The 72,089-nt window shown below is 26.3% G+C and overlaps 4 protein-coding genes across 6 annotated transcripts in view; 2 read left to right on the top strand and 2 right to left on the bottom strand.

Moving 5' to 3' along the window:
* Positions 1 to 20,314: 20,314 nt before the first annotated feature.
* Positions 20,315 to 21,030, bottom strand: LOC105361296 (uncharacterized). The gene is made up of 2 exons (XM_011498458.1): positions 20,537 to 21,030; positions 20,315 to 20,442 (listed from the first exon to the last, which is right to left on the bottom strand). The coding sequence occupies exons 1-2, from the start codon at positions 20,823 to 20,825 to the stop codon at positions 20,408 to 20,410; spliced, it is 324 nt and encodes a 107-aa protein (XP_011496760.1). The 5' UTR covers positions 20,826 to 21,030; the 3' UTR covers positions 20,315 to 20,407.
* Positions 21,031 to 42,020: 20,990 nt separating this feature from the next.
* Positions 42,021 to 45,495, top strand: Sas-6 (Spindle assembly abnormal 6). Its single transcript, XM_011498345.1, has 2 exons — positions 42,021 to 42,481; positions 43,594 to 45,495. Exons 1-2 carry the CDS (start codon positions 42,290 to 42,292, stop codon positions 45,403 to 45,405), a joined length of 2,004 nt encoding a protein of 667 aa, XP_011496647.1. The 5' UTR covers positions 42,021 to 42,289; the 3' UTR covers positions 45,406 to 45,495.
* A 4,281-nt stretch (positions 45,496 to 49,776) lies between these two features.
* Positions 49,777 to 54,564, bottom strand: Plekhm1 (Pleckstrin homology and RUN domain containing M1). Its single transcript, XM_011498235.1, has 3 exons — positions 54,122 to 54,564; positions 51,276 to 52,850; positions 49,777 to 50,077 (listed from the first exon to the last, which is right to left on the bottom strand). Exons 1-3 carry the CDS (start codon positions 54,458 to 54,460, stop codon positions 49,913 to 49,915), a joined length of 2,079 nt encoding a protein of 692 aa, XP_011496537.1. The 5' UTR covers positions 54,461 to 54,564; the 3' UTR covers positions 49,777 to 49,912.
* Positions 54,565 to 67,177: 12,613 nt separating this feature from the next.
* LOC105360901 (serine/threonine-protein kinase PLK1) overlaps positions 67,178 to 72,089 on the top strand; it is a 20,134-nt gene continuing 15,222 nt past the window's right edge. Inside the window, exons 1-3 of one of the 3 annotated variants that reach the window (XM_011498119.1) lie at positions 67,540 to 67,617; positions 67,713 to 67,859; positions 71,127 to 71,431. In XM_011498119.1, coding sequence (XP_011496421.1) covers positions 71,195 to 71,431 — 237 coding nt within the window. In that variant the 5' untranslated portion in view covers positions 67,540 to 67,617; positions 67,713 to 67,859; positions 71,127 to 71,194. Of the gene's footprint in view, positions 67,860 to 71,126; positions 71,432 to 72,089 lie in introns of all 3 variants that reach the window. The other 2 variants (XM_011497953.1, XM_011498037.1) reach the window with 2 other exon arrangements.

Below are 72,089 nucleotides of genomic sequence, written 5' to 3'. Positions count from 1 at the left end.
ACCCCTCTTTCAAGTAAATAGTCAATGTATTTAATCGTTATTTTAAGATAGATATAAAGGTATTACTACAATTTGAGCAAATTAATTAAGCTATCTATTTATGTATATTGAAAAATACATAAAGCAAAGAGAGAAATGAATTGATAAATATAGGAAAATATTTTGAAGTTAATGTTCAAGTACAAATAAATTTGCAGACTTTTTCTTAAATAGGTTACAATATTTATATAAAATTATATTTATTGAATGTAAATATAAAAGACAATATATTTATGAATAACTAGACTTATTGAATAATTATTTAATATTTTTAGCTCTAACAGCAGGGATTGAATTCCCAATTTTATTTGAATTTTCAACAAAAATAAAACGAATTTTAGAATTCTAGGTTCGATGTAGATTGAATGAAAATACGTATAAATAGAGGAACTTTACTAATCTGATTTTAAATAATTTTAGCTTCTTAAAATCAGTTATGTAACAAAGAAACGAGCGTAACACTGAATTATTGACATTCTATCAATTAACTAAAAATACCTATCATTTTCAGCAACAATGGAATAATTATATTAATTGTAAGGATTAATAATAACCATTGGAATATAAATATAGATCCTAATATAAGTACAAACGTAAATCTTCCATCTATTAATTATTTTTTAATTAATGAATTAATGAATTATTTAATATAATTGAATTCGATAATTATTTATGAATTTAAGATGAATATCATAGTTAAGCAATTTTTCGTAATTCTCATGAGTCCCATTGGTCTTAAACAAACATTAATCACATTCGCCTTTCTGTTTTCATCCACATCAGATACAGTCGGTCAGTTCTCACGGCAGCTAATTCGAGAAGTTTGTTCCTACCAAGGATCTTTTTGCTTCTCTCTTCACCGATCAAAATCTTCCGCCGAGTAAACGAGAACTAAGAAATTTCGCTTAACTTCCTACTAGCGAAACTTTTACCCAACATTTGGCTACTCGGCAAGGGTATCTCTCTATCCCTTTATCTTTCTCCTTTAAAATAGGATCTGTTAAAAGAGCGAACGAATATTATTGGGAAATAGAACGGGAGCGAGAGTCAAAATATCACAAGCCGAATGAAATTCGTAATAGGAATTTCAAAGAGAGACCGAGTAGTTTCTACGGGGATTTTTACACAGACCGAAAGAATAAGTAAAGAATATTATATTTGAATTTTGACAGATTAACTTTAATTCGATTTTTATTTATTTGTGACTGAAGAAGCTTATAATTTTATATTAGTAAGAGGTAACAACTTTTTTTTTTCTTTTTTTTTTTAACTTTTTCAACTGTCGTTTTATTGTCGAATTAAAGTTCGATTACGACTATTATAATTGATTATCCTGATATAAAATTTCGACTGAGAGTGATATTTTTATACTGTGTAACAAAGCGTAATACGCTACAAGATTCAATTAGAAATTAAATTCAGATATTTTGCATTTTAGGAAAATATGAATAACGTCCGTGGACAACGCAATCGTATCTTTAAACAGAATATAAAAAAGCAACTTTCATTACGAGAGCATTCAGAATTATAATATATTTAGAATTAACTCAACAGTCAATCAATGGAATAATACACTATAATATTGCAAAACCTTTAGTGTCTATATTTTCTATTATTTTTTTAAAAATTATATAAAATTATAAAAATGAATATTATTATTTCGAAATGACAATTTATATAATTAAAAACATTTTATTAATATCGATAGTAAGAAAATAAATATTAAATAAAATTTTTATTTATTAAATTTTTTAATTTTTGAAGCATGATTAATGCTCTACTTCGTACATTTTTTTAACGCTTACATAAATAAACATTAATTCATAAAAATTATTATAAATATATTTGACTATAATTGTAGTCATTGGAAACATTTTTCCAGCTATTTTGTGAGCTAAAGCATTTCGCTATAACTACCATCTACGATTTGATTTACACGATTATAATAATCATTTTTGTAGATCTATCTGAAAGCATCTGCTTCTATTTTAGCCTATCAAAATAGGAGAGAATAACAGAAATCCTGTAATTGTATTTCCTTGACTCATCATCAAAGTTCAAATCTAAAATTTACTTCGGATAGTGCATGTTAAAATACTAGGTGAGGCTAAATTTCAAGAATTCCGGCTCCACGAATAAAATATCTGCACGCTCAATATTCGGAACTACGCGTAGCTCGATAAAATATTATCGTGTAGCTGTATCGTAAGCTCATTATCCTCAGCTTGCTCGGAAATCGATGTGGATAAATGGAACCAGAATGTGCTTGTAGTGTAGAATATAAGAAGTGTCGCTGAATAAATCCTTTTCTGACTGGTTCGAAAAGCTACGAATGATGAATGAAGACGTTTTGCGTGTCAGAAAACCCGTGATAAAGTGTGGGCTGCCAACCTAGTCAGAAATTTTTGTCTGAGGAGCGAAACTCTGGTGCAGATAAAATGAAAATGTTCACGAAATAAAGAAGAAGGAGATGGAAAAATGCAAAGGCAACTAAGACAAGCAATGAGGTGAATGCGAGCAGATAGATCCAAAGGGTAGCTCATTATAAGTATAGATCTTTTTCACTTTTCTCGATGTTACGGAAACCGCAAATATTTATCTCTCTTTCCTTTCTGCCTTCCTACCTTCTTTCCTTCTGTTCTTTCTGTTCTGACTGTAAAAGCTGTATCGCCGTTTCTGCTAGCAAAAAAAAAAAAAAAAACAGCGCAATAACGAAAGTAATACAGCGTTGCGAACTTTTACGGCGTAAGAAGCGATGTTTTTCGTTCGTCTCGTCGTACTGACGCCAACAAACTCTGGCAGCCTCCGTTACTCTTCTTTTTTCTCCCCACCTGGATTGCAACTGGTACCGAATCTCCGGCAATATAGAATAAAATGAATCAATTGGAAAAGATAAATCGCTGCTTTACGAAGTCGTGTGTAACGAGGAAATTATTGGTGTATTGATATTACGATATTGTTCACAAATTGCGCTTAATCACTAATGCATGAAAACCACATGTATCTTTTTTATTCAAAATCGACAGCCGGGATTAAATAGCAATTATTAATTCGTAACAGTTTCTTGTAATGATGTCTCATTACTGTACTCGCATTACTTTCAACGCTCACAAAATTTTTGAAGTCCAAAGCGAGTCGCTCAAACTTTGTCATGTCGATGAGGTAACAAAATGTTCCATATTGTTCTATCGAATAAATTATTATTATCTTAGAATTTTTTTAATGATTTTTAATTTATAATAAATTTTTTATTTTTTCAGCATAATTAAAGCAGAGAACAATTTATAATGTTTGTACGTATTAAGAGTTATGGTTAAAAGTAATCAACTGATAAATATGAACCTCAAGGGCAGAATTGTAATATATAATATAATCGGCTAATGGTCAGGTTTCCTGTAAAAACAACGAGCAACCGTTTTCAATGTACGTTACCCTGCCAGATCAGATTTTAAGAACTTTAGCTCTGATTTATTCGAAAATGGTACAGTGCGAAAGAAGATGGTGTCCATTTGACATTGACGCCCGTTAAATCTAGAAGTTCGTTTGATTATTGTACTTTTCTCAAGGCATGAATATCATTTTTTCAAAATTAATTATTCTATACTTAATAAAATACTTTGTATAATACAATCAAGAAGTACATAATCTTTTTAGAGGAAAAAACTTTTAAGGACTTATGGTAAAATGTACAATGAAAAAATAATTTTTGTCATTCCCAATAATGAAACATTATTTAATTCTTGTCGTTGGACATGAATTAATTCAAAATAAATAAATTGAATATGCTCTACATCAGACTCCATATTTATTTAAAATACATTTAACGTAAAAGACCAACTCATTTAAAGTAGAATAAACTACGAAATAAAGGAATACGAATCGTGGTTGTCCCGACTAAATACATTCAATTTTCAACGGAGCAGACCACGGAAGCGGCACATTTTCAAAAGGGCAATTCTTTACTCCCTGATTATTATATATATATATATATATATATATGTGTGTGTATGTGTGTGTGTGTGTGTGTGCGCGCGCGCGCGTGCGTGCGTGCGTGTTTGTGTCTGTTTGTTATAATATTTATATTCTGGAACTTCCTCAAAAATACATCAGGGTTGGAAAAATCGAGCTTGTTTTTTCTTATATTCAGAACAAAGGCTGGAACTGGGAGTATTCAGGTACTTCTTAGGGACGAAGACGGCCATTTTCTTCTTTACCCTCACATCGCAAAAAGTCACGGTAAAGGCTTTCGATGAGGCCCATTATCGTTCTTCTATTTATTAAATTACGCTAATTGTAAGGTTTTTCAAAAAGGCTGAATGCTTATGCCTATGCTGGAGTGACTGCTATTTACGTAAAAAAAATACAGTTAATGTAATATCGATCACCGTGTCTAGACTATTACCTTAAATATTAATCTTAATACTAACTCAAGTACTTAGAATTTGCTATCGTGATTACGTCAGTCACCTCGTAATTATAAATTCTATATAGGCATGTTCAGCTTGCCGAAATACACAAAGGAACTTGAAGGGCGTCCTTACACTAAGTATCTGATCGGCCACTCCAGGAGGGGAAAAAGCAAGACTTACTATGGGACGGAAGACAAAGCCAACGCGGCCGCGCGTGCAAATGTATTTCAAATCGATTTTTGTATATCACGCGCAGGATAATGGAACTCAAAATGGGAGAGGGGCGGAATGGGAGAGGGAAGACTTCGAGCTCCGTTGAGCACTATTCGAAAAGTTTCACAATAAATGAACTTATGTCGCATTTGACCATTTTCTATGGTGTTTTGTTATTACGGAGCCGCAATTTTAAGCGATATTGGCCAAAAATGGCATATCTCCTTAAAATATATTTTTTCCAAAAATGCAATATTTATACCCAATTTTATCAATCTGTCGGTATTAACTCACAATATGCACTGATAATTAAAAGCTTATGAAAATGTAAATAAATAAGTAAATTATAAAAGACCAATTAATGACTTCACTGTTATATGAAAATTATTAATTTGAGAAAATTTAATGAAAATTGAGTAGTTATATAACGTAACTGAGTTTTTAATGGTTTTTTAAGGTATTTTCTCTAAACTATTTTTTAATGAAAATAATAAGTATAATCGGTTAGCATGCAGCTGTCAATGTGAAACGGACATCTTATCAATAGATATTTTATTTTCATTAGGAGTAAAGTGTTTAAAGTATAGAAGCTGTATAATTTACACACAGTCACGGATTTTAAACCCATTGAATAATAAGACTTCTTATTCCTAGTGAAAGATAAGATAGTAAATACTTTTTGGGTTTTTTAAAAGATAGTTATTGAATTTATTATCGTTATAATTTAAATTATAACAGACGCCAATGGAGTAATCAAATACAATGTCCATAAAGAATTGCTAAAACATCAATTCACAGATTTTTGAAAGATTTCAAATTCATATTTAAGTTTCCACCAGGAGGGGGGGATTAGACTTCTCTGTAAAGGATCCTGATAAATCTGATCTGATTGTTTGTTGGAAAGTGTCATGAAAAAACTGTTTATGATTGGTAAAGAGAGTGGAATTATAAATAAATACACGAAAATGAGGATAAGACTGACCGTGAGCATGGCGGAAGGATAGGGGCGATAAGTGAAAAGCGTGGTCTGGAACGAACAAAAGAATGTAAAAAAGGGAGTGCGGATAAGAGATGCTACAGGAAAGTATAAAAAATATGGCCGGCGCAAAACGAGAACGCGTAGCCAGCCAGAGACAGGAACAATAAAAAGGAAGCTGCCGCGAGCTCGTAAAAGCTGGGAGAACAAGGGGTAGACTGGTGCGGAGGAGCAGGGTGAGTAGGAGGGGGTGGGGGGGGGGGGGGGGTAGAAACTTCGGGTGCTGGCAGGGAGGGAGTGAGGAGAGAGTAGATAGGGAGCAAGGGAGAGAGAGGCCCGGGAGCACAAAGCGATTCGTGGCGAAGGACCCGAACGACAGCTGTCCCCGCGCCATCTGGTTCCACGCTCTTAGGTTTCCTTACAGATGAATCGCGTCGCCATGGGAAAAACGCTTTTGTCACCGCACGGGAAAATGCGCTTACCTGTGAGAAAGGTGTCCTCGCAAGAGTGTCAGCATCCGATCAATTAATTGTTAGATGAGTTTTTATCAGGGAATGTAAGACCTCATCAGGGCCATAGCTTTAAGAGGTTTTGTCAAGTACAATTATTATGGACTCGCGTAGATGTTCACAAGTACAGCTACCTTCCCGTGATTGCGAGTCTGCCGCTTTAATATCGCTGGATAAAATACTTCATAATCTCGTTGTTCTCGTCGGAACAGTCTATCTGGTACGCTTGAAAAATCAATGATTCGCCATGTAGACATTCAACGATGGGCGCACGTCCATAATTTACGTCCATGCTCGAAAATATAAGTCCTGTTGGTAAGTATCATGAACGGCAAACATTATATTGAATTGAATTATTGAATTATTACTATATTGCTCCAAATTACACAGCGACTATTTCCAAGGGAATGGAAGAGAATCCCATGGCTCGATCGATCGACATGGTTAATGTCCACACGAGCAAAGATGCTTTCTTTGAAGGTCACCCGGTATCTACTTTACCCCGTGCCCTACGTCGAAACTGGAATCAAATCGGCATGAGTGGTTTATCAGCTTTAAGCAACTCAGGCGCCCTTTTTGCTATAATCAATACGTGGCATCCGCGTGCGCGTTACATCACCACCTCCTACCATTCGAGTACCTCCCTACTATTCCTTAGTTGGATGATATAATGAAATTACGATAACTATTTATATATAAAGTAAATAGATCATGTTATACAAAAAAATTTATTATTAAGATCGAATCTTTGTCACATTATTGAATGCAAAAATTACCGCGAATTGTATATAATTGAAACAATAAAAAAATTAAAATATTCCATTATTAAATTTATGTTAAAGATCTTACATTCTATGAGATGTATATTATTTTATTATTTTTTTTATATTTTTTATTATAAATTATTTTTTATTATAAAAATATGTACAAATTGTCTGAGTTGTCATTCTTTTCTTTCTGAATGTTTCTTTCTTAAAAATAAATTTATAAACATCATATGAAAAAGGTATCAAATCTTGAATAGATTTTTATGTATATACATTTTTATTTAACTTTAATACTTGATTCGACGTGTAAACTAAAATATATGCAAATGTAAATAATAGAAATAGATAAATAAAAAATACTGTTCTTATTTACAGTAAATATTAAAAAAATAATAAGTTACTAGGAAAAAGATCGGAATAAAAAATTACGATCTTTCATATATATATATTTATTATTGAAAATGGTAAATGTAATACATATGCGAGTTAATATTGTCTAGATTAAAGTAAAGATTTCAACGATACAAAACCTTTTTCTCTTCTCAATGGTAATATCTAGCTTAAAAATAATGTAAATTATATATATGTATGTATAAATATGATATGAAACATCTTTTTTTTAAGACTTTTTTAAGACAATTTTTTTAGAAAATTTTTTAGAAAATTGGAAAGTATAAAAACAATTCTTTCATTATTTATTATAAATCTCGCTATAATTAATAAAATGATCTTTAATGGGCAAACTGAAAGAAAATATTATAGGCATTAGCAACAGCTTTATTTTATATTTAAATGATTATCAACCGATCACCCCTAAGGACGCCAAATATTTTCATAGTTTCTGGATAATCAATTAGAATATCAGTTTAAAAAAAATACAAAATAAGAACAACATATTTTGCTGGAAATTTCCTCCCCGACGCACAATTAAAACAAGGCCCTGCTGTACTCTTTACCGCCTTGCTGTAACATCCTTTTACGATGTTCTTTGATTTTATTTCTAGCGATACAACCTTATGCGTAATCTAGTACCTGGTATCGTAATCTAGATTTTTTTTTATTTACCAATTCATAAAATCCACATGTTACCGAAAGGATTTTCGATATTTGGATACATTACTTTCATTCTAAGAGTACAAAGTTGCGCAAGCTTCTTTATATTCCTTTTTAGTTCCAATTTCTATAAATTGCAAAAATGTTAATTTGTATTAAAATTCATTATTTGCGTATCAATTTGTTAAAATACTGATACTTGCGAAGATAGCTAAATATTTGCTTGAGTCAATAACTCATTTAATCATTCTCACTGGAACTATTTTTAAACGTACAAGACAATCCCTTGATGAATTAAAGTTTGATAAAAAATTAATGTAATTATCGATCGATTTAGTAGCTTTTCACACGGAATCATGAAGTTACAGAAAAGCACTTTCGAAATAGTAATAAATTATTTAAATTTTAAATAATGATGATTTATAGAATCCTATTTTAATACTCGGAGTATCTACATATGCCCTACATAATACGCCCTTAACATTATAATGGGAATGTTGTATACTTACATTCAATTATAAATATTGAGATCGACGTCCATCTGGTAGTTTTTATTATGGCCCCGAGCTGTGCAAGTTTTAAAAAATCCAAGAGTACTGATCGGACTGTACTATATGTGGAAGGCAATACGAGACACGATGCTATTCAACATAATGCAAGACGATTTAGGATTCGTAGCGTAACACGTCAAATTGCTTTGCTAACAATATCGGCGAAATGACTTGTGATTAACTCGACAGCAGTTTGGCTTTTCGTTTGTTTATTACATTTATCGACAGAAGTGCTAAAATGTAAAGCTTAAGATTAATCAAAAGCAATTAATCAAAATAATGTATTACTATGTAATATTAAGTATACAGTTCATGAGTATATAATATGGTTCTCACACATTCTTTTCGGTGCGAAGCTTGGATGGATCAATTTTTGATAAAGCTTAGTTACGGAAGAGTCTATATTTACGATGTACATTTTATTTGCTGAATTAAAATTATCAGTTTTTTAGTCGTAGGATAAATTTTATTAGGGGCGGCGGACTGGAGCACTAGTATCTACAATATCGCAAACAAAAGCACACTTTCATTTCAGGAAATCTGAAATTTATTCAAGTGCCAAAATTAGTACGCTTTCAAATTTTGTTGGCCCAGTATCTCAAAACTTCTCAAAGTCTAGATGAAATTATAATTGATAATCTGATTGTAATATTTACATTATATTATAAATATATATAATTTTATAGTATATATTATATTATATAATATAAATTTTATAACTTCGTATTCAATCATTAATGATACAATAGATCTTAATAAGATTTTTGTGTAAAATACGTCTCACATAATAAAATTATAATGTAAAATATATATACATTATTCAATTTATTACATTAATCATTAGTATATTTTTAATTAATATATTAATAATTAATAAAAATCAAGTCTTCAAGTAAGAATTTTATATGTTTTTGACAGATAGAATGATTTATAATAAAATTTCTTTATTAATTTAAATTTGCAAATTAGTATTTATATAATAGTAATTTTTACGAAAAAAATGGAATGAAGTGTTTACTTAGAATTGCTAAAATGTTTTATATTGATAATATTATTTCATAATCTTAGTATTGTATTAACTAGAAATATTAAAATGAAAGTATGTCATTTTACAGCCTAACATATTCACATTCTATTTTGAATGGATTGCAATCTCCATTTATTGTATAACAATGAAATATTGTTCCATATTTTATATTCGCAAATTTTTATGTAATTCGTCATTTTCAAATAGATTTTTAAATCTACAGAACAAAGTGTTTGAAAATATAAAGCAAACATTTTCTAGAATATATGAAGTTTGAGTTAATTTGAAATAAACCTTAAAATAATTGTATTGTACAACAATTTTATTATCGATTTTATTGATAATATCATAACATTTCAATTACAAATACCAATGTTGTGTAAGTGTATGAATTTTTTAATGACATTGATGTTTGCAATTCAATTGATGTATTTGAACAATAGATATTTTTATTATAAAACTGAATTTTTTAATTAAATAAAAGATTATGTATTAAAATTTTTTTATAATTAGATATGGCGATAATAATAAAAACTTATATCAAATACAGATATAACACAGATTTTTATGAAACTCAAAAATATAATACTTATATAATGAAGAATTATAATGGAATTATATCCTATCAAATTATTTGATAATTGCATAATTTTAATTATTCAATTATTTTAACACATTTTTAATAACACATTTCATTGCTTTGACAAATATGACTAGTGATGACGTTGTCAATTCAAATAGTATATCGTATAGTTAAGAGTATTTTAACAAATTTAATCATACTTGCTTATTAATGTATAATAGCAATTAATTACATTAATACATTGAAATAAATAAATTCGTGCTTACTCGTTATTCCTAAATATTAAATGATATAATAATTAAAAAATAAAATATATTAAAGAATATCTGATTTATTAGTTATTAAATATATATTATACGTTTATATATACAATATTCTTTTGTTTAAATGTACATTTTATTTAAATGAATATCTTTATTAAATAAAAAGCAATAATTTTCTATCGAATACACATTTTCCAAATAATTTAACTTTTAAATATATATGCATAAATTACACAATAATATATTTATAGCAATTATAAATAGAATGAAGTAGTAAAAATAAGGTTATTAATAGAAATTTAATTGATCAACGGTTTTTTGAGAATCTAATTCAATTAAAAGTAATCAATTTAAAATAAGTAGAGAAATGATTTCTTCAATTTTAAATTGATTAACTATTCATATCATTATTATGTTATATGAATATTTATGTTCTTTATTTTTAAGTAATATTTTTATTTTGTTTGAAAATAATAATATAAATATATGAAAATATTCGTTTTAAACATTGTACATATATATTATGTCGATATATTGAGACTAACTGCAAAAATTCACATAAATTTTGGTTTATATTAGCTCAATATTCTATAATTAAAATTTAAATAAGTATAACAAATGAATAAAATACACCTACAAAACTATAATTAAATAAAATTATTGAAGTAAATCGGTAAAAAAAACTTATCATTTTTCTCAAGGAATTTGTTTTCATAAAAAAAATTATTGAATTTATGCACGACACATTAAATAATTAAATATATTATAAATAAGTTAATATATATAATAATAAAAAATTTTATTAAAAAAATGCTTTAACGTTTAATAATTATTTTTATCAATTATTTGTTTGGTAATTATGAATATTGTTATACTACAGACATATAATACGAATTATATCTACATTTTAGTTCAACAATATCTATCTGTTGTGTGATTAGTAGCTTGCTCATTAAACAAGTCTATATGTAGTACACTCAAATTGCTTTTCTAAATCTAATTAATAAATTCTAAATTTTGTAAATCTTTTCAGATTCTTAGATTTTTTATTAATTCACCTTAGTATCAGACATCGAACTTAAGCACTGTTTGAAATAAGAATCAACAGAGCCAATGCTGCACTTTAATTATCGGCAAAAAAAGAGATAAAGCTTGGTAGGTGAATAGACAACAAATATATCAGTAGAGAGAGAGAGAGAGAGAGAGAGAGAGAGAGAGGGAGAGAGAGAGAGAAAGAAAGACAGATGGACATACAGAGAGAGATTGTGGTTAAGACTATCGTGACCTCCAGAGACTGTTTTTTGTAACTTCCGCTGACACTCTTCGGCACGTATGCAATTGTACATCTCAAATAAATCTCTCCCGGCCTTGTTTTTCTTGTTTTTTTTCGCTTTCTTATTTTTGAATGCGCTACGTCGCCACGTTTTCTTAACCTCTTCATACCTCCTTCCTCTGCTTTTTCATTTCCAACTTACATACTCTGATGATTATTCGCATACACGCTTAGGAATGTCTCAAGTTTTTGAATACAAGAAAAATACAATGGCTAGAAATAAAAATAAATAAAAACAGAGACTACGAAAGAAATAGCCATAAAGAAAGTTCACGAAAAATGTACACGAAAAATTTATTGATGTTAAAAATTAATATATCATATTATAATGTACTCCTTTTTTATAGAAATTAAAAAGTTATTGTATGCTAATTATTAATAATCATAGTAGTTTTAATTACATATTATAAACTACAAATAAGCATTCTTAATTTAAATTGAATTTAAATTACAAATTACACTAAAATTTCACATAACTAATTTTTTATTTTGTTTCAAGCAAACATTACACTTAATTATATTTTTCTAATAAATTAATTGTATTTTTTTAATAAATATTCTATCTTAATTCTTGGCATAGCTTCAAATTATCAACATTAAGTATTACTTCTGATAAAAATGATTGTACTGTATTTTTTACTATGGAAAAGTATAATATATTGATAATTTAAAGATTTTTATAAACTCCTTACAAATACTTAAAGTTATTATTAACTAATCTAAGGTAATATATGATTACGTGACTTTTCATTACTAGTTTGGAAGTATATATAAATGGAAATTTGTAGTATATAAATATAAATTTAGTAAATATCGAACATAACAAAAAAGGACTATAAGATTTAAATAAAATTTTAAGTTTTTCAAATTGATTTTTAAATTAATATAAAATTACTTACATAAGTCAATACAATATTTTGTACCTATTGTCATCTTTACTTTGGCGTAACAATTGTTTATGTAAAATCATTAATTTAGAGATAGTTATAGGAATTGAAAGTAGATCAAATAAAATGTTATTTTAAAAAGTTAAACTACAACTGTAATTATCTATGAACTAAAATAATTTAACTGTTGTTTAATTATCAAATTTTAATGTAATATCAGAAAATTTTCAATCTACTTACAAGAAGTTTTTTAGATTAAAAATTAAAAATGTTTTCTAAAAATTAATTTTTAGTTTCTTAGAACAATATAAACAATGTTTAAAACATAAGATTTCTGAATATTTTTGATAAAAAGTGATATACAATTAAAAGTATTAAAGGATAATTTAATTTATAAATAATAAATAAGATTGTACTATAGTATCATTCATTAATGTTTATCAAACTGTTTTTTAAAGTAATATCAATATTCAAATAATAAAATAAATATTCAAAATAAATTATAATTGTAGATAATTATATAAAGTACAACAAAATAAGCAATAAATTACACAGTTAATACATTCTATTTTGTGTATAAAACTACATAAGTACCTGTATACAAGTAATTAACATTCTTAATTTCATATAATGAACCAAGAGTTTTTTTACCAAATTTCTTTTAATTTCTCTATTTGTTAAGGATGATTTATACGTGTTATTTAACTTATTAATATGAATTGAAATATTTTAATATAAATTAATTTTTTTATACATTTTAATACATATTAATTTAAAATAATAATGTCTTTTATATGAATTCATTATGCATTTTTTAAATTAAACGATTTTTTAAATAAATTAATTAATGATTGCTTTGAAAGAATGTTTTTAAAAAGATATGGCAAAAAGAATCTAAAAGTAAACAATAAGTTCTTTTTCCTTTCTCCTCCTGTCTCTTCTTTTGTTCTTCGTTAATTGTACATCCTAAGGCGTCGCCTTCTCTCATTCGTTTATTCATTGATTCTACACCTCTTTTTCTCTTATACTTCTTTGTGTCATCTGGTAGCTTTCTTTGTATACTTCTTTTTGATATTCTTTACCCTCTGGGTTAGTCAATTGGTTGAGGCCACGAAATTGTAAGAACTTTAAAACAGGTCGTGGCTCTTGCAACATGCTCGTATGTGCAATTTGAAAGTGTGTACATGAGAGAGAGAGAGAGAGAGAGAGAGAGAGAGAGAGAATCAGAGAATGCGCTCAAAACAGAACACCAACAACCAGATACAAGTAGTTTTTGCACTCTTCGAATTATTATCATCACGTAAAATTGCTACAGCCGCATTTTCGTCTTTTTCTCTTCTTATATCCTAGACTCAGAAACACGTACCTGGGAAGAAGTTTTAGAAGTGCCTTCGTTTGATGAATTGAAGGAATCACCCAACCAAAATAAAAGACAAACTGTTCATTTTATACTGTTGGCTATTTTAAACTTACGAACATCTCTTACAGTTGAACATAATAACTTTAATCAACTATTAAAAATAGTGAGTTTAATTGATCAAAATGAGTACTTCGGCTTGGAAAATAATAAACTTACATGCATATATATCGATGCAATTAGAGTTCTTAGAACTGTGTGTTCATTTCTAATATTTAATGTATTTAATATTTGTTGTTAAATTTTTTACAATGACAATTATATTTTCAACCTTCATCATTTCGATTTCAGTTGATTTCTTTCCATTTGAAATACAGTACTTTGTAAATCAGTTTCTAAATATTTTTTTACGTTTAAACTAGAAAATAGAATGGAAAAATAAAATTTATTTCTATATTTAGTGAACATCATAATTTGTAATGACGCTATATAGTTCATTTGTATTAATAATAAAGTTTTAAAAAAATAAACATTTGATTTTATTTAACAAAATAGTTTAGATATATTAATAATCTTACTAATATGTTGATAATTTCATTAATTAATTAATGTAAATTAATAATAATTTAAATAAACAATTTAAGATTCTTATATTTTATAAACCAATTTACCAATAATTTAACTGTTCAGGAATATAAGAACGAAATATAATTACCAAACAGAAATATTTTTCAGAAAATTAATTATGTCAGATTTATATATAAAGTAGACAATAAAATTGCCACCAAGAATATCTGGCTAGATTATATAATAAACTATTATAAACTGAAGAACGCATTAAGTAGATAAAGGTTTACTTAATCAATCGTTCAAGATGTTCATCTTTAAGATCTTTTTATTCTTATTTTTTCATAATTTATTGTGCACTTTTAGAGGTCTAATAGTGATAAAATTCATGATAAACATTGAAATGATTAATATATTAATGGTCATAGAAAAGGGAAACTTCAACAAAGATGAGTTAAACAACTAGTTAAAATACATTGTAAATAGAATAAAATCTTTCTAATTAAATATGGTTGATACTTGCAAATACTGTTAATTATCAGAGTACTATTAGTATAAAATCATTACTTTTATCATTGTGCATATTGCCTTATCTAGGTCTTTAGAAGGTTAATATAATTTAAAATTCATAATGAAGATTCACGATTGAAAGTACAATCGTATTCGACCACTTGGTTCAATTATTATTGATATATTATTCAATTAAATAAATCCTTTTTATAATACGATTGTTTCATTTATATTACTATATGATTTATATGGCTATATAGTATATTAGATAACTATATGAAAAAATACTCTATATTTACTTACGTATGTACTTCAATCTTGAAAAATGCTAATATGTCAAAATATTTATAGAAAACGTTTTATTCTTGTTAAAAAATCATTATCACTTAAAACTCTATAAACATTTAAAAGTAAATTACATTGCAAATTATGAATAAAATATACGTAAATTTTGTACTTGTAAATAATTATTTATACAAAATTAGATAGTAAACAAAACATGAATTTGTTTTATAAATGAAATAAATTATTTTAGTTAAAGATTCAAGAAAATTTTCCGTTTAAATAATTAAAACATTTTCTCTCATGGAAATAAACAAAATGTATTGAAAATTTTAGATAAACAAAATATTTGTTAAATTTAATTCTTATTAAATGATATAATTTAAAAATTTTTTCAATATTCATTTTTTCATAATTATCAACGAATATAAGTATATAACGAATTTTAAAAATTCTATTATATTTAACTGATATAAGTAAAGTATTTAACAGAAAACATTGAAGCATACATTTAGATAAACTTTATTATTTGTGACTATGATATTAAAACCTATTTATATTATTATTTTTTCTTAAATAGTTCACTAAATCAAATAAACCATATAAAGTTATTTCATTATTTATATTACATTTAAATCATATTAAGCATACGACATTATAATTATCAATCGCATTAACAAAAAGTAAAGCCGAATAGAGATTAAATTGTTTATTAAATAATTTAATTCCACACGTTTTTTTATTTGCAGATAATTTTTGTAATTTATATATGCTTATATTACTTGAATAATGATTAATATGTATTAAAAATTGCTTAATAATTTAACAAATATAATTTCTTAAAATGATAATATATGATAATATAATTTCGTAAAAGATAATTTTTGTTTACATCGTTACACAGGTATAGCAGAACAAACTAGTTTGATCAAATTTGTTTCATGGCTTACACTTCTAAATATTATTAGATCGATCTGTTAACTAGAGGAAATATAAGATTGAAGAACTAATTATCATGCGACAATTGAAGTCCACATTTAGAGTCTATAAAATACGCAAAATTTTACAATTTGCAAGATAACGACACTACCAGAGATAAACAAGGAAATTGTGTAAATGTGTACCTATCTAACGTTTTTTCATCAGAAATCGTTGTTTGGATTATTGAATACAAATGCAACAGAACGTGTTACCATTGTATAATGATGAAGATAGGAGTTCGACTAGGAACAAATTAAAAAGAAGGGCATTCGTAGTATTTTATTCTGAGAATCGCTTAAATAATAATGGAACAATTACTTGATTACCATATAATCTTTGCTACTGTTTTCTATCGAGATAATCAGTAAACGATTCGAATGATGCAATTATGGATATATGTCTCTTTTATTTAAATTTTTACGTATGGTTAAGAAGTATTATGTTTTAAATTTTATTTTAAACGATGATTTAATGTGAACGAATTAAAACAAATTTTTATGCTTTCAATATTGTTCCCCCTCTTTTTAAAGAGTTTTTAATTCCTTCAATGATAATTTATAATAATAGTAAAAATAAAATTAAAACATATTTATAAATGATTGTGATATTCAGTGGAACATTTAATAGATAATATATTTTTAAAGAACAAATCCCAAATAGTGGAAATAATTTATATTAAAAGTATATTTTTAATAGAAACTACTTGTGTAAAAATATATTTTATTTATAAAACTTAAAAAAATATATTATTCAGATATTATTTAATTCATTTCAAATTTTTGCATTTTATGTAATGTTCAATTTATTTTAGAAAATATTTAAAATTTCACTGAATTGTAAGGGAAATATTTCAAATGATAATTATGTGAGCCTGGTGGGTAAGTCTCATAGGAATCGCTTCCAATTATTATATTTTGAAAAATATTTCAGAATTAAATTTCTCTGGTCAGATATAAAAATCAAATTTTTGTACGCTATGATACGGCGATTCAAATGCTCAAGACCTGAAGAAGCCAGTTAATAGGCGACATTGAAATTCAATATCTAAGATTAGCATAAAATTGCAACAAGGTGTAACTAAATAAAATTATGAAATGTATATTATGCGCATAATGTCGTTGTTTGTTAAAGTTACTAAATTATTTTCAAATTCCAAATATTCAAAAGTACATAAATGGCTCGGTTCTATGATAAAGGATAAGAGATATTCGACATAATAGTAAAATTGTAGCAGATAACTTTAATGCACTTTTAGATATAATAGATAAAAATGCTTTGTTTACAAGATTTGGTCATTACTAGGAACTGTATTAGTATTATTTATGGGAGACAACAAGAACAAAAATTGAAGAAGAATGAATACCGTGATAGGGAATTAAAATGTACGGTTATGCAACGCTATTGAAAAAAATAGAATAATCAATCAAGAAGACAAAATTATAAAGAAATAGTGAAAAACTATTGGTCATGGAAGATTAAGAAAAAGAGGCACTTGAGCAAGCATTGAAAGTAAGAAATGTGATAATAGAGGAAATATAGCACATCGCTGAATAGAGTATCTAAATTATTTCATGGGAAAGCGGGGTTACTAACATTAACTTTTACATATACATACATTTATAGTTATTATTAGGTTAGAAGAGAAGAGAAGATAATTTGGTTTCATATAAGATCCTATAATTATGACTATTTTATAAATACGGGCAATAGAAAATGATACTTCTATTTCTAAAATATTTTATCATTATTAAATTTTTTCATTATTAAAATTTATCTATTTAGAATGATATATAATTATAACAAAAAATACAATTTAATTGTTCGGATTCCACTCCGAAATTAATATTAAATTAAAGAAATTAACAGAATAAAATCACAATACATCTTCGCAAATTATTATTCAACTGAACTATTTAACACAGGGAACCATGAAAATATTACGTTTGTACATATAAATCAAATTAATTAAAAAATTGCAATTACTATTTGGTTATTTTTTTTAAGTCAACATGACTTCAGCGTATTTTACGTTTTTCACGATGACTTACTTTAAAAAATATAATAAATTAATTTAACAGTTTGATAACAAATCATAGAAATAAAACGTTAACATCTTCATGGGATCTTTATTTTAATTTTTGATAAATATACATAGAGATATTATAATTTTGAGTGTTTCAATTAGAGAAGGAACGATTAGCATTGCTAATATTAAATAATCCATATTAAAATTTGACGTTGAATATACCTTAATGTTGAATTATGTATTAATTGTTGCATTATTTATTAAAAATTATTAAAATTTGATTCGATATATCTACATAATAATTTCTTTTCAGAATAATATAGATGTTTTCACTTATTATTGTACAGTTAGTATTTGCCATTTGCAAATTTCAATATTATCCAAGACAAAATGATAGTGATGATATTTGTGCTGCCTCCAATAGGTTTAATGAACAATTACTTTTTTTTTATGCAAATTCCTTACAGTAGTTTGACATGTTACATTTTGATCCGTCGCAAAAATTGTATAAAAATAATCATATACTCATAAATATATACACGAAGTACTCAATTTGTTAGTTTTATAAAATACCTGAAAATAAAAATTTTAAATTAAAAAATCATTTAAATGAAAGAATAAAGTAATTTTATTCTTTCTAAAAATTGTAAACAGTGTAACAATATATTTAAGCAATTAGTAAAATAAAAAATTATATTATATTTTTAATATCATAACGATAAAGTATTTTATATATAATTAAACCAATTACTATGCGATAATTTTTCATATTTAGATATTCAATTTAATTGATAATTTACTTATTTATATGTATTTAAATAATAAATTTAAGATAAATATACGTATTTAGAAGAAAAGAAAATTGAATTGGAATAACGTCTTTAAAATTCAACGCTATTTAATATGTATATTGACGAAGGGCAATCGCTTTAGCTGAAAATTGTCATTGGGGTCCCTTGAATGGTTAGGTATTACCCATAATATCAATAAAATGTCATTTAAAACTGAAGTCTGGTTTTTATAGATAATAATTTTAGCACAATAAGAGTAGGTGCGCGCAAATATCCTCGATATCTTAGAATTTTGATTGTTGGTCTAGAAAGTATAATATCAAATATGTAGGCATGTTTCACTTTACCATTACGAGTTAGGATATAGATGTGCATATTTCTTATGTGCATAAGATAAAATATATAGGCTAATTTTATCGATACCCGAACATGTTCAAGTTTTCTAAAGTATAGGCTAGGAAAGTTAAAAAGATGGATAATAAGTTTGGTAAATTACTACAGAATATAATTTAATGTATATCACATATAATAATTATCGAACAAAGGCTATACAATATCTGAGATTAATTTTTATATAATTAAATTAAATAATTAAGAGTATACATTATAAAAATCGCTGATATTTATATATGATTTTATATAAATAAAAAAGTTATGTACGTAAATAATAATAATAAACGTTAGTAAAATTTTAAAAAAATTCAAGGTCATAATTTTATTTACAAATAATTTTCGGCATAAAAATGGTGTAAATAATTCAAAATGTCAACTATTATGATTAACAAGATTTTTTTTAGAGTGCTATCGATATTTTGGCATACTTGGATCTTTCTAACTCATCTTTTAGTTCAGTCGTTTGCAAAAAATTCATGGCTGCCCCCCCCCCCCCTCAGTACTTCATGTAACAAATGAACGCCAGTCACTATATCTCATTACAAGCAGTAAGGACTCAAAAAAGTCTCAAAATATTCTCAAAAAATTCTCTTTCCTTTTCATTCGTTTTGTTCTGTGACAGTAATATGAAAAAAGGTGAAACAAAATTTAAAGCGACCGAGAATGTTGGAAAAGAGGCAATGGAAGCAAAGCGGAATCAACGCAATACAGGCAAAGTTAGTGGGAGGGTGGTCAGGAGAGAGAGAGAGAGAGAGAGAGAGAGAGAGAGAGAGTGAGTGAGAGAGGGGGGGAGGGAGAGAGGAAGAAATTTCGGAGTGTTGCGATGGTGTGGCAGCGCGCAGCATCGGGGAACTTTGGCGGCACTGTTGCCAAGCGGAAATAGCCGATCGTCACGCATTTGCTCCGGCGTTTCCTACTGAATTGGCTGGCGAGAAAAAAAGAAAAGAAACTAATTAAGGAAAATCACTGAAAACCTACCTATATTGGTACATTAGTGTTTATATTAGGAACTTCCATACTCAAAAGATCTCTATCGTTCTCGTGTAAAGGTACGTTTGTGCAAGTGAATGCAGCACGAGTAACAATTCTTGACAGCTCGAATGAATGCCCGCCAGTATCTTGCATGTGCACCGACTTTGAACGCGTTTTGGCTGTGTAAGAATTTTTTGTGGTGACGTCATGCAAGTCAATGTAATGCTCGGGTATTCCCGAGGTTGGTGCATCTGTCGAAAATGTGCGATTTTGCGTGGCTCGCAACCTGCGTAATGAGTCGTCCGAATTCATAAGAGAACGATAAAGTGGCGACATCTCTGCTATTACTGACGCCAAGGGTCAAGTACTTTCAGAATATCCTAACTTCGAAGTAAATAGACACCGTATGTGTTATAAGATATTCCATATTTAATTTTTCATAGTTACATTCAAGAGAATTGCTTTACTCTATCGATTTTTCCGTGAAATATGTTAAATTTTGATTTGATAGTTTAGTTATTTTCTCATCTTGTATTGTCCATCTTTTCTTAAAATTTACTTTTCACTCATGAATATTATATTTGTATTTTCATATACTTGTATTATCATTTCAAATTTGTACACATTAATACCTTGTGAACGCATAATTTTATATTGCTTTATACTAAAAAATGTCAAAATATTTAAATATGAAATTTAAAAATTATATATTGAATAAAATTATTTAATAAAAACATCGAACCATCTACATTACATTCAAATATTAAACAGTTACTTACAATAAAAATATTTTCTCAATATCCAGAACCATATTTTTATCTTAAGCATTTAAAGTGACAATTATACAGTTATGATACATAAATTTGATATAGAATTATGTTTAAACTCGTGAATAACAGTTGATATAGTTATATTAATTTAAATGTGATAAAAATAACATTAACTATTGAATGGTATATAAAATTGTCGCAACTGTATACAAAAAATTGATAATATTTTAGCAAGCAGTAATAATAATAAAATTAATGACAATAATAAAAACAACTTTATTAATTTAATAAGTTTATTTATAATTATATATATTACACTTCATAAAATATTTGTAATTGTTTTACATGGTGAAATATATTTATTATATGTGCAGCACTTATAGGATTTTCCTTTACATGTACTATTATTAATTGACCGTGTTAAAGTGCTGGAAATTCTGTAATCAATAAATGAATAAAGAAATATGATTTATCCTTTATGTTACGTTATTTATGTATTTTATTATGTACTTCATCATAAGGGAAAAATAAAAATTTTGTATTATAAGATTTACTGTTAGAATTTATATTTTTACATATTTTCAACTGAAGTATTAAACTTTTATTTATTCTTTATAATTGAGAACATATATGCTCATTATATTATTGTTATACATTAGAATAAAATAAGAAAACATAAAAATTACTATTATCTCAGTTTGAATTTTGAAATTAAAAGATTTTTGTATTATTAAACTATTTTTTTATTTACAGTTACATATTTTGTTTATTTAAATGGATTGTAATGTTTTTTATTGCAGCAAGTCGCAAAAGAACTTAATAAATGAAACCTTTTAATCTTAAAATTGCACCGATATTTAATATGCTTGTAATGTCTGATTGACACGACGAATATCACGTTTACATTGGGCAAGTAATGATATCCCATACATAATCCTGTTCAAGCTAATACATTTCAACTAATAAAAGCAAGTGCAATGTAAAAGAACGCCATGTGAAACGGTACTAGGAAACGGTAGCCACCCTTTAAAAGCGGAGGATCATAGGTCAAGTGGACTCTATACTGTCGCATCTAAGCGCAAGATTTGCATTATTATCACTCTACGCCAATGATAAAATGTGTGAGATCGCGCCTAAGATTGCACAGTGGCAAAAACAGGCTAAATAATTGACAATTGCTCGGATTAACGGAAATGCGTCATTAATTGTGGCAGTTCTTTTTTCACGAATTTTCAAAAGTTATCTCCCACGCCATGCTATCGACTTGTTCACGCTCGCTTAGTCGTCCCAGCACAAATTTAGCATCATTCACCTAATGTCTCGAGAGTGCTTCTCGGTACATGAGACAGGGCGACAAAGAGCATTACAACATCGCCGTTCAGTTTTATTGACCAGTCGTATTTAGTATCATCATATCGTCCTTAAGACTAAGTAAATAGCTGGAGATGTGGGGACAATGGCCTCGATGAATCAGTGCCACCCGCGACAATGGGCTTCTTCGTTTATACGACACCAGGAGAAAGTGTCGTTTCATCTGAGTATTAATGGAGAAAAAAACTTCGGTAGGATATTACATTGTGTATTAATGATTGTTAAGCCATTGCTGAGGAAAGCCGAGTGTATGGGTTGATTTTCGCTGAAATAAGTTAATGAGACATCGAATACAGCGAAGAGCTTGGAAGTTGAAATTTTTATAGTTCATTTAAGAACTTTCTCTTTTTTAGCTGCAGTGTGAAAATATTATATTTTTACAAACGTGTTTCACATTTTTAACTTTCACATTTTTAATATTAATATTGAATTGTGTGCTTTAATAAGTATAATTGGTTACTCAATAAAATGATATATAAAATAAAATACTTCTTTCTTCTAGGTAAATCTTCAAGGATAATTTAAAAACTGGTGCTTATTCAGTTTCTTAACTTCGTATAAAAGTAACATTTTTATTTATAACAATTAATTTATAAGCGTAAACAAAAAGTATAAAAAAAAAATTTATGTAGGAAATTATTTAAATCGGTTTCATATAATGATAGAGATGCAATACTATTATTTGGATTTAAGTAAATTAATGTTATCTTAAGAAAAGCGTTTACATATTGTACAAAAATTTTAGGAGGAAAAATTATAGAATATTTCTCTAAAATTTATAATTATCATTTCTACTCGTCATAATTAAGATATGTATTAATGAAACAATAAAAAAGTGAGCTTTTTATTAGTTCTTATATATATTTTTATATTTTTAAAATGCCATTACTAAAATTATATTTTTGGAAATAAAACCATCTATTAAATTTGAAATATTTTGAACTTCGAGGTTTAAAACAATATATTTTAATGATTTTTAAGAAAATATGGAAACTAATATTATTAAATCCTAGGTAATATATTCAATAATTAAAAGATCAATTATATTTGCATGGCTTAATAGAAAATATTTGGCATATTTACTATACGCATTTTGTAAAAAATAAAAATTTAATGCGGAACTTTCATAGATACTTGTATTAATAAGAATCACAAAAATAAGTCGGATAAGTTGAGCTTTTTTTTCAAGCGTATAATGATTCCTATAATAACACTATAAAATTGGATGAATATATATTTTACACGAATTTTTGCTCGAGTATAATTAATTATCATTAATTATTAATATAAAAAGTAGTTACATACACATACATACATATGCTATGAAAGAAATGAATTGGATTTACATTTAATATTGTTATATATATAGTTATACATTGGATTTATATTTAATTATTAATTAATTATAGAAACTTTGAATTTAATTTCTATCTGAATTATGGAAAATACAAATACTTGTTTTTGATCTTATTTTCATTCTTGATATATTCATCTAAAATTACTAAAGAATATGAGTCCTACATAAGTCAAATTGAAACTATATTTTTTAAAAGTTGTTTTATTTAAAACAATTAAACAGTTAAATATCATAAAGACATACAATATCGAAAGTAAAAACAGAGATAAACAGTATGCTTAAATACTTTTTGTGACGAGAACGAAGTGTTTTATTTTCATCGATAATGATAATAGTATTTCCGATACATAAGCGCAAAGACAATCATCCCGGAAAACGCATAAATGTAAAATGTTATCAAATTTAGTTAAAATTGTAAATAATATGCGTACATAATAAAATTGCCGTTGCTTGGAAAGTTAGTAATTTCCGTATCATAGGTAGAAAGGAGACAACATGAAAAGGTAAGAGAGTAGGTATCCTGTGATAAGCGACTTTGCTTAGGTAAACTCGTGTATATGTATATATATATATATATATATATATACATGTATACATGTATGTATACATGAATCCATGCATGCATCTATGTAGGTATGTATGCATGTGTAACAGCGAGTACGCCGGGAAACATGCTGCACGAATGAAATTTTTGATAAATTACAGAGTGAACATAAAGAAAAAGGGACGCCGTCTTGTAATACCATCGCTGTTTCTGAAAATTGTACCGGCTGTATTTGACTCGCTGTGAATGACAATAGATTAGCTTTTCCCTAATGACATCAATTCTTTGTTTATCCATCGTGGAATTAGTGTGTACATATAAAATCAATACTGCCTTCGATTATTTTTCCATACAAATTATCCTTCGTCAAAATGCTTGAATTTACTGTTATGTTACCTTAAACCATTGTTCTATTTAATACGGCATGATTAAATACTCAGACGTATAGAATTATTAAATAAAAATGTGTTTAACACAGTAGCAATCATTACTTTCTAATAGACTTATATTACATGCCTATGCATGCGTTTAATTCATATATCAATTCCTTCGAATTTTTATTATACATTTAGTACTCTTAAATGTAATTAAATTTAAAGTGTACATAGTATGTGAAATATTAAAATATAAAGCATGTAAACTTTAAAAAAGGGTGGAGCATAATGTAATTATAAAATTAAAATAAACGAAGGGAGTCATTAAAAATACATCGCTTGAATTTAAAAATAACATGTGTTACTTTTTTTTAGACAATCTGCTCTTATTACCAATAAATACCTATATTTTTACATTTCTCATATAAGATTGTTAAAGCAATTTTTGTGCAAAAATGAATTTAAAGTTACATAAAATATGAAAATAAATGTGAAATTTGTAATATTAATGTTTCAATTTTGAAAAACAAAATGTAATAAATCACAACTATCGATATTATATACATACGAAATTGATAAATTATTATTTAATAATATAATAAATGTGCACTCATAAAAAATATTAAATAAACAGATAGTAGTTTTACTTTTTATTTGTAATATAAACAACAAATTGTAAACAGCAAATTGTAATAATAAGTAATAAGATTAAATAAGTTATACTCTATAGTGAATCTGAATTTCTTAATAAGAAACATTAAAGAAAAATTTTTAATCTTTTTACTTATTTAATTAAAGAATTACTTAGTAATTTTCGAGGTTTAAGAAACATTTCCAAGTTTAGTAATTCATATAAATATATACTGTAGTAATTTAAGCAAGAAACTACAAAACACTACATTTTAATTTACTTGCATTTTAATTTAAAAATAAACAACTTTTTTAGTTTTACTCTTCATCTAAAAGTTATAATCCATAATTTATTAGAATTCAAATTAACCTTTTAAATTAAAATGTATCTTTAAATTCGCGAAATTTGTTTTATAAAAACTTTTATAACCTATGTTTTACAACTTTAAAAATACTTTATCAATGTTTTGACTTATAATTTCATATATTATTTTTATTCGTTTTAAAAATTTCAACTCTTTAAATTATAAAAAATTTGTTGATACGATCAATTTAGTAACTAGTAATTAATGTAAAAATTTATTATAATTAAAATATACAATATATCATCCTAAATTGGAATTATAATTTATTCTAAAGAAATACAAGTAAATAATATACGTATTTTTTCTTAAATACTATTTTTTACATTCAGTTTTAACTAGTTATAGAGAATAATTTATTGTTAAAAATATTAAATCAAAATAGAAATTATCAAGTTTTTAAAATTATAATTAATATTAGAATTCTTACGATATTAATTTTTATTCAATAGAATAAGCAGATATATGGTCGATAAGGTAGATTTCATCAATCCTAATAACGTGAGTCCGTAAAAATTATTAAATAGTATTCTGACATTTTAACATGAATTGTTGTTTTAACCATTCTTTTCGGTAAAACTTAAATATTTGTATAATAAAGCATACAATCATAATGTAATTATATATCGAGATTTACTGTATTTTGCAATATTCTGTCTATATATCGTTGTATACTTAATTAGTCAATAACTACAACTAGTGATTTTATTTTCACCAGATTTTTTCTGCCTTCTCATAGGTATTATGTTTATTTCGATTTAAATTTTCATTGTTTTTAAATTAGTGGCTCAAATGATATCCTGTCGAATTTTCTCGCTTGCTGTACAAAATTTATTTTATTTCCTTATTAATGACTTTATAAGTAAGGTTTGTATTAATTGTCATACAATTAAGTTAACAGAGGGAATTAATTACAAGGAATATTATTTTTGATAAATGTAAGTTTATTTTCAACAATATCCTTTATATTATTTGCGCTAGTATAAGATTATATATGTTAATAGTTTTTTTTTTAAGTTTTACTGTATAATAATTGTTTTATATTAGGTATTTGTGTCTTGGCTTATATTTATAAAAAAACTCAATTAAAACTATATTTTAAACAATTTATATCAATATTTAAATTGAATAATATAAATTTTATAGATTATTATAAGTTAAAATAAATTTTCGAAAAATCATTATAATTAATAGATAGAAAATAACCATTTTTTACGAATATTTATAACTTACAATTTATAATTTATAGGAAATGAGATATTAGCTATAACACGAAGCAACATAATAATATTACTGTGTTGTCACGTAATAATAAATTATAAAAATATTATGATTAAATAAATATTAAAAACTAATCATACTATGTATTTCACTGGAATTAAATTAATATTGATTCAGTAAATTAATATAAATTACTCTAATTTGTGTGAAAATAAATATATTTTTTAATTCAATTGATCAAGCAATATTCAAGTTACCATTATACTTTTCCATTCACCGGACAAAAACAGCCCTAATTATACAGATGGTTTCTCTATTGTACAGTATTAGTCGTGTACACCGCACACCCATTCGTGTACGTCACCATTTTTCAAAGCAGCTGCAGTGCGTAATTGCAGTAACCTGACTGCAATAGCGCAATTTATACTATCGGGGTGAGAGTTGCCATGACTCGTCTATATATCATCACAACTTCTCTGTAAATAAACAGGATTTTTAAATGATACCTTTTTCGAGTTTTCTCACTTGCAGAAAACAGTCGATGTCAGCCTACATGTATAACCAAATTATATAGTACTTACTCATTGTATCGTTCAAAAATTAAATGTAGTTAATTGTAAAAATATGAAATATATAAGAATGCCAAAGTTTTTTGAGTTAAACTCTTCGACATTCGATTCAACAAACTGACTTTTAATTAAGTATAATTTTAATTGATTATAATTTCTAAAAACAATTCTGTAAAAGTGATATATTCCATAGAATAGATAAGGAGGAGTTTCAAAGACTATTAGCCGTTATGTATAATATTTTGAGTTTACTTTTAATATAAATATGAATTTACATATAATTCGTATCAAATAAAGATTTAATTTGATCTCAAAGAATATAAAATTATAATTGGTTATTTTTTAATATTATAATTCATCATAAACAGAGTTTTACCTACAATTATGTATTTTTTTGTAATGTTGTTTTTGTAAATAAAATTCGTTTTTCATAAACATGCTCGATGTAATACCATATTTGTTATATAATCAAAACAATCCAGGTTCCATCATTCCTATAGAATTCTTTTTCATTTGAATTAATATTAATTAATAACTTAATAATTTGAATTTAATATTATGTATTGCAGTCTGTTTTTTAATTAAATACACCGTGTATAAACCGTTATACCTGAATTATCTTTAAATGCAAAGAAATTTAAGTATAGAGCATTATTTTCTTGACTGTGTATGAAAGTTATAAAAAAATCTTATGGTGGAATGCAGGGAAGTTGATAAATTTATTCTTAAACGAGATATAGGATGATGTTATCGGCTTTTACATGTTGTATACATGTTACAACATTGCTTACATGTTACATACGAGTTACATTATAGCCAGATTCTAAAATAATCTATATATTAAATTAAAATAGAAAGCCGAGCTAATGGTAACCTTTATGAGTATGTAACTATTTTAATTTTTTTATCAAAATTGGTCTTCAAATTAAGAAATAATAATTTTTGATAAAAATTGATTGTACATAGCATATTTACAAAAATATGCCTTCATTCATATAATATACCATTTTTAATATAATAATTAGAAGAAAGAAAGTCGAATAAAAATATTTTCAGTTATAAAAACAATTAAGTTAAAATTTTAAATAGAACAGTAATTTTTCACATTCTTAAATAAGGATGCTGACCAATTTTAATTATAATTTAGTACTATTATACGTGACTTAACTGAAAATTTAACATAGTAAGTTTAAATAGTCAGCCAGAAGATTGAAATAATTTAATATATTTAATTTGTATTATTTTTTATACTCATTGTAAATAGCAAAATACTCATCAAGAGATTTACGATATACAAAAGCGACTTTTATGCTGTCATGTAAAATGTTTCTTGATCTAATCTCAATTTTTTGTTCGATAGCTGTTGATGAATGATTCAAGAATTTTCTGAGCATTTGAAAGGTTTTGCTGACGCCCATGCGTAGTACCACTCAAAGCAAAGTTTTTATATTTCACGTTATTTAGCCTCAGAATCAATATTTCTCTGGCTCATCAAATTAAGCGCGCTTCTCAACGTTTCTCTTTACAAGGCTATCTACTGATTTTTTTATTTATCCGCTCTTAAGTATGGCATTTGTATATCCCATTATCATATGAATAAATTATATCGATATCTAATTAATTTATTCCTAATGAGTATCGACATTGTTATAACATTCATAAATAATTTAATTTAATCATAATTTAGTCGATTGATCAAATCATTCGTCCATATAATTATAGCATTTACTTTCAAAATTTAAGTTATAAAAATCTCTCGAATACCTTACTCTTCAGTTCTGTCATCCTAATGAATTTATTTGATTTATAATATACTCTACTTCGTATTCATCAAATTACTGAAGATATATTTTTTATAGAGCAATAAATTCGTTTCACATAAAAATCTATAGTTTTTTTATTACGAGATTGTTTTTAAATATTATCACATCGTACAGTTCTTAATATTACGTAATAATCATTGATAAGATATCATTGATAAGAAAGCTATGATTTCAGAATTTGAAGAGAATTTGCCATTTCAAGTTTTATCTATTTAAATGTAGCAGTAAAAGTCAAACAGGCGTAAATATTCAAGAACTGCTACAATAGGTTGCCATAGGTAGTGACTAATTTCTTTGACGCTACATCTTAATTCAGAACCGTCTTTTCAAGAATTGCCAGCGCTCAACTTTCTTTTTCTCTGTTGAAAGATGAGTCTTTCTCTTTTTTTCTTATTTTGAAAGTAGGACCAACTTCCAAAGTCTATGCAATAAAAGATTTTTTCCATTTTCGATTTCGTTTAATGTTTTTATCGTCTATTAATTAGCACCAGAGATCCATATCAAAGTAGCCAAACTCGACTTTTCGAAGCAGCTCTAAAGAAGTCGATTTCTCGGAGAATTCGAGCCTTTAAACAGAGAAATGGCAACATTTCTTGCCTCTTAAAAACTGAAAATTGCAGCAGCAATAGCAATCGCATACAGGATTAATTAAAAAACATTATGGATTGAAAATTTTTGTATAATCTATAGTAAGGCTTTCTACCTTTTTCTCTTTCTTCCTCTCCTCTTTGTCTTTTGCTAACACTTTATAATTGTCATCCTACTCACCCTAGTTGATTAATGATTAGTTTTCACAATTATTAATAATTTATAATCAATTTATAATCTAATTATCATAATATTACAATCGTGAGTTACGAGTTCGTTGTATAATCGTGTGACTTGATGGATCTATAATATAACGCGTATTTATTAATATTTTTTAATTATTTCGTTTCAGTGGACAAATCGAAAAATCAAACTTTTTATAAAGTTTTTAGAAGCATATAAAAATTTTGGGTTTATACATATATATGAAGGATGAAGTATTGTTTTGTTTATTTTCAGTTTTGACATGTCACGTTTATAATTTAATTAATATTAATTTAATCGTTATTAAAAAGACAGTTACATAACAAGATTAATGAATAGTTACGATTCATAATAGATAAAACTGAAATTCTAAACGCATCTATAATATATTTATTCACCAAATTTCAGATCAATTAAATCGATAAAATTAACTTTTTTTTAATTAATACACTCATGAACTTATTGCTAAACATGAGTAAAAAGGAAAATTTTTTCCTTATAGTTTTAATCTATCTTGATTAAATTATAGTTGTAATTATAAATAGAAATCAATTATTTATTAGAAAATCAGAAACTAACTAAAAAATTTTAATTGTTTCTTTATTCCAACTTGGTAAATCATATAAAATAGTATCTATATTATTAAAATAAATAATGATTATATGTATCATTTTAAGTATTATTATTTTAAGAAAAACAAATTATTCTTAATATACGTAGGCTTTTAATTGTACCAGATATTTAATTTTTATAAGATTGTGTCAGTTATATATATAACAATAAACCTTATTGTTTTTACCTTCTTACAGCGATATTGATGTGTGTGCATCAATAAATTTAAAATATTGATAGCTATAAAATAAAATATAAAAATTATAGTGACATATTTATAATTTATTTGAGGAATATATTACTTATAAAATAAAGGCATAGTAATGAAAATAATATTAAATACTATTAGTGATCACTAATTTTATATTTAATTTAGAAAGACAACTACATGAAGTATACGTTATTCATATAACAATTAATTTTCGAAAATTGCATAAAATTAACAATTTATTTATTTATTTCCAACAAGTATCTTGAGCATTTTTATTAACATATTAATAAATCTGAAGCTGGTGAATTCATTTTATTGATGTGTGTTTTAATATTAAATTAATTTAATAAATTTAATAAAAATTACATTTGATATATCTGTCGTTAGTAGTATTCATTTTTATTGTATTTTATTATTTTATCATTTTTATAGATTATTCTGACATTGAAACTGTCAATATTAAAAAGATTAGAATAATTTTATTTTTATAAATTTTTTTATTTTATCTTTTATGTTTCAAGAAGTGTGATTAGTCATTGTGATCAGGGTCAGGGTCATCGCACAGATCATCATCACATCATGAACAGGGTACCACTTACATCAAGAGAAATAGGGACAGGAAAGCGGGAGAAGAAGGGTGGAGATGTGGGTACGTTAAAAGAGCTATTGCCAACTACGCATTTCCAAGTCTTTAGACCGACCTAAGATTAGTACATATTTTTTTATGTTTTTACATTGCTCAGCGGTCTACCTGTCCTACTTATTATTCTTTCCTCTGCTGCATTTTATTTTTTATTTTCATTCGCGTCACCGGCAAGATTTTCTTGTGTGATTTTCAGATTTTATGTCGATGAAATACACACAAGATGAATAACTGATATATAGTTATTGTACTCGGGACGCGCAACTTCCCCCTTTTTTTTAATAATATCAAATTAGTTATGCCCGATGCAATCGATTATTTTTCTAAACACTTGATGAACTTTCGCATTGATGTCGTGACTACGAAAAATGACATTTATGTGTTATAATTAGCAAATTTTCGTTTATTCCTTGATGTCCAGGCAGTATCTTGTAACTTAAAACATTTGTCTATAAAATAAAGAAAGTTTGCTAATTTATTTAAAATAAACACATTTTGTGAATTTAAATTTATCACTTGCATGGTTATTAATATTATTTGCGTATTGACACATTTAATTTATGAAATACCACCTTTTTATTAAATTAAAAATATTTACATGGTTTATTTTTATTAACTATAAGCTTTTTTAAAATAGACTCGATGATCTTTCAATATTACTTAAACAACATTTAATTCATATTTACTATTCGAATGTACTTGAAAATTTTTTGAATAAATAAATTATGAGAATTATTATTTCATGTTTGTATCAATTTATTAAATATTCAGTTCTATTATTTAATAAATTTTACATTACAATACATTCAATAAAGACTTCATACATTTCAAGAATCTACATATAATGGATTTATAACTTTATAACATTTAGGAAGCCCGAAATTGCTTTTATATGAACAGTAGTGTGTGCCACAATTTCATATTTTGATCATTTTAATATAATTGTTAAATTAGTCTGTATATTATTCTATAATATTCTTACATATATCTAACAAATATAATTCTCTGTTTACCATTATAAGAAAATTATAAATTTTTGGAATTAAGATTTTTTTAATTTCTTTAACTATTACTGTACACATTTTAAAATAATAACTGTCGTATTTTACTTTAAATAGTAAATTCCATTAAATAGAATTTAGTAATGCAAATCAGAAATATTTTGTTTTGGTGCGACGTTCGTGAATATGATAGTGTTTATTAAACAGTTTATTCGTGTTAAATTATTAAACATTTAAATCTGTTAGCAATGTTTCATTCTATGCCAAATACATCTAAACTTGAAGTATTTAAAATATACTAATACTTTGTAAGTATTATTTCTATCCTTACAATTTTCTATAGTTTTCTTCGTACATTTCTTATTTCTAAATATTTGAATTCTCAATTCTTTTTGATCGCTAAAACATCTAATTATATATAATAATATATGAAATCATTTAAAACCATACCATTTAACAACATTATATTTTATTAAAAGTTATATTACTCATTTATATAAATATTGCATTAAAATATTTTAATATTAATGATTTGCTGAAAATAAATTCAGAAAGTAATAAAAACTATTTCTTTATGAAATATAATTTTAAAATGATATAAATTCAGTTAATTCAAATATATTTTACACGTTCAAACGCAAATAAAACTGTTAATTATTTTTCTATGTTTTTGCAAATTTGTTATTTCTAATAATAGTTAATATAATTGAAAGACGTATTCAAATTGTTCAATAACAAAATAATTTCATTGTAATTAATAATACAAAACTCATGAATTTGTTATATAACAATTCATTAAATAATATTAATTTTAAATAAGTGTTTCTGATTTAAATCTCTAAAGTATATATTTTACAAAGGTTTGATTAACAAATTAGTTAGCAAATTTGTATAACATACATAATCCCTTTACAAGTGTTTATTAATTATTGGTACGTAAGAATTGAATAAAAAAACAAGAAGAAAGAAAAATCGGAAGTCTCGTTTCAATTTGACCTTGGCTTTTAAGAATTTTTTTTCTAGTAACATAAACCAATTGAATATAAGCAATAAAGAAAGGGAAGATGGAGCAAAGATGAAACTGAACGCCCGATCACCTGAGCCACGTCGAAGAACGAAGTTATTCCAATGGCGAGTGAAATGAAATTGTAGTGTTAGCTCCGGGATTTCAAAGAGATCTTCTTTATTTGAAAAGACCAGGTATAGTCCGATGGGGAAAAGACGCGTGTAGTGCTTTCCTCCCTCAGTTTCTTTTCGCCCAACTATCCAAGCATCGATCCTTCTTTGACATGTTTGCGGAGAAGCAAAGATTTTTTTCATAGATTTTTTTATTTTAGAAACCTTCTATTGGTAGGGCATAACAATGCATTCCAAGGCGTATGTCTATGACTTGTGCAAGCAGCACTGCACTATCGATGGCTAATATGTAATCGACAACTATAATGACCTACTTTCTCAGAATCGTTGCTTTTTGAATATAACATATCAACATATTAAGTGCAGAGGTAAACGACGTAAGCAATGCAAACGACGACATTAATATATAGGAATAAAAATGTGGTGTTACCACCAGTGCTATTTATTTCGAAAACAAAATATATTTGATAGTATACATTTTTTTGTAACGAATTAATAAATGGAGAATAAAATTTACAATGCTTGAATAAAAAAGGCCATCGATTTTTTAATTTGGTCAACATATTTTTTTAAACACTAAAGTTTGATCTAAGATGGTATACAATTTGAAAATATTACTAAATATTTATTTTAAATATTTATTCTAATCATTATAAAAAATTTGAATTATTCTACGTATTTACTTAGGTGTTGATAATTAAAATCTTCAATTCTTGAAATGTGAGATATAGTTTAAAATTTATTAATTTTTATCAATATTCTATTTCATATTAAATTGAAAAATTTTAATTATTTTTTATTCATATTATAATTTATTTAATATTTATACACATATATAAGTAAATATACAAAATATATAATAAAGTATAAAATGAAGAATTTGATGCTCGTTAGGAATAATAAGAACCTTAAAAACTTTGAACATAAATACACGAAGTATCAGCTACTTACTTTTTACTCAATACATTTATAATTTTATATTAAGATTGTTATGAAAAGTATTCAAAATATAAACATATATAAAATATGGAGTAAATTATATAGACCAAATAAACAGAATAATATGAATAAAATGCAAAGTGAGAGAGAAAAGAAAAACTTATACCCGAGAAAAAAAATTATTGTACGAAATTAGGTAAGAATTTATTGAACTTTCAGTAGTTATTTTATTTAATCCGTACCAAATTCAATAAAAATAATCTACAATTATTTGAATTAATTTATGCTATTTGTTAGTTCACATATTTAAAAGTTACTATTAACCTACAAAATGAAAATGCGATGCAAACGAAACGAATTAATAAGATTTTATCATAAAAACGATATGTATTAAAATTACAATAGACCATCAATTGCAATAAAATGTTAATAAGATATCAATTTTAATTATATTTATTTTAAAGTAACCAAACAATCGTTTTAATTTTAATTCTCTCATCCTTTCATTCTTTCATAAATAAAAAAAAACCCTTATGCTTAGATTATTACAAACATGTATTATTTTATTTAATAGTTGCCTACTATCTATATGGGTACATTATGACAGTTTAGAAAGAGAAAACTAGAAAAAAAATTCTTAGTTATATAGCATTTACGATTCTTCCTATTTAAAATCTAATTTATCCTGGAGATAATTTTAAGCGTCCATAAATCATGACGAATACGTTTTTCATTAAAAATACTTGAAATACACTGTTAGACAATAAATAGGAAACAAAAAATGTCACACTACGCAAGATTAGCTAATGTTCAAAGCATTTTGGTAAATACTAAAAATCAACAAATTCTTAAATTTTATTCAATTTGGTTATACATGATTATCGAAGAGAATTATAGAAGAGTCAAGGCAATTTATTACTTACATCGTAGCACTATTTACTATTTATATTGTATTATTTCTATTTATATAATCAAACTGAAGAACACTGCGATTTAAGGAGACACTGAGAACACTGGCTTTTTGACTAAGATAATATAAAATCCATCCACGATAGTTCTGAAATATTCAAATGTACAAATATCCAAGTTTTCTTTCATATATGTATACGTACATATTAATATAAATATCGTTTTATATATTTAGCTTTAGTTCAGATAATCTAGCAGAAAAGCAAATTATTTTATATTTGAAAATATTTTTTTTTTCTATATTAGGTTAAAAAGTTAATTTTTTGGAATATAAGAAATAACTTTTTAAATGCTTATTCAATGTTTAACAAAATTAACGACTCTCATAAAATCAAGCTTCGAGTAGTTATAACATATTTATACATAATACAAAGTATGCATATAATTTGTGTTTTTTATGAGAATAACTTATTTTTTTAATAAAATTTTTTTGTTACTATATATTTGTAATTTTTATCACATTAAAAAGATCTATTACAATTATATTTACAAAATACAAAGTAATATTTTCTTTTTCTACATTCTTCTTATTTACATCCGATACAAAATATTTGGCTACAATGTAAAAAATTGCAGAAACTTGTTGTATTTCTTTTTTCCATATTACGAAAATAAAACTTTGTCATCTTCATTAATTTTTTTTATATAATTTCAAACATTAGTAAATATATTAATGACTTTTTGTTTGGTTATATAAATCGGCGAATAATTTCAAATTTAATAAATTTGAATACTCGTGGAACAAAAAATATATAATTTCATTATGTAAGAAAGAACTAATGTAAATAATTGAAGGATTATTAATTTATTACTAATTTATTTCATTCGAAATGTAAATGGAAAATTTTATTATTACCATTAGTTCAAACATACTACTTTTAATTGTATTTGAATACCAATATTACATACTTTAGATTCATAAATAATTGAATATCTAATTACCCCTATAAAAATTTTGTAAATTCGATATATACAACGATACTATGATAAATTACAATTTTCTATTTCGTGTAGCCTATTATGAACTTATAATAATTAATGAATGGTCCTTTTCTGCAATACATGTTCTGCCTTATTTTACTAAAAAATTCGGATATCTTCTGGATATTTGGCAAATCTTACTTTTCTTGATACATTAATGACATATAAAACAAGCTAGAACGAAAACCCATTATCATCTGGCATTTTATTTTATACACTGAAATTTCAGTGAAATGCAAACTAAGTTTCATGATGTCTCCCCATTCACGATTATTTTCAAATATATTCAATGAACGCAATTTTATTACTTGACAGAATACATAGTATATCTCCCTCCACCCACGCACTTTAAAATAAAAAAGAAAAGAACGGGTTACATTTTGAATATGATCGGGTAAGTATAAAAAAATGCAGTGTAATTGAACACCAATCGTTAAAAAAAAGGAAATGACATGATATATTTAATAATTAATAAAGTATAGAGTAAATGTGTTTTATATAAAATAAAAACAATAAATCCTTTAATGAATACGTTATGTATTTATAAGAATATATTTTTAAATATTCTTACGTTTATGTACCGAACATAACTTTTTAAATTTGAGAAATAATTAATGTATATTAATTTCAAATGAATCAACCTTTATATAGTTATAACCTATTTCAATTATACTATACATAAATATTATATATATCTATATATTTGTATATATTTTTATATATATTTATATAATCGAAATTGTATTTATTCGTGATATCTCTAAATAATTATAAACAATTTGATAAATATTACACCACTTTTGTTTTTTACTCTATATTAAAGACATTGAAATAAGAGAAAGTGTCAAAAAGTCTTCAAAATTAAAATTTTAAATACTTTATTCGTAATAATTCATAGGAATGTATAGCTTTATTGTTAGCATTCAAGATTATAATATACTATTTATGTTAAAAATTTAATTTATACCATACATTTATATTAATTATTTGGATCGTATATAAAAAAAGCTACTGTATTTCATATTAAAATATGGCAATATTATAAATAATGCAAATATTTGTAAAAAAATTATTGTCAGAGATTAAAATGGTAGAATGATTTAGAAGTATAAAAAAAATATATATATTTCAATAAAATCATTTTGAAAAACATAATCAATTTATTAATACATTTTTTCTAGTCTGGATCAAGAAATAAGATACAAATAAATGTTTAATTTACTTTGTTACACAGTAATAATTTGATAAAAGAATTTATGACATAATTATTGCAAAACAGAATAGAACAGAAATCACAATTGTACATGATCATGACTTCGTTTATTGGGTATTATGAAAATAAATATATTTAAAAATAAATTCTATTTAGATTACAATTTATAGATTTATTTATTCTGCAAAAATTATAAATTAGATTATCAGTTTTATTTATGAATAATATATTTATTGAATAATTGTAGTTGGAAGGAATAGTATTTATATTCAATAATACTTTTATAAACTTAAGCTATATAGAATATATTAAAAATATTTTTATTTAAAAATAATAATAAAATACTAAAATAATTCTAAAAATAAAATTTTTAATTTTACAACTATACTTTGGATATATTTGTAAAATTTTTATATTTTAATAATACTTATAAACGTATACTTATACATTATAAAATTAAATACTTTTATTTTATGAAGATTTGTAAAAAATAAAATTTAGTAGTTATTCTTTATACAAATATCAGTAACAATATAATCATGAAAATACTTTTACACAAAGCATACATTTTGGATTTACAAAATACAAATGTTACCTAATCATTTTGTAAAAAAAACTTTCAACAAATTTTAATAAATTATTCATTTTTGATATTACGATTTATATTTTTCAATTTCTTATTGCAGATCTTTTCTCTATATCCTCTATAATAATATAAATGACAAAGTAGAAATTAATTATCATGTACATTGTTCTATTACTCCCGTATTATTTGAAGTTATTTAGTATTTTTATTTATATTATATTATATTTAATATATTTAATATATTTAATATATTTAATATATTTAATATAATATATTAAATTATAATATATTATATATCTATAATATCTTTATCAATATATATCATAAACGTACTCCAATTTTGGTAAAATTGAATAAATCATCCTAAGCACTACGGCGTTAAAGAATTGTAAATATAATAGGCGGCGAACAGCGTGTTCATAACCCCAAAAATGCATCTGAATATTCATTCAACTCAATAAAAAAATTAAATTATAATTAAACATCAACTTTGTATTATTTTGGAAAATGGAATCTCACCTAAGTTTCATATCCAGTTGACGTTAATTGTCGGTTCGTTGCCTATCTTATAATGAAATAAAATAGTGCTTCATCGATTCACGCATTCAACATATTCACTAATTCGAACAACGTTAGGCTTATGAAAAAAATAAATATAATGATATTAATTTGCTTATAAATGGGGACATATGTAAATAATAACGGTATAAAAATCACAAACACTACACTTCTCAAATTTCTAGACGTAAAACCTATAATTCTCGCTCTATGAAAGATTTATTTTTATTTTCATGTTATATACACTATATATTTATAAACCATATGCGTCCATATACACAAATTTGACACTTCTTTACAAATATATTTTTAATACAAATGGTATGAAAATTAAAAACAACATATGGGTTACAAGTTATCTTAAAAAAAAAGCGCGCGCGATTATTCACACCAACGAATTTTATGATTTATCGTGGCCAAGGAAATATTAAAACAATGATAGGTATCTATACGTGATACAGACAAAAAAGAAAACTAGCGCCATCTCTTAGTTATATTCATTTGCCTGAATTGACGTCGATAATGGACGAAATATTCGTTATTTGTTAACGGCAATGTGCGTATAATTATTTACATTATAGTATTATTATATAACCTCTCATATTTAACTCATATCTCATATCTCAACTTTTTTTTAATTAAGTAAATTATGTATGCGATTATTTTAAACTTTAATATTTTTTTATGATGAGAATATTTAAAAAATGATAAATATTTTCTTAAATAAAGTGATTTTGTTTTTAAATAATAACTATAATTTAATTGATTTAAAAATTTTTAATAAGATATACTCGATCAAAAGAAAAAATTTTCTATTACTTCTTACGAATAATAGAAAAAATATTTCAATCGTATATTTTATTAAATATCAATGTATTAATTCATCAAAATTAAGATTACTGATAAAATATTTTAATTATAAAAACGATGGAATAGTCGATTATACACAATTAATTTTTTTCATAAACAACTGTTTGTCATTTAATAGATAATTTAATATTGATAAAGTTTTTCAGAGTTCATACTATTGGTTATATTAAAAAATAGTTTAAATTTCCGATTAAATTTCCAAAAATACATATGCCATCATATAGTGAAGAGTTATGTAATGAAAAATACGTTACATCTTATAAAATAAGTACCATTTCTGCAATTAATATAAATTATTATATATTACCAAACAATAAATAACCTTTTAACCGAAAAAAAAATTTTATTTTTGAAAACAGTAACGACTACCATATTTTTATTTAGTTATATATAAACTAAACCTATGAAATTATCTATCTATTAATCATATTATTAATTATCTATCAAATTATCAAATTGTCTATTAAAATTATGAATTAGTAAGACCAAATTTTTTCTAATATAATATGCAAATATTATGTATTTGTATTAAATTTTATTTATAAAGTTTAATAGATTTGTAATAATATAGTAATTTTGAATAATTATATGAAAATTGTCCATTAATATATGGCTTTTTAATTTAATACGCAAGAATTATTTACAATATTGAATAAAATGCTACTTCTATGTTGTGATGCTTAATTTTTTCTTAAAAATTCGTATTATAATAGATTGAGAAGTTTCAAATTTTTGTATAATTTAAAAATATCATTGTAATTAATAACAACGTAATACATGTAATACTGAAAATTCTAAATAATTATAATAATGAATATTTATGAATATTTTAATTCTTTAAAAATACAAACAAAAACAAATATTTAGCGTAATTTCGCTAATTCAATATTTTAGTAAATATCATGTAAGAAATATTAATTTATTTAATTTTACTTTGCAATGAGGTTAGAAAATTTTTTCCAATAAAGAAAACAACGCCGTTTGTTTATTCAACAAGTTAATAGACTTAAAACAATAGGTATCTCATGATATTTTTTTATAATAATAATAAATGTTGCATAAACATTTATTGTGCGTAATCATAGCTGCAAATATGTCGATAAAAATTATAAAAACCGACAAACTTTTGTGCTCTGTAGACAGTTGGAAAGTATTACATATAATATACGTATATATACCAAATATGGCATAGAAAAAATAAAAAAAAAAAATAAAAAAACTTGTAGAGAAACACTTAAACCGAAATACTAAATTTTTCTATATATATATATATATATATATGGACTTATATATATATTATAAAATTTATAGAATTTAAAATTTATAGAAAATTTATAGAAAAATGTATAGACATACAAATGGCTTTACGCATAAAATATCATATTACCTACCTTTTATATTATATTAATCACCTTTCTTACGAGCGCTGTAAAAAACAGTAGGAAGAACAGAAAATGAGTAAAAAATGCACCAAGACTACTTATTCTTAACTTATGTTCATTATACCTGGTTTCATCTTTTAAAAGCTAGCGGAATATTGCAGCCAATCGGAACGAAACCATATTGCGCAAACTCGTGATAAGGAGCTGAAAACGACGGTCGGTAATGTTACCACATTAACATAGGACATGAGCCCGTAGAGGGTGAATGCGCGTGTGAACACGCGTCTGAGAACGGCGTGCGTGACAGCGAGGGTGAGGGAGAACAACGAGGAAAGGGAAAAGAAAAACAAGTTGAGCGCTGTTCGTAATACCCCAAAGATAATATAGTACTACGCGTGTGGTTAAGGTGCGGAACTAGGAGAAAGGTGGTATCGCGCATTAGCTGGCTTGCGTTAAGCCTTGAAGAAAGAAAGAGAGAGAGAGAGAGAGAGAGAGAGAGAGAGAGAGTAGATAGAGAGCGCTAGAAAGCAATAGACAAAAAAGAAATAGGGCTGGATATAGGAGGTGTAGGCTACAATAGTTAAACGCGGATGCGCACGCGACAAAGTCTAGCACATCTCGGGTACACGAGACTCATCTTCCAGGTTTACGTCGATCTCGTTTGTCATCATCTAGGTGCAACTTCATCCAAGGAAAACCGCTCGAGAGGCAAACGGAATGCCGTCATGAGAGGCAAGTCACGGCCCGGTCGCGTGAGAGGCGCATTGCGTCAAGAAGCAGCAGTAACGGCATGCGTAAAACGCCCGTGATGAGAGCCCGAAGACCGCGCGAGCCCTGAGAGTACGCGTCATCGAGGAAGCCTCCTGGCCAGTCGACACCGTAGCCATGAATTTTCTCAACACGATCGCTATCGGCGCGGTCGCCGGCTCCGACTCGGCCCTTCAGCTCAACAATGTAGAGATCATTTATTCAAAAGTGCAACGAGTTTACTTTAAGCCCCAGCATAAAGAGGAAAGACAGAAGGATCTAAGAGTCAACGTCGAAATACACGCGGGCCTTAGTCCCGTCTGTCGTAAGGTAAATTCAACGGCTTTTCTCCCTGACCATTGCTATAATTTATAACCTCACTTTTTCTGTCTCTCGTACGCCCCACTATTCATCCTCTCTTTTCTCCCCGCTAACTTGCTGCTCTTGTTCGGTCCCATATTTGTCGTTTTCAAGACTCCCCTACCTCGCTCACGACATCATTCTGTCTTTATCTGACACATGATCCGTTACTTAAATTTGTTTTGTTGTCTGTAAACAAAATTCAAGAAACTAACGTCTGTTTATGACGAGACATTTGTTTAACTTATTGATGCAAATCTTGAATTAAAATAGTTAATTTAATTTTGTGTTTAATAAAATGAAAATTAAATTTTCATTATTGCCCATTCCATATTAGCTAACATGGAAAATTATAATTAAAAATTTAAGAAATAATTTCTTTACAAATTTCTATTAAGTTTAAATCGAAAATTTTATTGATTTTATATGCATTTTTTTATCAATTAGTTTTTAAAATAAATTTCAGATATAAATTTAAATAAAGTTTATATTAAGCGTACAATAAATACATAAAAATGGATAATAAATTATTTATTTTATTATAATAATAATTCATAACAATTTTCAATTATTTGAAACTTAATATTGTGATACCTTGAAACCATGTTTGTTGCATGGTTGTAAGCACTTTGTTGTAAATTGAGATTTTATATAAAAAATTCATAAATTATCTTTCATATTTAAATACATATAACTCAAATTTGCCATTATATATTTTTGTATTAATTTTATAAGAATTATAAAAATAAAATTTTAAATAAAGTTTTAGATTTTAAAAATAATTCTTATCTTAATATTGGCTATATTTTTATTTTAATAGTATGAAGTATATTTATAATGAGTCTTAATTATATAAATTGATTACAATTTACATAATTAAAGTACTATGATAATTTGCTTTTTTTTTTTTAAATTTTATGTTAAAAAATGATTGAAAATTGTAATGAAAATATAAATTTTATTTTAATTCTTAAATATTTTAGTAAACATTTTGAAGTAAAATATTATTTTATAAACGCAAATACTTTCAAAATATTAATAAATCTTGTTAATTAAAAATAATTTTAATACTTATTTTTCAGGCTCTTTGTGTTCTCCTGTCAGATGATGATGATCCATGTTTTTTATATTCTTTGTTTATCACAGATGATGATTTTAAAGTATTAAAAGCCCAACAAGGCCTTCTTGTAGATTTTGATAATTTTACAACTCAGTTGATATGTTTACTGGAACAATGCCAAGTTCCAGTTGCTAGTTTACCTAAAACAGCAAAATTTTTATTGCTTTTGGCTGAAGAAGGTGGAGATTGGAGTTTTCAGTTAGTAGAAACCAATAAAATTAAACATCTTTGCCATTTAAGTCTAAATATTGCACCAGCCACTGATGCAGATTTAAAGACACATATGGCTATGAAAATAAAAGGTTTAAAAGAAAGCATAATGCAAAAAGACAGAGATCTTATGAACTTAGAAACAAGAATGTCCGAATGGAAAAATAAACTGGAATCAAAATGTAAAGATTTAGAGCAATATGAACAAAAATGTATTACTGAAAAGACACAATTACAAATGAGTCTTTCTCAACAAGTTTCATTAGAGAAGGACAGGCTAGTACAAGCAAGATTGGAGTGGCAAAATCAAACTGAAAAGGAAAAAATGGAATTTGAATATAAACACAGTGAAATAATAAAGCAATTGCACACTGAAGTTGCTGAACTAAGAATACAAAACTCAAGTTATAAAGATAAGCAGTCATTATTGGAAGCAACTAATAAGGAGCAGTTAAAGCAACTTCAAGAATTAGAAAAAGAACTTAATATGTTACAACGCGATTTTTCTACAGTAAAACATCAAAATGTAAAGCTTAATACTGATTTCCATGAAAAGGATAAATTAGTGAACACACTTTCCACAAGAGTAGCAGTTCTTGAACAAGAATTAAAGGATAAAATAATATTAATCAATAAACATACAGAGATGATAAAGAATATAAAGGAAAGCAAACAAAGACTGGAAGAATTGCTTGCCGAAAAAGAAGCACAATTGCAACGAAAACAATCATCTTTAAAGAATTTGGGTGACGAACTCGTAAAGGCTAATGAAATTTTAAGTAAGTTGCAAAATGAATTAACATCGACCAAGTCAAAACTAAAATTACGAACAAGTATAGCTCTTGAGCAGGAGCGACTTTTAGATAGCAAACAAAAAGAAGTTGGTCAGTTAGAAAGTAAAGTGGATACATCTGCCAAAGAAAATCGTGAAGCTAAAGCAAATATCGATGATTTGAAAGAGCAGTTAAAGGCATTACGAAGTCAGTTGGAAGAAAAGGAAAAAACAATTAAAAATAACGATAATGTCATAAGTTGGCTAAATAGAAGGTTAGCTGATGTGCATTCACCTATTCAAAGTGTGACAGCAACTACTTCTGTAACAATGCCACAGTCTATGCAGTTGACTCTGCCCAGGACAAATAAATTTATGCCTAATAGATTTGAGACACGAACTCCAGCACCTAGTACATCTCAACCTGTGTCACTCTCTGGTCTTCCTCTTAGAAATCCAATTGTACAAAACCCAAACATTAATCAAACTTCTAGGACTTGTGGTAGATCAATGGGTGTTGGAATTACTGAAAATTCACCTGGAATAAATTTCAAAACAGGACAGATCTCTAACACAAGCACACCAGTTGAACGAGCCAATTCGCTAAGTAAAATATCAAGTGCTAACTCAGTACCAGCTATCATTGAGAACAATAACGTGCCAGCTCCAGCAATGAATGGCATCAAACCAAAAAGTGTAGGTAGTTCTTTACAGGGTGGCTTAAGACGTGTAGTACTAGATAAACCTTTATTGCCTTCGGCCTACTTTCCTAAAACTTTACATAATCAATGACAACAAAAAAATAAGGTTCACCTTAAAATTTAAAAAGATATTTATCTTTTATAGTACCTACAATAGACTATCTTAGATGTAATGTTGCTAATAATGTGCATTACAACGAAATGTTAATACTAAAAGTAGCTTATAAATTCAAATTTTAATGTGATAAAATTAGATATTTCAACATATTTTATATTATTAATTAATTTTTAGATTTCTGCTATTTTTATTTACTGAGAGTGTGTAAATAAAATTTCAAATTGATAGTTTGTCTCCATTAAAATTAATAAATTAAAAAAAACATTTATAATATAACTGGATATAGTAAAATACATTTTATTTGTTATAGTTTTGTTTTATACATAAAAAATGATACATAAAGATTTAAAAGTAATATAATTACTAATTATACTATTACTCACACTCATTTATAATGTATGAACCAATCTATTATAATTGTTTGCCATATAATTTGAATATCTTAAGCCATGTGTAGAAAACAAAATTCTAATTCATTTGACTGTTCAGTAAATTATGATACATTTCACTTTTACAGTAAAATTTGAAACATTAAAAAAATTTCTGATAAAGAGATTAATAGCACATCTTTTGGACTACGAAAATATATTTATAAAATTTTAATATATTCATTAGGCAATTGAAATTACATAAGTATTTTTGATGTTCAATTACTAAATGTTTATTTGAATTAAATAGAACTTTGTAAGTGAGTACATAAATAAGAAATTAATTAAAGAAGTAGAAAAGTTTAAGAATCTGATGGGTGAACAGCGAATTATCACCATAAAGATACTAATAAATCTTTTCAATTCCAAATCGTACATCATAATATGCATAATAGTATAATTATAGAAATAACAAAAAATTTCTTCTAATATTCTTCTAATATTAATACTGCAGTCCAAGTTGTTTAGTACCCATATATAGAATATACATACATTCATACATAAATATGTGTGTGTGTGTGTATATATATATATATATATATTAAATATCATTCTACAAACCTATAGCAAATGATTTACTTTTGATATTGATTCATATTTTAATATGAATGATTTTCTACTATAGCAATATTCGAATTCTGATATATTAGATATTCAAATTTACATATCAGTTATGATTATTATTAATCGAAGAAAAAAAATGGTTTAAAAAATTATAACATAATCTTTAACTGTTATAAATTTCAACTATTGTTTTTATTTTATATATTGAGTTGCGCTAAAGTTCGTCACTATTTTCAATAATATAAGTATGACTGATAAATATGAATTTAAAAAAATCCTCATAAAATCGTATTGTTCAAGAGTAATTTAATATATACTTTAATATGATGTAACTGTTGATTGCAATAATTTGTTTGAATACTTAATTGGTATTTTTGAAGTTGAATAGATAGCAGTCAATTTTAAAGAATTTAATAACAGAATTTATGTGTTATGTTTCCAAATTTGCAAATTAAAAATCTATTAACAGATTTTTCCAGGTATCAATGATAAAAACAATTTTATAATGTTATACATTTATTTATACAATAATTTATTTTTAGTTTAACATTTGAAAACATTTATTTCTTATTTTTATACCAGAATAATACAATTTTTACTTTCTTGGTTTATACATATATATATGTTTATATTTATTCACTACTTGATTCTTTATTTATATTTTAGATTGAACATAATGCAATTATATAATATGACTACTTATAAGATCAAAATGTAATGTATTGTGAGAAGATCATAGTAATACAAGTTTCTTTCATGATTAATTTTTGACTGTCAGTATACAATTTCGCATTCTTTATACACTCTTGAATTTGAATTTTACCGCACGTATAATAAAATCGGCCATAACACTCGGTTGCCTTATTAACTATTTCTCGAATGTAATTACGAATTCGAGTAACATCATTTTGTGATTTATTACCTTTGTTTTGTTGGTGTTGTATTATCTAACTAAAATAATATATTATTAGATTTTGTACCAAAATCTAGGAATGTTTTGAAATCTGAGTCAAATTTTTTATACTGCATTTACTATATTTTTATTTTGTTTAATATCAAGAAACATTGAGTTTAATACTATTTTTTACTAATACAAAAAAATACGTACTGACAAACTTGTGAGGTGGTCGCTTATCCATTATATTTCACATAATAGACATCTTATCAAATTTAAAATGACAAAATTTGCCTTATTGACATTACTTAAAGATATTCAATTGGATGCCTCTTAATTATTATTTTATTTAAGTGTTGTGCATGTAGAGTAAAGTTCTGAACTCGAAAATGAACAGTTGAGCTATGTTACTGATTATGTGCTAATAAGCAAATACTCCTCAAGTTTAATCTTTGACGAACTTAAAACAACATTGATAGTAAATATTAATTTTTCACAAAATGCAATTATCTTCATCTTAATCATGAAGAAATTTAAAAATAACATGTACAGAAGAAAGCTAGTCTTTATGTGTATGCATCAATTGGTATAGTTTACTGTAGCCAAGAATGTTATCATCTAATAATCGATCTTAAATTTGAGACATCAAAGTGTCGTACAAATAATATTTTTGTCAAAATGCTTATTAAAAAAATATTAAGAAACAGTTATTGGAGCATTATATACATCTATTATGATCTCTATAAATATAACTAACCGATGGCTTATCTCATTAACTCGAGTTTAATATTCGAGTATATTTGAAATAAATTTTTCAAAAACATTAAGGTGATTACCCATGCAATTCACGGTAAAAGAAATTATTCTGTAACTACCGTGTTTGATTGTGATAAAACTGTTATTGCTATATAGTGATGTCTTTCTGTTCAGATCTAATAAAAATCTAAATTTATCAATATATCATTAATTGAACATAAGAAAAAAATAATAAATTTTAGATTTTCGTATCTACGTGTTCAATTTGTATAAGGAAAATATAATGCTTGATGTACATATATGTAGGTTTTTAAAATTCTTAAAAATTTATTAAAATATTCTTTGCCCTAATGATTTAATTGATCAAAGTAAAAGTTATTTGAAAATATATAAATCTCTATTAAATGCACTAAAAGTATTTAAATTTATTTTTAAATAAATATATTTTGCAAAATAATATTACTTCAAATTAAAGTAAGAAACTTGTTAACAATTTTAAAGTTTTAAGGTATTATAAATAAAGTAAAATATTTTAATTACTATATTTCGAATAATATTTTTCAAATATATCGACACACAAAGTTGTAAATTGAAAACAAATCATTAATAAAATAAATAAAAGTATTATTTATAATTAGTATCCTAGAGGAAATATTACACTTTTGGGATCTTTATGGTTTATATTATTTTTTAAAAATGTGACTGAACAATTAAAAATATATTTATTTAATAAAATTTAATAGAATAATATAATAGTTTATTTTTCCTAATTAAGAATGTTGAATGATTTTAATAGTTTAAACTATATTTTTAAGTAATAGATATAATTTCAATTTTGAAAATTTTGAAAACCTATAAATATTTTTTTTAATTTAAGGTGAACTCTAAATAACAACATTAAAAGAACTAGTTTTATATACTGCAAAGCTTGATAAGAATAATTATTTGTAATTATTAAATTGTTTATAATATTTCTTATTTAACAAACACAAGAGTACAAATGTGTAAACAACTAAGAGGATCTTAAATAGTTTGTGAAAGGTATACTTTCATGCCTATTTAACACATTATAATTAGTTTTTAGTTAAGTATACAAAAGAAAAATAATATTGTATAAATTTATGTAATTTTTACTGTATTTTTATATTATTTTAATTGTAAATTAAGTAAAGTAAAGAATGAGATTATTTGAAACTTAAGAAAAAAGAGAGGCATTTAAATATTGTGTGTAGTCTAATTGTAGATTTTATATTTTTTTATCTTACTGATAATAAATCGTAAGGTGAAGTGGATTAAGTACCTGGCTAAACAATTTTCAAAATTATCAGTAATGAATAATTTAAAAGAAAATAAATCTGAATGGAAAAGAATGTATTGATTGAATTTTGAGTCAATTATGCTCTCTAACTTCTTGTTTGGAACAACAGTATTAATTATAACATTCAGTATAAATACAAAAAAAAAAAAAACAAATCTAAAAAAAATGACTATTGTAATAAACAACCGTGTCTTTTTATTACTTTTGTACATAAAATTAAAATAAATATACAAAGTTAATCGATAAAAAAGTCTATCTATTTATATAATTAACCTGTGTTATTCATAAACGACTATTATATATTTTGTTTATTTCATGTTAATTAATATCTAAATTAAAAATCTTCAAAGCATCATCCTTTGCAATGTTAATGACGGAAAGGTATTAATAAAGTGTTTTACATTGGCAAGCTATTTAATATTAATATGATATGTGAATAATATACTCTTTGTACAATAGTACATTATTCTCATTTTTTGTTTTTGAATACTGCTATTGTAACATAATCCAAGGATATGATCAAGTTGTGGCGATTGTTGGTGATAATGTAGCTTCACTACAGATGTCAGGGCTTTCCATATTTAATAAAGGTAAATCCATTCGCTTACGCTTGCGTTCGCATTTTGGACAGGGTTTCTTTGCATTCAAACAATTTGAATGGAAAACTGCATTACAACTCCCACACTAAAATTTATTTAAAAATATTATATTTCATTAACTTTTTAATTACACAGAACAGTGATTAAAAATTAGTGTAGTTTAAAAATAAATGCACTTTAAAATCTATTTGAATTTTTCTAATTATTTTACAATTATATATTATTGTTTTTTAATAAAATATTTATCAATATAATAATAGTTTGCAGAATTCTTACGAAAAGTAAAATTTTTATTTTAAATATTTTAAATACATAAGTAATTTCATATAAGTATTAATTTTTGTAGTAAATTTAAGATAATCATTGTGTAAATGATTGTTTCTACTAGTTAATAATTAGTTAATTATTAATTTAATCACATATCACAAAATTGAAATTTCATTAAATTCACAATAATATCTATAATAGGCTATTATTTGTACAAATCAATAATATTGAAATACTAAGTACATTCATACAAGAATAAATTTAAAATATTTATTATTAAAACAAAACTTAATTAAAATTATTTTATATACATAATATTTTTTAATTTATTAAATTATCTAAATAATTGTAAAATAATTATACTTATTTTAATGGAATTTTTATAATAAAAATTGTTTACTACATTTTAATTTATTTTTAATTCTTATGAAATAACAGAAATTTGATTAAATCATATAAATAAAACGATATAAAATTATTTTACATAGTTAAACTAAGTTGTTTTATCTAATATATTTACAACTTAATGATCTTTAAATTGCTGCAGTTTGACATATCAATTTAAAATATTGTTTAAAATAATTTTAAAAGTATCATTAGTGAAGTGTAGAAAATTAAATACAGCATTTACAAGCAATTAAATCAAGAAATATTTATATTACTGTAAATTGTTGATTGCTCTATATTTTAATCGAGTGGGTGTATTAAAATGACATTAATTACTGTATAAAGTATAATGTATAGTGTATAATGTATATACACTAAAGTAATCAGCAATTTTTAAATCTATTGTTAAATATAAAAATATTTATAATATATGCTTTATATTATAAAAAATATAAAGAATTAATTTAATTAATTAATTTTCTTTATATTGAAAATTAAATATAATTAATACACTTCCTTTAACTTTAATGGACAAATATGTTGTGCTTTATCTATTTGTATATAAAATATAAGTCAACTTAGAAGTATAATTTTATCAAGTGATAAAAATAATCTCGAAGAACACTTACTCGGTAAGTAAATTGCGTATCAAACGGATAAATAACTTTTGGATTACTGCAGACCTCGCAAATGAATCCTTTCTGACTGCAAAGCCAACAGTTTAGCACATGATTTCTCGCAAACTCTACTACTTTTTGAAGATGTTGTGCCAGAGTTCCGTTTGGGATATCAGCAAGATCAGAAACAGAATATTGGTGAACATGCTCGTATAGATAATCTCTCGGTGTGACTTTCTTTTGAAATGATTCTATAATTGGCTCGCGACAAGTAAACAAATATGCTCTCAACAAATTTAGCTGGACCCTCAATGTCTGCAACTGCGCCATACAATCCACGGCAGAGTATATTTTTGGGTTGATAAGTTTTAGATCGAGCAAAGTTGAGCATTCAGTAAGGTATTTAGCAACCTTTATGCATACTGGATATTGCTTCAAATCCCAATTATGAATGACACGCGAGGGAATGAGATGTTCCTCAACGGCCATACAGTTGCAGCAAAAGTAATCGCCAGAGAAACAGCAAACGTTGGCTTTGCTAAAAGTCAAGCCGATCAATTGCCCGCACTCAAGGCAGTTATAGTTCTGGAGGTCAAGTCCCTTTTCCCGGGCGAGTATTCCTAATTGCTCGTCGAAGCTTCGTCTTTCATGCGGTTCTGCGTTGTCCATAATCGCCGATGTCACAGGCTCGTACACAGGGTATATCGCTAGGAGATCCTCTAGATTTGGTGTGTCATGACTTCCAGTGTGGTAGCTTTTGAGCAAAGCGTCATAGGTCGGACCCTCGATCGATGTTTGCGGACAATCACCAACCGAGTTCTTTGAAATTATCGACGAAGTCATGGATGATTCGCAATCTTCATTAGAAGTTGACCAGCCGAGTTTACCGATCAAAGAGTGACCGACAGTCGTTGACGTCGCTGCAATTGCCACATTATCGTTGCTCTCCTCTTCTTTGTTATCCTTACTTTTTTCGTGACTACTTTCTCTCGGAATATATTTAACAGCTTCTACCTCCATGACCGTTGTTCTATTAACTTCGGTGTCTTTGTTCGAACTAAAAGATGCTTGAGCAGATAAAGCTGTTTCGATATCAGCGACATCCAAATGATGTAATTTCTTTGCCAGCAGAACCCTTAACGAGTCGTCTTCCGAAAAGCCATTGAGATTATTTTGCGAAGAGCTAAAAGAACTAAAACTGCCAATTGAACTGGCTGTCTCGATCTCGTCTAGGCTATTTTCATTGTCAGCGCGCTCACTATTTATGGTCTTGGCGATGTCGACAGCACTGAAAATAGGACAGGACTTCATAGGGGGTGACCATATTGCAGCCATTAGTAGCGGGGTATTCGACCAGTAGTTCAAAAGGCTCGAGTTCATTACTAAATCAAAATGAATGTAATCGATGCTTTCGATCAGTCGTTGTGCAACTTCCAAAAGGTCTGCATCTCGGATAAAAGCGGCGCGAGAATAATAGGGTTTTAAGGCCGAATTGTCCCGGCGAATAGCCGCCAAGTAGCTGGATAAAAGACCCTCGTTCAGTGCTAGTCGAATCCAGGCTCGGCAGTAGCCAACTTCTGTTGTCAACTAAGAAGAAAAATTCAATTACATTTCATATTTAATTAAATTATGATTAATTTAATATAATATTTTAATTGATATATAATATACAATGTATAATATAAACAATGTTAAATATGATTTATAGTATGCCGGGTAATACGAATTCTAAAAAGTTACTTTTTTTACATTGAAAGCAGTATGTGTGTATACATTTGAAAAAACCACTCACATTTTTTCATTAAACAAATGTAATGTAAAAGCTTTAGAATACAGCTTATTTTCAAATTCAGTGTTTTGTGTAGAAAATATTTTCATAACGTATAATACAAATGTAATATAATTAATATATAATTATTTTCTTAAAAATTATTTAATTTATTTTAAGTTTATTTAAAATAATTAGAAGGTTATTATTACTTACTTGGTTTAATAAAAAAAATGTTCATAAAAAGAAAATTATTTACTTCGTCTGTTTCGATATATTAAATTTTGAACATTTATTAAAGATGATCAAAATCGATTTAATCATTTTAAAGATATATTTTTTACATTATATACAATTTATTAATAACAATTGTATGCATTAGACAATATGAATTTAACATTTTACTAAATTATAAAGTATTTATAATATACGTCAATTACATATTATATGTAACATTATAATATATAAACTAATAATAATTACATAGTGTACTTTATATACTCAAATTATAGATTCAATTTGTAAAGAATTTCATTCTAAATAATAAAACCAGGCTTTTCTACAATAAAAAAATTATTTATTTATTTACGGCTTTTATTTTATTTATCCATAATTTATATTCAATAATTTTGGTGATTTATGTTAATAGCTTTTTGAAAATATAATACTAAAAACTAATCTACTAAATAAATAAATTTGCCCTAATTTTATATTTCATATAAAGATTAAATTTAAAAATAACAATTCTTATAACAATAATTTTTATAAAAATAATTTTTCTAAAATTTTAAGACAAAGTATGCATGTCACTAAGCAGGATTTTTTTAAAAGCAAAACTACATATTTTAACAATTATTTAAATTTTCATTGTACAAAATTCCTCGAATTTTAATAGTAGAAACATAATGCAGTATAAACAATCTAATAAGTTGAATTCTATAAAAGAACAAAAAAGATTTTCAAACTAGAATATCCTTTCATTATTGGCTACAACACTCATTTACAATTAATATTTTAAAAAACAATTAGAAAGAGCAATAACTGAATAAAAGTTCGTCGAAGGACACAGAGCATTCATCGATTGACGAACCTGGCTAAAGGACTGGATTTGATCGATAATTTCTCTGTGGGAAAAGACGAGAAGTGGTCCCCAAAAGCTCGGTTGAGGCATTGCATCATAATCAGGCCCGCTGATAACCTCGGTAACGCGGTTCAAAAGACTATCCTTCAAGCCGTGCAGGAATATTGCCTCAAAGGCTGAACAAATAGAGAGTGCCTCGTCGCCGACCTTCAAGGCCGAGCTGTTTGGCAGTCCGGCAGCGCCCTGGATCTCGATGACTGTCGAATTGAGTTGCTGCTGAAGGGATTCACGAACTAGCATATTTTTCCGATTGGAGACAGAGTTGACGGTGCGCAGTAAAGAATTCATCTCACAGTTGTGGGTCTTTTGTTCTGTGAATGGATTGTCGAACACCTCTTGTTAGAAGCGTAACTTTCGTTGTACTTCTGCTGATGATACCAGATAAAAGTCTTATCATCCTGTTGCCACCCGCTGATCTGAATTAACAGGCTTAACAACATTTTTCTATATTATGTAATACACTGAATCTACAAAAGCTTATCTACTAATACATTTGCTTATTATCTTATACATAGTTTTATTTTCACTTGTATTGATTATAATAAGAGAGTGTCAATTCAATTAATATCAGTAATTATCTAGATAAATTGCTTATACTTACATTATTCAACATTATTTTTATGCTTAAATTATAAATGTATATCTATAGGTATAGATTAATAATTATTCATATAAATAAGGTTTTTTTTAATTACGCATATTAAATTATTTATATAATGGTTGATACAATTTAAAAAGCTTATCTGTTGCTTACACAATAGATTTTGCCTAAATAGAAAATTTTCAAATTAAAATTACAATCCATATTGATAAGATATCTATAAATTGAATGAAAAAATTTTAAGCTAATTGTATAAGGTAATATCCAAATTTATGAATTTTTATTAAGGTTTTCATCTTCAAAGTATAGACAAATTACTTTCTAATTTATGAATAAAATAGTACATTTTCTCTTTATATTATAATATAATATAGAAATAAATTATATATAAAAATTTAGCAATTGAAAATAGTATAAAAGTTTAAATTTCATATTTTGATGAAATTTAGTATACAGTATTGTTACTGTATAACAGTATTCTAATTAATTTTAATAATATAAAAAATGTATGTATTCATAATTTAATAATAATATTTCTATTAAAAAATATTCTGATATTATATATTTTTTTACAAATAATTATATATAAAGTAATTGTTTTATTATATTGATGATTTAAACTTTATTAATTATAAATGAAATATAATTAAATGTATATATTGATCATCTCATTTTTCTATGTCATACGGATAAATTAATACAAAATAAAAGTATACATTTGTGATTTATGTCGTTACTTATTAATTGAATAATTGAACAGTTGGATAAGTTTAATGAATTTAAACAACATTAAAACTATAAAAGTTTAGTTGAAATACAATGTAAATTTTAAAAGTAGTATTAAATAATATCAAAAGTAAACTTTCACACATAAACACTTCTTTGATATAAATTAAAACAATATAATCTTTAAAAGTAAAATTAGAAATTTGATGCTTAATGTAATTTTGATATTAATGTAAAAAACAATTTTTTGTAATTGGTATGGATTCATCGACATAATAATTTTATCTTGATGAGAATCTAGTATAATTTTTATTTGTTTTAAGTATTTACAAATAAAGGTATCGAAATATTTTATAAGATATAATAAAACACAATTAGTCAATTACTATTCAACTATTCAGATGCAATTGCCATCAATTTTCAAGTATTCAATTTTGCATATCTCCAAATTTTGAAAATTTTCACTTATTTACTGATATAAAAATCAAATACTTACTTCTCAATAATCACGCATTCCAAATTTATTCTTGTAATCATCGTTAATTATGTAAAAAGGGCTCGACATTTTAGTGTAGACAGCAGATTTATATATGGTCTGAATTTATCAGAATGCGGAAATGAATCAACATACAGATATTGTTTTGACTCTGAGGAATTGCGTGAACTTTAACCTACAAAGATCACGAAATAGTTACGTCGAAAGTTCTTGGTTATTTTACCATCTGTACGATTACAACTCGTGCAAATAGATAAGGAGGTTAGGTATGGTTTGTTTGCATGCATTTATGCATATATATGTATGCATGTCTGCATATATCTATAAATATGTGCGTGCATATTTCATTTTATTTTACGCGTTAAATAGTGCATACCCTTATTGACGTATTTCTTACTCTTTCTGAATTACTATCTTAATTCTTTACTATCACAACAAATGAGAGAAATTTGGTAATCGACGAATCGAATAAAAAAAACATTAAAACAGTGAAATTTCAGAGCACGAATGTACTACGTAGAAACAAAACAATGTGACATTCCTCGATAAGGTTATATAGCTTTCAGATTGACGTAATGATTTGTGATTAACACAAATGAATCTCGACCGATCAGCTGTTTTGCCGTCGCAACATCCACAATAGTAAGACACTGTCTCATCGATGAAAGCCTTAATAATTAAATGCTTTGGCATTAATGAAAAGCTTAGTTCGGCTGACGTTGGTAAGAGGGAAGCCTATGTTTCATTATTGTACACTGCGACGATGCACCTGAGCTACGCAACACGATGTACATTATAAGACTCGCTTAAATGCTTAAAATTGAAATAAAATAGCGGGTCATAAATTAGTTCGAAAAGATTATCGATTGTCATATTCTTTATAATTACATTAATATTTATAACAACAACAACAACAACAACAACAACAACAACAATAATAATAATAATAATAATAATAGTAATAATAATAGTAATAATAAATATAATGATTGATATAAAAAGTTGATATGAAAAGTTAAATTACTACAAATTATATAATTATATCTGAAAATGTTTGAATTATTTTTTATAATTAAGATTAAAAGATTAGTTGTAATAGCTACTGCATGTAATAATTTTGTACATTTTTTTTAATTATATGTTTTATTAAATTTTATTTATTTATAACAATAAAAACAACAATAACAAGAAAAATTATATATTACATAAAATTTATGTATTACATTAAAAATCGGTGAATGTATATTTATTAATTTTGTTATAATCAAAGTTTTATTAACATTACTTCCGATTTAACTAATGATTAATTTTGTTTAAATCTGAATACTTTTTATGCTTACAGGTAATCGACGATGCATAAAGAATTTAAAATCAATGTACAAAAATTCTTAATAAAAATAATAAAATTGCGTTCTATAATATTATGATTTCTAATTTTGTATTTATATTAAACATAAGATTTATATTAAAAATGAGAAATATAATTTAGTAGGATTATTAAAATAGAAAAAAATTAATTGACAATCAATGCACTTATAGTACCAATATAATGAAATGATAGATTTATATCGATAATATTTTGAAAATATAAAATGCTTACAACTTATATAAGAGTGCACAAGCATTCAAAAACACATTAATTTAAACATTTAAAATTATTAACACAAATTGCAAAATCCAAATGTACAAAAATCCAAAAGCAGTTTTGTTCATAATTTTTATATTTCTTTAGGTTTGGAAGGCTTAGATTTACAATATTTCTATACGATTATTATATACTAAAAATATAATTAATTGGCCTTTTGATCGAAAACAGTGATACATGACAAATAAAAAAATTCCTGAATTAATCGTATTCTCGCATTATATTTTCTAGAAACTTGTTTGTACGGATAATACGTATATGTACGGATATACATAAGCATAAATTTAATTTAAAAATTAGTATTGTGTAACTTTTAAAAAAAAATTCATTCTTATGCATAATACAATCGTTTTTTATGATAAATAAAATCAAATATATTGCATTGTATATATATAACATTAAAAAAGATGCTTTTACGAATAATGTGCTTACTTAAATTTTTCATGACTTATAAATTTCGTTTTAATAAAAATGAACACCTATTGTAAGATTTTAAATATTAGTATTAAAATTATGTGTATATATAAATATGTATATATATGTATGAAATTCAATTATTTGAATATTTAAACTTGCTTAAAAGATACATTCGAAACTTTCACAATAAATTATTTTTGCACATTTAATATTTAAGTTTTTAAATCATCTATAATATTTGTTTATTGAAAATATCGATATATTTAAAAAAGTCGACCGATGGTTAACGCATTTGTTATTTTATTTCTATTGTTAGTTTAAAAGGAGTTATAATAATGCTCTCGTTCGATATTATGATTACATCGAAGGAGAAAAAACTCGTTGGCACTGTAAATTGGCAGTTGCTAGGAAAAGCGATATTTTGACGTACATTTTGGCGGAAGGAAATACGCGATGTACGCGAGGACAAAAAGAAAGGCAGTTGAGAGTACAAGATATATATATATATATATATATATATATATATATATATATAGAGAGAGAGAGAGAGAGAGAGAGAGAGATAGAGAGAGATGCCTTCTCTGAAGCATTCTCTGAAGAATAGAGAGAGAAACTCCGGAGCGTTGGTTGCAGATATGAAAGGAAGTGCTCCTTCCCGCTCAGAGGACAAAAACTGCAAGGGAAAAGAGTAAGACGGACAAAAGAAGGTGCTCACGGCCTTGTCGTGCATGACACCTCAGCCTCGGAAAAAGTGTACTGGTGAATGACTTAGGTAAAGTGCACTACTGCTAAGAATGCTACCCTGTTGTTCAAATATCAAATATATAACGACGGTATAAAAAAACTCTTGTTCTCTCGAATCTACTTTTCGAAGATTCAATATTCATTGCGCATTCAATATTTTAATTAACAATGATATGTAATCCATGACCTTCAAATATCTATATTTCGTCGAATATCTTAACTTGGCATTTTAAAAGCCATTTTAAAAGTTTATAGAGAACCATAAACTTTCTGCATTTTTTATTTTTCGTTAGGAAGATACTTTGAAGATACTTTGAAGATAATAGAAAAATATTATTGAAAATTTGAGAACTAAGATGACAAATTTGACGTAATATTACTGAATGTTGACCCAATCAATCAAGCATCGTGTTCACAAATCGTCTTAAAATTTATTATCAACAGACGTATATGCTTAAGGAATTGCTCAAAGCCCGGAAAAGCTATTAGTTAGGTAAAAAGTGGAAAACAGAAATTTTAACAGTTACGAGTCACGATAAACGGTAAAAGCTCGGGTTGGTTAACGGTACGTTATTTACGATAATGATATAAAATCCAAGTGGTGCGCACGCAATCGAAGGTGGGGCTGGGGAAAGCTCATTGGGAAATAAGATAAGAGGTGAAACGGGGGAGGGCATATAACCATAAGATCGGGAGACGCGCAATAATTCAAGACCATGCAAGTAAATAATCTGACTGCCGTGTGAAAAACGCTACTGTAGGCATTCTGTTAATTGGTCGGTTCTGTAGCTGAAAAATCCTCTTCTGTACAGTTTCTAGTGTTTAGAGTGAATCCCATTGCTGACTCTCAGCAGTTCAGTTTATTTTTTAAATCAAGTCCTCTCTTGGCGCGGCTTTTATGATTGCGTATAATGTATCTGCTACTATACTGCATATATTATCAGCACATGCTAATATGTACTTATAATTTGGAAGAAAGACAAGTTTTTTTTCTCCAATTTCGAAATTTTTTATTTTCTTAATAACCAAGTTGACATTAAACTATTTTAACTGAAAAAAAAAATATTGTAAACGTACATAAAAAAATCATACCCATTTAATTTTTCAAGTTTCAAGACGAATAATTATATATAAAATTTATTATCAGTAATTTATTATAAGTTTTTATAAATGCAAGTATTATTATTTTTAAAAAATTTCAATTGAAAAATAATTTTTTAATTTATTATCTTATAAGTCAATCATTATTTAAAAAATATTTAATATAATAAGCAATTACAGTTAAACAATTTTTCTTTATCTACATAAAGCTTCAAGTGATATACAGTTGTAACTTTGAAATACTCGTCATTGTTGAAATATATTCCCCATGTATATTTATAATTATTATCATAGTTATACTAGTTTATATATGTGAATAAAATAAAAAATAATTTTATTGTTTTGGTGTATGAGATCATTTTATAGATTGGAATTTCAACAGCAAGAAAGAATATTTTTATCTTGAAAAATTTATTATAAGTTATAAATATTTGTAAAATTAAAATTTAAAATAAAAGATACAAAGTTGAAAAATAAATAAAGCAGTTAATAATAATATCTATTATTATTGTATTATCAGCATAAGATTAATGAAGGTATTTACATGCATATAATGTAAAAAATATATATTAGATTATTAATAAGAATATTATTGTGCGATATTTTACTTTGATATAAAATACATCAAAACGTTACTACGTAATTACTTGTATTACTATTAATTTGTATCTAAAATATAAGCTACCCACACAACATAAATTTTATAGTATAGTTTTGTAATTTGGTGACTGTTATAATTACTAAAATTTACTAATATACTGCTAAAAAATTATGTTAAAAATCTTTATTTTTTTGAAATAAAGTATATTCTTCCACTGTTGATTGTAAATAGCTAAATTTAGAACAATTTAGAATGCAACACATAGTACAGATTTAACATATGTATAATATATCGTGCATTCAATGCTGGAAAATGGAAACTATAAGATTAAAATGAGATATACGTAGAAAGTAGGGAGATCCTTGCAATAAATGTTTAAATCAACATCGAGCTCCATAAAGTTTGTACACGTGCACGAAATATGAAAAGCACAAGGACGACGATAATAATACTGAAGAAATAAAAAGAGCACTAGTAATAGTAGAAGACAGAAAAGGAGAAGGAAGAGATGGTAGAGCAGCAGAGAAGTTTGAACACGAGGAATAAAACAGGTAGGAGATCCATGACCATAGAAAGGGGGAATCAGCCAAGCAACAGCAGCGCGACGAGAAAAGAAAAAGGAAAAGCGGTAAGGTATTTCCTGGCATTACTCACTACGAAAAGCTTATCGCACTTTGACACTTTTACATTGGTTCGTATTTATGCAACACACTTTGCTATATGTATGGAGTTCGCATTGCGAAAATACTAAACGTGAGCCACGTCGAATCTTCTGTACTTTATTTATTTATTTCCTTAATCCTAATGTCGATACTACTTTTACATAAAAAGTCATAATACTTTTGAGGGGAAACAACTGAGTTAATATTAGATTAGTGCAGCATCGAGGGAGATAACTCATTTAAAAAGGAATTACGATTTCTGCACAATGCGCTGCTTAAGAGTGGTTGATGAGACAATGGAGATTTCTCTCTCATCACTTTAAGGTTCTTCAATTTGAAATTTTAATACTAGTCTTTAATTCTTTAATTTCAAAAATACCTTAAAAATATTTTAGTATACACTTATATTATATAATAGTATTATTTGCATTTTATTGCGTTAACAATAAATGCTTTGAAGTTTACAGGAGGTTCTATGCGATATGAGTGAAGTAGCACGTCTGTATCTACATTCATATAATAATATAAAAATGGAAAAGTGAAAAATATATTTAATGAGAATTTACCAACTAAATAAAAAGTTTATACAAAGATAAAATAAATTTTTTTTTAATTTACCTTTCCCTTTTTTACAAATTTATTAAATGACGACATTTATTCAATAGATATTCAGTAAGATATTGATATACAGTGTTACATTTTTTACATCAATTCTCTACTCGTCTTGTTTGTATAAAAATACATTTGACCAGTCCATAAAGTGTAAAGTACATTTTGATGGGTGGTTTCATAAATTCATAAATTCATATTACGTTATAATATTTTTCTTTCTATTTTAATTATTATATAAATTACTTTGTCCACTAAATATATATAAGTGAATTATTACATATGTAGATTATTAAATTTATACATGCACTTGGGTATTTGAAGCTTTAATTAAATATATAAAGAATAAAAATTATTTTCATTCGTGAATATTTGTAAATGAATAAAGTATAATTTATTATATATTCAATTATTCAAAGTATAATCACATTTGAATTCGTTGAATATTAAAAAAAATTACAAATATACGCTTACGAATAAATGTATAATAATGAAAATTCCATGTTTGATCAGTATAAATTCATAAAAGTATTGAGCGATAGATTATCCGTCTAGGGTATACGTGTAAGGATAAAGCTGCAGGCTAAAGTTAAGGTTTTATTATTACAATTATTTTTGTTATTATTAATAAAATCTCATTCATAAAAAAAATGTCTTCGAATCAGGAACAAAGAACAATCCGATGAAATCTTGGAAAATTAGAATTTGACTTATGCCTCAACGCTCTTCTCTTTTTTCATTCGTGTCATCTATCTTTCTAAATTGTATATGCATAACATGCCGCTACGAACTGCAACTATCGACATCTTTCTCACGACACAACTTGTTGCGGTCTGCCTGTACATATTTGGTATCTTTGAACGATCGATATCCTTCTTCCCGAAAACCAGCTTTTTTCGAACATTTGATCGAGAAAATTTTTGCATATCCGTAAAATGCTATTAAAAAGTTTTCCATATGATCGTCCAATTTCAATACTGTTATTCTGTACGTCCTTCATACTCTTCTCCCTCCTCTCTTCAATAAATTTGTAAGTTTGTTAAAAATACTCATAATTCTTTGTTTTTCTTGAATTTATATAATATTATTATTTTAATTATTTTGTGTAGAACAGAAGTTGAAACGAACAATTTTTTTCAATTATCTTTGTGTTCAAGCTATAAGCAAAAGGTGGAGTACGATTTTTAGTACAGAATTGACCAATGAGAAGTAATATATAAGCTATATATAAGCTATAGTTTTCTTTCCTGTACACTTGCTGCTCAAAGGCTTTCAATCATTTTACAGCCAAAGGATTAACATATGTGTCAGGGAGCATGGACTTGTTGCACTTTGTAGGATGATATTTATGCTTGTTATTATGAAATTTTTCATTATACGAAGTCCGTCTAATCGCCATGAACTATGCCGTCTCTGACGAGAAGAACACGTTTTGTTAGGCGAGAGACGAGGAACAGGAGGGTAAAATTTCAATCAGAGACGACACGTGACATATACGCGGATATCTGCAAATGTAAGAGAAAGAAAAGAGATAGACATAGAGAGGGTTGAGCTACAATTTACTCGAATTGGTCAGCTAATGATACGTCACGAGATGCTTTTTACGCGTTCAGGACAATCGCATAATACATCGACCATGATTTGTATGAGACAAAATAATCAACTTCGCATTGAAAGTTTTGTGCATGAAAATTCACCGAATAACCGCGTTTTCTTCAATAACTTCATTTTGTAAGTTTACTGCTTAATTTAATGGTTCGACCTAATATTGTTACAAATTTAAATATAATGGATAATGAATCTATTTCCAGAGAATTCAAATTTTATACAATTGCATCACTCTTAAATTGAAAAATAAATTGTGATCGCCATTTCTTTTCAGTTGATCTTAAATAACTCGTTGATTTTAAATAACTACACCTTATTACTGGTTATATACTCGTTCCGATTAAATTGTGTTCTTCTCTTTTTCATACTGCTAACTTTTACATTTGGAGAGTAAGAATATATTTTATAACATAAAAAAGCACGGTGATTCGTTCTCATAATTATTAGTTTGTAAAATATTTAAATTCGTGCTATATATGTATAATAAACGGTAAAACTTTATATTTATAAAATATACAAATTAACGATTACAAATTAATTGTGAATTTATTCATTCATATCCTTTAATGTTTTTCCATAAAAATATAATTAAGTCTGATTATAAGTCCTTCTTACGAAATTCTACAAAACTTAGTATGATAATGCAACTTACATTCAAATTAAAAAATTTATTTAAATATTTTATTTAATAATTCTGCTTATTAACTGTACACTAGTGTATTCATGTATACTAATCGAAATTAAATGGAATTTACTTTATTATGCAACCAGAAACAACAAATGTAAAATATTTATTATACAATTAATAAAAGAGCAATTGCAGTAGAATAGAAATATACTTAATGATCATATTTAAATAAGCTTTCAACTACATTCTTCATATAATTCATTAATTTTTTAGAGAAAAATTTTTTGTTTAATATTAGAATTATCGTATGATCATATGAAAAAAAGTTTATGCTATTCAAGCAAATTTTCATTTAGTTAAATAATATTTTAATGCGACGTAATACAGTCAAAACATAACTAAACACTTTGTACACTTATGTACTTTGACACAGTATATTTAAACAGTGACAATTTATAATAGACATCATATAAATTATAATTTTATATTATTTTATGCATTTACTACATTATATAAACAAAAGAAAATTAAATAAACATTTTTACAAGAATTAATTGAAACATTTTGAAAACGATATGAAAATTATCATTATATTACAATTGAGAAATGAATACAGCGAATAAATCAGATTTCCAAAATCTTTATTTACTATTTCACTCTAATTAATATAGTATTTATAATAAGTAATTATTATTTAAAAAATATATAATAATTTTATTAGAAAAATAATCAAACGAAGAAATTTTATTGAATTAAAATAACTAATTTAATTATGATTTAAAATTATAATAATACTTCTTTTAGCTTTTAGGTAGACATTGTTATGTTATTTCTATCATTTATTTAAATTTAAGCAATTATGAATTCGAAATTCTAGATTATGGTTTCAATCATTTTGAAAGCAAAATAGCGCATTATAAAAAACTGCAGCATAAAAAAATTCTTAAATTCTTAGTTAATTTTTGCAAATTGAATATATTTTTTAAAATAATTTTTTAATTTCAGTGTTAATTGAAGACTCACACATAAGACTGAAATGTAATATACATCCACATATTTACATATTTAATTATTGGCTTAAAAATATATATTAAAATAATATATAGTAATTATGAAAAATCTGTTTATTTTTACAGTACCGTCAACATTTTTTGTAGCGCGTTATTAATTTATTAATCAATGAATTATAAAACTAATCTGAGCTTAGATAATGTATTTAAAATTTTGCAGAATCTCTAAAATAAAATCACTTGTTTATGATTTGAAAAATTAATATTATGAACGTCTATAAAACCTAAATAATTAATAATACTGTATTTCCTATGATATATTAAAATGATTATTAAATTTTAATTAAATTTAAATTATTAAATTAAATTATTATTTAAATTATTAAATTAAATCTTTAATGTACAAAGTTTTAATAATACCATTTACCTGAATATCAGTTGTTGGTAGTTTATAGAAAAAGTTTTATCATTTAGTAAAAAACAATATTTCATTTCATAAATAACTTACATTTATTACTTTTTTTACGAAACTAGACACAATTTTACAAAAGTATTAAATACAAAGAAAATTGTATGGGAAAATGCTTGTTTGGAAAAATTTGACGCTAAACTTCATATTTTCAGAAAAGTAGAGATTAAACTTGTTATTAAATGTAATTTTAACCAGTACAATAATATTAACGAATTTGCTTATTGTATATGAATTATAAGTTAAGCTTCATTTTCATAATATCTACAAGAATATGTTGCTATCAACATTTGAGTAAAACTAAAAATAAAAGTAAATATATTTATATCTGTTTCTCTTGAAGTATCATAATAGTAAAATCTTTCCGATCCTTAACAAATTCATATTTCCATAGAGAAATCAAATACAAGATTTACTTTAAATTTTTTATTCTGAAAGAATAATTATCGAAAATATAAAACTTATATTGTGCATATAGATCAAAAAGTTTAATGCTAACATTATATATTACTATATTTCATACACAACTCGGTGTGCCTAAATATTTTTTTGCTCATGCGCCTCTGATTCGGATTCAACCTTTCGCCAAGAAAATACGTGTACGCACTCGCATGCACATATATGTACGAAAGACCGACAGAGAGAGAGAGAGAGAGAGAGAGAGAGTGAGAGTTGTTAACGATTGAATAAATACCTGATAGTATTACATAGAATACAAAATTGATAGAGATCAATACAATTGTAATTCACTTTATCCAAGAGAATACATCTCCTTACATTTTGAATAGCGGCTTAAACGTATTGGTTTGAACGTGGGGGTTCCAACAACAGCTTAAACTTTAAAGTTATTGATTAATCAACGATTTTTTAATTTTATATTCTATGAAAGAGTTTTCGCATAATTATCAAGAAGCGGTAGTCAAAGGTCAACGCCTCCGATATCCCACACGCATCCTTCTATATGGCCGTAGCATGAGCCAATTAGTCCAGCATCTGCTAGGAAAACTTATGCGCGGGACTGTATTGGCGTGAGTTCTCAAGTGCAGAAGCATCGTCTTCGACGAGGAGCTCGCGTTGGCTCTCGTGGGAAAAGACGGACGACCTGAAAAGTCAAGGGCTAGACGGCGCGTATCGCAGGTTCGGGCAGGTCGCGAGCATAATAGAAGCTAGATGCCCTGGATGCCTTCTCCCCGTGGCTCCCAAACCAGACAACCCCGCCCGCGGCCCTAGAGATGCGGGCGCGTTACGCTGGTGGGGCGGAGAAAATGAGGAGGGAGAGAAGCAACTTAGAGGGAGAAAGGCATATATCGGCGACGGCAGCCGTCAAGCCTACGCAGTCTGTCGTGCGAGACTGGCCAAGTTTGGATGCGGTCCGCGCGCGTTCAGTGAGAGGGACTCGACCGTCCTGTAGAAGACGTTTCACCGCGAGTTGTCGCGTAGGCGCGACCGTACGTGTATTTAGCCACGGCACCGATCGATAGTGGAACTACGAACCGAATGGTGAGAGGAAGGGGCCGGGAGGAAGACAGAATTGCCGAACGACGGGAATGCCGTCGGAGTGGGGATCAGAGCGACCAGCGACCGTTTGCACCTGCACCAATGCAACTTTAATCCCACGGTGCTTCGCACGGTTAGTTTATCGTGAGGAGACTCGACCCGGAAGTTTACATGCGCGCGCGAGCGCGCGCGCCCACCAAAGCCGATTCACAAAACTAGTCGGAGGCTGAGAGGATGAAAAGAGTGCGCAACCTTGCCCTCCGTCCACAAACTTCATCCACAGGAAGTGGCTTGTGCACGTGTGCGCGCTCCCGGCAAAGTAATAATGCTTGCACAAAGGCTCTCGAGGTCCCTCGGAGAGAGGGCGAAGGTGTGACGATCAATATCAAGTCGTGTTTATCAGCACGTCGATGTCGTCATGGATCGTCTCTACGTTGTCGACAGAAATCTGTCCTGAGAAGGCCAACGACAACAGTTCAAATTAGTAGCGGCAGTAACAGTATTTGTAACGCCAGTAGCAGTAGCAGCAGCGGCGGTTGCGGCGGCTGCGGCGGCTGCGGCGGCTGTGGCGGCTGCGGCGGTAGCATCGCCGGGATGCCAGCGGACGTGGCGCAGCCACCAAGGACGGCAGGTGAGAGGGGGACGACTTGCTTTCAGTGTTGCGCGAAACCTTCTGTCCTTTGTTCCAACACGATGTGTAAACATTCACGGATTACGCGGAAACAGGACAATTTCGGAGAAGCCGCGGGGAGCTGGTCCATAACGACCAATACTACCATTAGAAATTGAAGTAGTCCGATGCGGAACATGTGCTCGCCCCCTCATCTCCTGCTCTCTGCATGACGGCTTCCGAAGGAGTCTACATCTACTAAAGTGCGCATTGTAACAAAGGAAACTCAATTCAACTTAATATTCAAATACATCATCAAGTCGTCCGTTTTGGAACGCAACTCACATATATTTTTCATGCGTCGTACCCTTATGTCAGTGATAATTACCTCATCATTATAGCTGATTAGCCATTAATTCCTACAATTCGCGTTTACTATTTGTTTATGCTTAAAACGAATTGAGAGTATTATATACTTGTCGAGAATTTAGATTAATGTAATGTTATTAATTACGAAAGCAAATATTTCTTTGTATTCATCGTTCTGTGTAAGCGATTAAACATTCAAATCCGTGAATTAGAGACTCGGACATTAGTATTTTCATATTTAAATTTTTCAGCTATTTAATATATAATAGAACGAGGCTGTGACTACTTTAAGTTTTTTTCTTTTGTATAAGTGATTTTTTTAATAAGTTCGTAAGAAAATGCTATTTGTAATATATAATATTAGAGAAACTAATTTTTTTTTTATTTTAACTAATAGACCAGATTGGGCATCGCTTATGTGTTTGATAAATCAATGTTAATCAGTTTCATTGGCGTTAAACATTTAATAGCTTGGAACATTATAATTATCATATTTTAATTATTCAAAGTATCTATAAATCAGCACCTAAGATATTAAATAAGCCTTGCCTATTGTTAACCTCTTTTTTAAAGTTTCACCCAGTGACTTGAGTATTAAAATTTATCGTAAAGTATGGCCATGATAAAAATTTCTCTTTTTACTTTTTTTTATTATTAATTATTATAATTTTTTTAATTGGTATTAAATTACTTTAATTGATATTTTTTAATTACTATTAATACAATTTTAATTATTTTTCATTTCTGCTTCTATCAAAGAAAATAAATTACATTATAATACGATGCCAACCAATTAACCATTTTTTTCAGCCTCCCTATACATAACACAATCGAAATACAAAACACGCTGTATTACATAATTATATTGAAAATATATTGCTGATTAATTTAATAATCACGGGTGCATACAAGCATACATATAACTCTTTAAGAGATTGTTAAGTATGGAAACATTTGTAAACGTATATCAATAAGGTCGAAATGTGAAATAAGTGTGCGAAGTAAACAAGTTATTTTTACTCTTTATATTTTAACAATTTTCTAATTATATTGTTTTTATTACGGAGTTTTGATACTTTTTATAGATAATAGAATGAAAAAAAATATAAAATTCAATATTATTTGAACTATTTCCATATAATAATATTTAATTTGAAGAATTGTTATACTTATACTATTATATGTTAGATTTATAAAGTTATAATTAGAATTATTACATAATTACAATTATTTGTGTCTACACTGACATATACTAATCAATAAAGTTTTTGAAAAAGAATATAAACTTAATAAAATTGCCTTAATTTTTTTATTGACATTTTAATTTATATATTTTCTATTTTTGTAATAAAAATTTTATAGAAATATGTCAAATGATATCATTTGTAGTTGACAATTAATTACTTTAATGTTATCTGAATTATATTAAAGTATTGCTTTATTGAAATAAAATATTCAACGTTTAAAGATAACCTATCGTGTTCTTCAGAACTAATTTAAATAAAAATAATCCATTTAAAACAAAGAAAATATGTTTCTCTTGTTAAAAACGATTGTCTACGATACATACAATAATTGGTATAAAAATTATAATTAATGAAAATGTATAATAGTAATCATGAAGAAATACTAAGTTTTTAAAATATACATTACTAACAATTGTTATTTAATTTTTTAAAATTTCTATTTAAAAAATTATTATTTAATCTATTAGTAATTCAGATTATCATTTACTAATTATAAATAAAAATTTATTTTAACGTTAGATTGTAAGTAAAATTATAAATTATAAATAAAATTATATATATTATAAACAGCATATTATGATATTTTTAATACACGAATAAATGCTATTGTTATAATTTTCAAAGGTTCTAATTTTTGTTTAAAATTTCTTTAAAACTTAATTGTAATAAAAAAAAACTTAACTATTATTGCTATTAAGAAAGACATTTTCAATAAATATATATTGAAATATTGATTTATAATGCTTTATTTCTATTTATGAATCTTGATCAATATATTTTAATAAAAAATTAAGAATTTATTATTAACAGTTGCTTATAGATATTTAAAGAACATTACAAGAATACCATATTTTTATTAATTATTACATATTATGAATACGATTACATTTATTTTAAAACAAATTTATACAATAATAAATAATAGCCACAACTCTTACGTACCAAATAAAAGCTTGCATTTAATTTGGAATTTGTCCATTTTTATTTTACCTTATGAAAATTATCCTTAAAATATAAATTATAAATTAAAGTGGAAGCAAAATGTCAAAGTATATCAAGGGAAATGTTAACTTTATTTACATATTTATATTATATATAAAGTATTAAAAATATTTTAAGAGTTCAATTTTAAATATACAATTAGATCTAAGGCATTTATTTATAATTTTTATGTTACACAAAAATTATAGTTTGATCAAACAAATATAAATATAACATATCTGATTAGAAAAATTATTTCTTGAATTGTATTCAGTAATACAACGTATAATGTTAATTTATCTGTATTTAACTTTATTTGTATCAAAGGTCAATTACATTAATTATATTATATGATATATGTAATTAGCATTGTGTTGATTACATTTATTTGGTATTAAATTACCCAAAACTGTCCGCTTGAATGAAAATATAGCGCGAGTGTATGTAATATAATAAGCTATCACTAAAGTTGCGATAATTGCACCGTTATGGAAGAATATTTCGTTCCAAAAATTATGGATATTTGATATTTAATAAGTCATTGTACCATAGAGTTCAATTTACAGGTAGACGTCGATGCGTTAGCTATATCTTAGAAAAATTAGTTACTTTAAACGAGGATTCGACGAATACTATTGCAATACGTACAATTTGGGCACATTTGCATTAAGTTTATGAGGCAAACGGAATTTTAAAGAATAATACATCAACGTAATGAAGTCCGTGTGCACTTACCTGCCATAACGCAGTAGCCTCAGTTTTCAGGGTAGCTCATAATTCAATAATCTAAGAACACTAATTTTCATAAAACCAAAAGAACATTAACCTCGTTAAGCGAACTTCAAAATGTCACACAAAGGGATTTACTCCCATCTACAAAGTTGCCATTTTTCCTTTATTCCATGCTGTATTGAAGTGAAATTACATTTACAGGAAGCATCGGTTCTTCGGACCAGCAGAGCTCGAGTTCGTCATCGCTGCGCCTCGGAGACGAGCGCGACATGAAGAGTTTACCGCCCTCCTCTTCCCTCACCGGCATATATCTGCGGAGATTAAGGAGGCGTAGCGAATACACTGAAACTGGAAGCATCGGCTATGGATCGTCCGCACCTCTGGAATCCGAGAGCTCGTATTCCTCGCATCCGGGTTACCCGACAAAGCCCAGTCAGCCCAAGTCGCCTTGTAATGAGCTGCATACAATTCACCTTCAGCAATACCAGCAGCATCATAGCAATCAGGTTGATAAAAGAATAAACAAACGAAAAGAGTATTCCACCCAATTCCATTCCCATGATTGTTCGACGCGACTGAATTTCTCATTATGTCTTCTCTAAAATAGCGTTTTGGAACGACTTAACACTATTACAGAAGAAAAAGTATAAGATCAAATGAACTTCAAAAATACTTTTGAACTAATAAAGGCATTTAAAGATATTTAACATATTAATAATTGTTAACGTTGATTTGGTACAACTAATTTTGCTTTGATGATGTTGTATAAATGTAGCTTAAGCTATATCCCATTAAGTATTAAAAATTGCCGATAATCCAAATTAAATGTTTCCTAATTTTTGTTTAAATTCCAAATGCCACAAAAAATATAAAAATCTTTTTATTTATTATATTCCATAATATACTCCATAAAATAAAAATAAATTAAATCTAAAATCTTTTTTTTATATAACCAATATAAGAAGATTTTATAATTATGTTCTAAAAGATTTGTTAGTAATTTAATAATTTGAATATTAAAAAGTACACAAATATTAAAAAATGACATTTTATCATATTTCATTGTTGATTTCGAGCACAATAATACAAATTCTATACAATGTGGATATCAAGCGTTTAAAAAAGTTTTTATATCTAATATTTATTTTATTAATTTATTATTAC

The sequence above is a fragment of the Ceratosolen solmsi genome, unplaced genomic scaffold (genome assembly GCF_000503995.2).
Source record: "Ceratosolen solmsi marchali unplaced genomic scaffold, CerSol_1.0 scaffold10, whole genome shotgun sequence".
NCBI classification, from domain to species: domain Eukaryota; kingdom Metazoa; phylum Arthropoda; class Insecta; order Hymenoptera; family Agaonidae; genus Ceratosolen; species Ceratosolen solmsi.
This window is presented reverse-complemented; position numbering and strand designations above follow the sequence as displayed.

Bases quoted from the DNA above. Each gene is read 5' to 3' on its own strand.
- Sas-6 (XM_011498345.1), top strand. From the start codon at position 42,290: ATGAATTTTCTCAACACGATCGCTATCGGCGCGGTCGCCGGCTCCGAC. The intron at 42,482-43,593 runs GTAAATTCAACG...CTTATTTTTCAG, and splicing joins TTAGTCCCGTCTGTCGTAAG to GCTCTTTGTGTTCTCCTGTC.
- Plekhm1 (XM_011498235.1), bottom strand. From the start codon at position 54,460: ATGAATTCTTTACTGCGCACCGTCAACTCTGTCTCCAATCGGAAAAAT. The intron at 52,851-54,121 runs GTTCGTCAATCG...TTTTCTTCTTAG, and splicing joins AAATCCAGTCCTTTAGCCAG to TTGACAACAGAAGTTGGCTA. The intron at 50,078-51,275 runs GTAAGTGTTCTT...AATAAATTTTAG, and splicing joins ATACGCAATTTACTTACCGA to TGTGGGAGTTGTAATGCAGT.
- LOC105361296 (XM_011498458.1), bottom strand. From the start codon at position 20,825: ATGTCGCCACTTTATCGTTCTCTTATGAATTCGGACGACTCATTACGC. The intron at 20,443-20,536 runs GTATGGAAGTTC...TTTTCTCGCCAG, and splicing joins GAACGATAGAGATCTTTTGA to CCAATTCAGTAGGAAACGCC.